The sequence below is a fragment of the Aegilops tauschii genome, chromosome 7 (assembly GCF_002575655.3).
Source record: "Aegilops tauschii subsp. strangulata cultivar AL8/78 chromosome 7, Aet v6.0, whole genome shotgun sequence".
NCBI classification, from domain to species: Eukaryota; Viridiplantae; Streptophyta; class Magnoliopsida; order Poales; family Poaceae; genus Aegilops; species Aegilops tauschii.
In genome coordinates this window covers 453,374,449-453,446,537 of record NC_053041.3, presented here as the reverse complement: position 1 = coordinate 453,446,537, position 72,089 = coordinate 453,374,449, and the positions used below count along the sequence as shown (strand labels likewise).

General features: G+C 45.7%; 1 protein-coding gene across 1 annotated transcript; it reads left to right on the top strand.

The window, feature by feature from the left end:
- The first annotated feature begins 24,439 nt into the window (after positions 1 to 24,439).
- On the top strand, positions 24,440 to 51,639 carry LOC141027256 (uncharacterized). The gene is made up of 3 exons (XM_073504246.1): positions 24,440 to 24,553; positions 49,863 to 50,471; positions 51,436 to 51,639. The coding sequence occupies exons 1-3, from the start codon at positions 24,440 to 24,442 to the stop codon at positions 51,622 to 51,624; spliced, it is 912 nt and encodes a 303-aa protein (XP_073360347.1). The 3' UTR covers positions 51,625 to 51,639.
- Positions 51,640 to 72,089: the final 20,450 nt, after the last annotated feature.

The following is a 72,089-nucleotide window of genomic DNA, read 5'->3' as shown; positions in this document are numbered from 1 at the left end:
GCATGCTTAGGTCCCATGCAAGAAATGGGAATGAATGTCAAACACCCTGCCACGGTCACTCGGCTGCAAACATTGAGAGACATAGTTCTTAAATTCTTGTAAATCCAAAGCACGTCTGAAATTCATGAAATTTGGCATGCTATCATGGAGCGGCATCAACATGCTATGGTAAATTTTTTGTCCCATTTGGGGCAGGTTTGGGGATATGCTTCTGACAAACCAGAGCTTCTCACAACAAGGCTGATGGTTTCGGTAGGGAACGTCCCACCTTTGGGGACGAAACGATATCCGTTGCATCTTATTGCTTTCAAAAAATTCTCGTGTCGACATAGAACAACAGGAGTGTTGTGTCAATTTTTGGGATTTTTCGGGGTTCGTTTGGACATTTTTATGCATTAATTAAGTTTTTAATGGATTTATGTGCATAATTCAAATTTGAACAACATGCACATGCTCTAATGCATATAAATTGGTTGAAAATTCAAATTTGTGCCCTTGGTTGCATGCTTAGGTCCCATGCAAGAAATGGGAATGAATGTCAAACACCCTGCCACGGTCAATCGGCCGCAAACATTGAGATACCTGGTTTTTAAATTCTAGTAAATCCAAAGCTCGTCTGAAATTCATGACACTTTGCATGCTATCATGGAGCGGCATCAACATGCCGTGGTAAATTTTTTGTTCCATTTGGGGAAGGTTTGGGGATATGCTTTTAACAAACGAGAGCTTGTCACAACAAGCCTGATGGTTTCGGTAGGGAACGTCCCACCTTTTGGGACGAAAGGAAATCTATTGCCTCGTATTGCTTTCAAAAAATTTCTCGTGTCAACATCGAACAACAGGAGTGTTGTGTCAACTTTTGGAATTTTTGGGGTTCGTTTGGACGTTTTTATGCATTAATTGAGTTTTCAATGCATTTATGTGCATAATTCAAATTTGAACTACATGCACATGCTCTAATGCATATAAATTGGTTGAAAAATCAAATATGTGTCCTTGGGTGCATGCTTAGGTCCCATGCAAGAAATGGGAATGAATTTCAAACACCAGGGCAGCGTTGATTGCCGGCAAAACGTTGAGATACTTTGTTTTTAAATTCTAGTAAATCCTATACTCATCTGAAATTCATGAAACTTGGCATGCTATGATGGAATGGCACCCGACATGATGTGGTATTTTTCGTGTCCATTTTGAGAGAAGGCGCACTCGAATAACAGCCAACGAAGGCATTTTGAAAAAATAGCTGCCACTTTAATTTCTCAAAGGTTTGTATAATTCAAATCGTGTGTGTTCTTTTAACCATTTACGTGATGCCACGTGTCTTCGTTTTAATGGCTATTGGAGGTGCCGTGCAGATAGCTGCTTCACTGAACGGGAGGCGTGCGAGCGCAGTCCGGTGCACAGGCTCACCGGGAAGCGCGCAAGCTGTTCAATGCAGGATCTGTGCATCTCTTCAACGCAAATGGTTCAGATTATGGTATGCAAATTAAAGCCAAACTTCGGCGCTAAGCCAAGAGACACTACGATTTTGTCAAAATATGCAGCTAAAAATCAATAGCACTATCTATTTTTTGCAACTAAAATTCAGTAATTAGGCATAGATTTCATCCATAGAGATTAAGCAGTCGTTCTCACCGGCAAGCGAGACAGCCTTGGACCGCCGCCCGCCTCGCTCCCACTGGTCAATATTAATGGCGCGGCCGAGTGGCCGCACCCCCCATCCTCGCCACACACACACAATCCTCTCTCTCTGCCCGCATCCTCGACGCCGCTCTGAGTCCTCAAAGCCGTCAGTGTATGAGGATGTTGCCGAAGCACCCCATCGGAGGGAGTGGCGACGCTGGGGCTGCTGAAGCACTGGAGCACGGCGTGAATATGGAGACAGAGGTTTCCGTCGCCGCCAACGAGGTGGAGAACGAGGGTGCCAACAAGCGGAGGCGGGTCGAGAAAGAACCGCAAGCGACTCCAGCAGGCCTAGACATCATCAACAACCTCCTCGGTGATATGTTGATAGTCATCATATCCCTCCTCCCAATCAAATATCGGGCGAGGACAGCCGCCCTTTCCCGGTGGTGGCACCGCCTATGGCTCCTCACCCCTGTCGACCTCCTCAACGCCCATGAGCTCTGCCATGGCTATCGCCAAAGCTTGGATGCATTCTCCTAGATCCTCGACAGTCACCATCACTACTGGAATCTGGCATTTTGCCATCTGCCTCCTCTTTGCCGTCCGCCAGCTGACGGCAAAGAGGCTCTTTGCCGTCCGCTTCCACAAAGCTGATGGCAAAGAAAGGGCTGATGGCGAAAAGGATATTTACCGTCAGCTGCTTCTTTGCCGTCAGCCAGCTGACGGCAAAGAGCTAGAAGGCAGACGACAAAGAGCCAGGTGGGCCCCACAGGGCACGGCGTGGCTAGGTCAGCCTATTTGCCATCAGCCTAATCTTTGTCGTCGGCCTGCCGGACCTTTACCGTCCGCTGGCAGACGGCAAAGAAAGGGCCCAGCTAACGGCCGTCTCCCCTTCTGCTATGCGCGCCCTTTGCCGTCCGCTAGCGGACGGCAAAGAACGTGCCCCCACTAATTAGTAACGGCCGCCCCCTCTCTGTCTCTCCGGCCCCACCCCACTGCTCTCTCCCCTCTCTCTCACCCCTCTCTCCACCCCGCGCCCCCACTCACCTGCGCCCGCACCGCCGCCATCGAGCACCGCCGCCGCCCGGACGCTGCCGCCGCCCCACCCCGCCGCCCCGAAGCCCTGCGGCCCCGTCGCCACCACCGCCCGGCGCCCCCTCCGCCCGTCCATCGCCGCCCGGACGCTACCACCGCCCCACCCCGCCGCAGCACCACCCCACCAGCCCGGAGCCCTGCGGCCCCGTCGCCACCATCAGTCGGCGCCCCCGCCGCGGCGCCCGGCTCACCGCCCCGCCCCGCACCACCCCCTAGCCCGCGGCGGCGCCCCACCACGCCGCCTCCTCCACCACCGCCGAGCCGCACAAGGCTTGCCGCCCCGGCGGCGCCCTGGCCCCTCCACCCAAGGTGATTTTTTTACTGTTTTTTGTGTTTAGGTTTAGGTTTTAGTGGTAGATAGTTAGAAGAAGAGGTTTTTGTGTTTATGTTTAGGTTTTAGTGGTATATAGTTAGGTTACTGCCAGATTTAGGTTTAGATAGTTAGAAGAAGAAAATAATTTAAAAAAGAAATATCAGTAGAAGAAGAGGAAAATGGGAAAAAGGAAGAGGGTTGTCGAGGGGATAGATGGTGGAGCCAGTGGGTCCTGCCGGTCCCGACGCCCATGCCGAGAACCCCCGGCCCGAGTGCTGACCCATCGACCATGCGTCGACTGTTCTCGGCATCGATGGTGGTCGAACACCATTGCGAATTAGGGGGTTCCTCGGTGTCGATGGTACCCTAAATAGTAAGTATCATCAGTGCGAGGTACATGCGGCCGTCGGTGTCGAATACTACATCCATGTCCCACAAGTGGCACAGGGGTCCTCCGTCCAGCAGCAACAGTTCTCGATGTCGATGGCGGTCAAACACCATTGCAAATTTGTCTGGCAGCCTCAGAGATGACGATTGAAAGCTAAGTGTTGAAACTTGAAACACCCAAACTAACTCAAGTCAGTTTGGTTGTTTGAAAATTTCAAAACTTGGCTTTAATCCTCATCGCAGAGGCTGCCAGACAAATTCGCCAAGGTGTTCGACCGTCATCGGCCACCAGAACTATTGTTGCGGGACGCCGGGCGCTGGCTTCACTTGTGGGATGTGGATCTAGTGTTCAACGCCGACCGCCTCATGTACCTTGCACCAATGGTAGTTGCTATTTAGTTTACCCGGGGACGAGCGGGTTAGAGGGTTCCTCGGTGTCGATGGTACCGTAAATAGCAAGTATCGTTAGTGCGAGGTACATGTGGCCGTCGGTGTCGAATACTTGCTATGTTACTCATCTTTCGATTTAAATATGCAGTTATTTCGTCGTTGCGAGGGTCTAGTGTCCGACGAGCTCCGCCCCTACGTTCGTTGGTGAGCACAAATGACATCTCCTCCTCCCCCCTTCATTTGCTCTATTCCGGTCTTCGTGCCGATGAAACTTGCTAGCTATAGGTGTCAATCATCAGTATGCGTAACCACTATGCGTCTCCCGTTCGAAAGGGTTACATCTATAAATATGCATGCATTTGCATATTTATAATCATGATTCTTTCGAATTGTCCAACGTTATCCATGGACAGCCCGAGTATGTGTAGATTGGGTTCGTTTTCCCATATGCTCAGCTCCGGATCCGATGCAGAATTTCGTCGGTGCCTCCCTGTTGTTCTCTGGGTACACATCCTCTCTGCTTATTGCCGAGACGTGTATCAGGAGAACAGCAGGGAGGTGCTGCCGAAATTTTGCGTCGAATCCGGAGCAGAGCATGGGAAAACGAACCCGATCTACACATACTCGGGTGGGATTAGGACCTATCCTGACCTATTAGCGTGTAGGTTGCATGGACGTAATAAAACTAAGAAACTCCATTAACTGATGGATATGGTTTGCCTAATTATGTATATATTTCTTCTGTGTCCAATAGGAAGTCAATATGAGTGATCGTGCGTGGATGTACACCGGTTACACTAGTCAGTATGTTTGGACCGAGGAATGGTTAACAAAAACTAAGGGGTTTGTTAGAGCCGCATTTGCAAATGGCCAGAAATTTAGCTGGTGCCCCTATGTCCGGTGCGACAACTATAATCAGAGGGACGAGCTTCAAATGAGTAAACACCTGCAGAAGTTTGGTTTTACGCCTGGTTACACGGTCTGGACATTACATGGTGAGTCTGCCCAACGTACCAGAGCATGGTACCGGGGCCGCAGACATGGTGCAAGACTTTAACGATGCTCGGGACTCGGACGAGGAGATGGAGGAATCTGCAAAGGCCTTCAGTGAAATGTTGGAGTCCTCAAAACGTCCTCTCCACGAGCACACTGAGCTTTGTCAGCTGGATGCCATCTCACAAATAATGGCTTTGAAGGCTCAATTCAACTTGGGCAGAGAATGCTACGATGCGATGATGACAGTTTTCGGACGATTTCTACCCAAAGGCCATGTGCTACCTCCAAACCTGTACCAGTCAGACAAAATCCTACGTGCTCTTAAGATGCCCTATGAGAAGATACATGCCCGTGAGAAAGGATGTGTCTTATTTAGGCTTCAGTATGAGGACTTGAACTATTGTCCCATTTGCAATTCTTCCAGGTATGTTGTGGTAGACAACGGTATGGGTGAGAAGACGCAGACCAAAATACCCATTAATGTTCTTCAGTATATGCCAATCGTACCAAGACTTCAATGTCTTTTCATGGTCGAAGAGACGGCCAGACAGATGACATGGCACAAAACGGGCAAAAGAACCGAACTAGATGTAGATGGGAATGTGATGATGGTGCACACATCGGATGGTGAAGCGTGGAAGCGCTTCGATGCATTACATAAGGAAAAAAGGCAGATCCAAGGCATCCTCGAGTCGCCGTTAGAATAGATGGGTTCAGTGTGTTTGGTCAGATTGCAGCCCCATACAGCTGTTGGCCCGTGTTTGTCATTCCACTCAATCTCCCCCGGGCAGATTATGCAAAGAAAGAACATTTTCCTGACGTTGATAATTCCAGGGCCCAACTATCCGGGGAAGAATATGAATGTGTACATGCATCCACTTAAGGACGAATTGCAAGAAGCTTGGGATAATGGGTTCAAGACATATGACGCCTTTAGCAAACAGAACTTCATAATGCGTGCCTGGTACATGTACTCGACGCATGACTTGCCGGCGTATGCGCTATTCGTTGGCTGGTGTGTGCATGGAAGGTTCCCGTGCCCCACATGCAAGGGAGCTCTTGAGTTTCGTTGGCTGACGGCAGGGCGCAAGTATAGTTGCTTCGACTTGCATACACAGTTTCTAGATCCTCGCCATAAGTTCAGGAAAGACAAGAAGAACTTCATGAAAGGTAGAGTTGTTAAACACTCTGCACCACCTGCGTTGACAGACCAACAGACCCTAGATCAGATAAATGCTCTCGAGCCAGATCCAGAGCGTCCAGGGTAGTTCAAGGGGTATAATAAGGAACACGCATGGACTCACAAGACATGCTTCTGGGATCTGCCTTACTTCAAATACCTCCTTTGCCCACACAACATTGACGTGATGCACACTGAAAAGAATATCGCTGAAGCCATTTTTGGTACATTGTTCGCCATAGAGGGGAAATCAAAGGATAATACTAAGGCTAGAGACGATGTAGAGGAGCTCTGTGATAGACCGTTTCAAAACATGCAAGAACCGAAAGGAAAGCGGAACTGGAAGAAGCCAAAGGCATGGTTCAATCTTGGAAGGCCAGCTATGAATGAAATTCTTTTGTGCATGAAAATGCAGTTGATGTTCCCCGATGGGTATGCAGCAAATCTAAAGAGGGGAGCGAGTCTTGATAAACTAAAAATATTTGGTCTAAAAAGTCATGATTGGCACATATGGATAGAGCGGATAATGCAGGTGATGTTGCGTGGATTCATCCCTGAGGATGAATGGCTAGTACTGGCAGAGCTGGGCTATTTCTTCCGTGTTCTTTGTGCGAAAGAACTATCACCTGGCCTCCTAGAAGAAATGGAACAGTTGGCGCCGGAGTTGATCTGCAAGTTAGAGATGATCTTTCCGCCAAGCTTCTTTAATCCAATGCAACACTTGATTTTGCATCTCCCGACCGAGGCACGATTGGGGGGGCCCGTGCAAAATCGTTGGTGCTACTCAACTGAGAGGATGCAGAAGACACTTCGAGCAAAATGTAAAAATAAACATAGAATAGAAGCATCGATGGCCGAGGCATTGATCACTAAGGAGGCGTCAAACTTCGTGACAGCACACTACGAAGCCAAAAAACGTCATTTGCATAATCCGAAGCCTCGGTACAATGCTGACGAGCCTACAAAGGGTCAATCCAAACTCAGCCTATTCAAAGGGAATCTCGCACCATCCAGTGCTTGGAAACCAGTATCGTTGGATGTTTAAGAATGGAGGACCATTTCGCTGTATCTCTTTAACAACCTAACAGAAGTGCGTCCGTACATCGAGTAAGATCTCGTTACATTGTTTCGCAACTTCTAATTTCTTTGAACTGCTCTTATTCATGGATATTTGATGCAGTCGATACGTCGCCATATTCTCGTTTGGAGCGGTGATCCAAAAGGATTTCGTCTAAGAGTATGAGCTTCTGGCAAAGCAAGGAGGCGAATATCCTGGTTTCATCTCTTGGTTCAAAAAACGGTAATTTCCATTAGACCCTTTCATTTCTTTGGCTAATTTGCGACTAATGCAACAATCCTTTCTTATTAAACTTGTAGGCTAATTTAGAGATTATGGATGCCGAATTGAGACAAGTAGCTAATGGTTTTGACTATAAGGTCCGTTCATTTGACAATTATGACATCAACAGGTATCGCTTTCGTACCTATGGCAAAGAGCTATCTATGGCCGACTGAAAGTCTATTGTTGTGTCTCTGCTATCGGCGAAGGAGGTGTCGAGTATTATGAAAGAGTTGAGACAATTTATGAACTTCAATTCTATGGTGATAACCCACCAAACGTCATACTCTTCAGATGTTATTGGTTCCAGCCCAGGGAGACTAGAAGGACTCATGAACATATAGGGCTAGTCGAAATCAAACAAAGCACCCATTTGGATGTTCCCGATGTCTATATTACGGCTCAACAGGCAACCCAAGTTTTCTATCTACCGTGGGCCTGTCAAAGTGATCCAAATCTCAGTGGTTGGGATGTCATTTATGAAGTGTCGCCACGTGTTAGACCACCTCCCCCCAATGAAGAGGATTATGAACGTCACATTAACCAAGACACATATGACGAAGGAGAATTCTTCCAAGAAACACGTCTTGCCAAAAAAACGTTTCAAGAAACGCTCTACTACACCCCCAGAACATTGAAGTAGACAACGATAGTGAATTCGACCCTGAGCCGGAACAAGAAGAGCCGAAAGAAGCAGAAGTTACTGCTGTAGATGACCTGTCAATGCTTGAACGATTATGTAAAGGTGGCCCTCCACATGATGATGCATTTATTAATGACGATGATGAGCACGTCGTTACCGATAGTGATGATGATGATGCATTTATTAATGATGATGATGAGCACGTCATTACCGATAGTGATTCTTAGGTATTCAAATTTTTATGTTGTACTTTGCATGATTTATATAGTTGGTATGTATAATTTCCTTACTTTGTATGATTGTTTCTTATACATAGTGCCATGGTCTTGATTTCCGTCCCCGTCGGCCCTCGCCCGCTTTATGATTCGGATGTGGTAAATTCGTTTTCATAACTATTTGGTTGCATTTCGCATTTATGACAATTATGGCCATCAAGTTGACATAGAGATATTTTAATCTAGGAGGTATGTGAACCGGAATTTCAAACCGACCCTCTTGTCGACAAGTTAAATTTAGTTAAAAAAGAAAATGAGTATTTGAAAGAAAAAATTAAAAGAATTGAAGAAGAGAAGATGACATTGGAATTGTATGTTGCCGATGTCATCGATGACCACAAGATGAAGATGAATGCAATGCGCTTGAAGATGGATGCAATGCGCCTGAAACTTAAGAAGATTAGAAAATATGCCATTGATAATGAGGCTTGGTATCATTATGCCGTTGGATCAATTGTTACCTTAGTTGCGATCTTCATCATATTTGTTGTGATGAGGCTAAGTTTTCTCTAATGTTTTTCTTTACAAATGGAGACTTAGCTTATTTTCCTCCTAAATGGCATAATTACCTAAGTTAGATAAAAAACTGAGCTACACTTAGCTTATTCAGTTCATTTATGACATACTTAGCATACTTAGGTCAAAATGGCATGATAATCTTTGTTACCTCCAAAATGATATAGACTTAGCTTATTTTCCTCGAAAATGACATAATAACCTTACTAAGCTCCAAAATGACCTATTTACCTAGCTTATCTCTAAAATGACCTACACTTAGCATTTTTACCTAGCTTAGCAATAAAATGACATTTTTACATACCTTAGTTAGAAGAAGAAGAAGATAAGAAGAGGAGAGGAGAAAAAGAAAGAGAAGAAAAATCCTTGTTCTTCTTCTTCTTCTGATTCTTCTTCTTTTTCTTCTTCTTCTTCTTCTTCTTCTTCTTCTTTTTCTTTTTCTTTTTCTTCTTCTTCTTCTACCTAGTCTTCTTCTTCTTCTTACTTTCTTCTTCTAACTTTCTTCTTCCCCTATTTGCAGATTTGCTTAAGATGAGGAAGCTTGCGTCGATGGAGTCTACTCTTCTCTTTATGCTTCCTGTTTGTTTTGATGTTGTAGGATGAACAATGTGAAACTTGCTACCTATATATGCATGTATGGATGAAACCATTGTATGCTTGTTGTTGGATATGTTGGCTAGCTATATATGTTGCATATGGACTTTTGATTTGCTATGCATATGTGTTGGATGATCATATCCATATGGCAGGGATATGATTTGGTATGTATATGTGTTGGTATGCTTGTCGAAAGTATTTTCATATGTGTATATATATATATCTGTGAAATTCTGTGAAATTGAATGAATTTAAGAAAAAACAGAAGAAAAAAACAAGGGCTATACAGGATCTTTGCCGTCTGCTAGCGGACGGCAAAGCTCTTTTCCATCCGCTAGCAGACGGCAAAGAGGACACGTGGCAGTCACCTGTGCAAACTGGCAACACTGGCTGCCTATTTGGTCATTTTGCCGTCTACAAGCGGACGGCAAAGTGACCAAATAGGCCTAGCAAACAGGGCCATCTATGTCGTCTGCTGGCTGACGGCATACCTAGCCATGTGGTAGCATCCCAGTGTTGCCCTAGTTAAGCTCTTTGCCGTCCGTCAGCGGACGGCAAAGAGCTTTGCCTCTTTGTCGCCGGTTGGCGGACGGCAAAGAACGCCGTTAACCCCTAACGGCTCTCACCTCACACCGCTGTCGTCCGTCGTCGTTGCCGTCTGCTGGCCTCGGATGGCTGACAGCACAATCCTTTGCCGTCCGTTTCTACGAAGCGGACGGCAAAGAAGGCCTTTGCTGGCACGTGTTCAGCCAGACGGTTTGCCGTCCGCTAGCTGAAGGCAAAGGCTTTTGCCGTCCGTGATCCATGCCTTTGCCGTCTGCCATGGCAGACGGCAAAGAAGCTGATTCCAGTAGTGGCCCAATCAAAGGCCTTAACACGGGAAAGTTCCATTCCAATGGCAAGGACCGAGCCAAGCTTGATGAGTGGTTCCGATCCCTCGCCATAGATCAGCTCGAGAAGCTCTGTTTTAATGATGGGCATATGCACTTGCTGCCAACGTCTGCGCTCCGCCTCGCGCCCACGCTGCGCCTCGCCAAGTTCGTGAACTGCCATTCCCCCCCCCCTTAATGACGCGCCCGCTCTTTTTCTACCACGACTGAAGCACCTCGAGCTCGTCGCCATCTGCATCCCAAAGGATGACATGGAGCACCTACTCTGCGGCTGTACTACACTCGAGTTCCTTCGTCTTCAGGCGATGAATTGGTCGAGTACCTTGCACATCACCTACAGGACTCTCCGGACTATTTATGTGTGTTGCTGGTGCTGCAACGAGAGATCAAAAAAGGTAGACCACAATATGGTCATTGAGGACACACCTTCACTTGAGAGATTACTTGTAGTTGATCAACAAGGTCCAACAACAATCAATGTCATTTGTGCACCGAAATTGACAGTGGTGGGCTACTCATCTGTCAAATACTACTACTTTTAGGTACAACAGTCGCCTTATACCTCTCCTTCTTGAGTCAACATTATTTCTAGTTTTGAAGATGTATGTTCGTCTGTCATCCAGCAAAGCTTCACCCAGATTCTGGGCATAGTGAAGGTCTTGGCACTAGAATCTGTCGGCCCCAATCTGGACCAAGTTGTTAGTTGCCTGAGATGCTTTCCGTGCCTGAAGAAGCTGTATATCGAGGAGATGTTCCTTTCCTGTTAAATGTTAACCATAAGGGAGTTCAACTTTTTGCACCTTTTCCAAAGTTTACAATGACAATGTACTATGATTTCTGAAGGAATTTTGGAGGATTTCAGGACATACACCCCCACCCCATATTGGTTGCTTGATTCATATGGTTACAATCCATAAGCATTTCTCCTTTGGATTCATCTGTACTAGTTTTCTTAGGGAATTTTTCATCCAATCCAACCTCTTCTGAAGAAGGCTACATGTTTCTAGATTGTAATCAAATGCCCATGTTAATCATGTCAGATCGAAGATGGCACGTTGGTGCATTTTACAAATCCTGCAAACCAAATAGGACTGTAGTAGTGTTCAAAACTGCATGTAGGCACTAACACATTCTCTTCTTTTGCAGATAATAATAGGCCCGGAGGTGGATAATGTTTATAACGACAATCACATCGAATGCCTGGATCTGCATCTCTCAAATATTACTTTGAACTCCTACCGAGGGACCTTACCGGATATTACACTCGCCAGGTTCTTTCTTGCCAGAGAAAGGGTGTTGAGGGTATTGAGGTTGAATACACATTTAATTAGGAAAGATGAATGGTATGTTGATAAGAGCCGGCCGGTACTGCAAAATGGAAGAGGCTCCAAAAAAGCTAAACTTTGTATTGGAAGAGCATATGACAGAGTAATTGGAAGTCATTGTGTCAAACCCATAGATGACTTGTCAGCGGCTGATCCCTTTGCAGAAATGACGAAGTATGCAATGTGTGAATTTGGGCATTGTAATATTTGAATTTGAACCTTGCAATCGTTATGGTATTTGTTATATTGAACCGTTTCTGTTCTCTTTTCTCAACGCAAACAGTTCATCCGAGTGAACCGCATGTCGTATATCGCACATGCCTTCATCTGGCTGGCCATTTCTTTTGCGTTGCCTAATCACAAAAAGTTCATCCGAGTGAACCGTATGATGTACATTGCACACACCTTGATCTGGCTGACTGTTTCTTTTGTGTTTCCTAATCACAAACAGTTCATCTGAGTGAACCGTCTGATGTACATCGCACACACCTTCATCTGGCTGCCCATTTCTTTTGTTCCTCCTCATCGCAAACGGTTAATTGAACTGAACCGTATGCCCTGCATCGCACACGCAACTAAAATCTGAACCGTGTTTCATGCATACTCCATCGCAAACGTTTTCCACCTTTTTGACGGGTTTTTTACACCATCGTTTGCGATTATTGCATCGCACACAGTTTCGTCGAAGGGTCTCTGGTCGTAGTGTCGCGTTAGCAGCATCCTGCAGTAGTGTATAATCTAGTTGTGATGTTCACGTGCGCACACAATGATACAATAGCCTGTTTGTTTTATATCGGTTTGCCCATGATATGAATGATATCATACTATGTTCATCCTACTTTAAACCATGTCTCTTTATCCTTAGATGTCAATGTGAGGAAATAGACAATACAGTAGGCATGCTACATGGACATATGTTCCAAAAGTGATTTTATTATGTAGTTGGCACTACAATACATGCTAATGTATTACAGTAGTTCACCAAAATAATTATGTATAAACGTGAAACCTACTTTGTTTGTTTTTGTCTCATTCGTAACTTATCTGGTACACTAATCTACAAGTTAACAGCAAGCTATGGCACAAATGATTGAACAGCCACAACCACCTAAAGTTGACGAGGCTACCACAGGAACAATGTCACCTCTTGCTGCAGTGCGTCAGTATCTCTCCACTAACAGTGCAAAAAGCACCTTCCTGTGTAATTCTGGGTTGGTTGTCAAGGTAACCTCATCCAAATCGCATACTGAACAAAATCTTCCGGCTAGACAGAGTGATATATTTGTGCTCCAGACAAAAGTCCAATCCCTAATGGACGTCGTTTCAGAAACAAGAATAGTGGTTGAAAAATGTCGTCAAGATATGAATGGTTTTGAAACCAAACTATCAGACATTTGCTTCATTGTTCAAGAGCAACGGCGGAAAAAAGGGGAAGATCGTGCTGCTCCATCAGATTCTACAGCCTGAAATATTAGCACTCAGGTCAAATGATCTGTGCTTCTATACATCTGATGGTGCTTTTATCTGCAAGGATTGTAAAATTTATGCCAACATGCCTTTTGTTTTATTGTTGGAATTTATTTTGTTGTGACACAGCATTTATGCTGCTGCAAAACACTACTGCAGTATGCTACTAACACTGGTACAGCGACATGCTATACAAATGGTTTTTAACCCCTTTCCGCGACGGCATTTGGAACCGTCGCCAACTGAGTGTGGGTGATAGGGGGGTCCTTCCCACACGACCCAGAAACCGTCGGGGATAGGCCCTCCTAGGACACCAAATGAGCTCGTGTGTGATCGAGCGAGGCATCGAAACCCAATCATTTCCGTAGGTATGTACATCCCACACGGTGAATCCTAGAAAATCATTTCCGTAGGTATGTACATCCCACACGGTGAATCCCAGAAAATCATTTCCGTAGGTATGTACATCCCACATGGTGAATCCTAGAAAAACACTTCCGTAGGTATGTATATCACACACAGTTCTTTGTGTGGAAATGTTTGTGCAAGGTGGCCTAACGCAAACAGTTCGATGCCGGAAGCCGTGTGTGATAGTTAGTTGATCGAACACACCTACTTTCTAGAAACCGTGCGGGTTGTTTGAGTTCATCGCCCACGGTGCTGTCTGAGTAACCGTCTGCAATAGAAAACCCCAATAACTAGGGTAATTAGCCTATTATTGATAATCCATGTACTAATCAAACTGATATTTCTTATAAAACACACCAGATATTTCATATCCGTATAAAAGCAACCAGGATTTCATAATCGAATTACATCAGATAGCTTCGGCACTCAGTTACGCCATTACACAACAGCACCAAGTTTCACATGCAGCATCAAAAACCTTTGGAAAGTAGCATCATACACGGTAAATAGACAGATGAATCTCATCTGGGAAACTGTAGAAGTGGAAGGCAAATATTGAGCCTTCAGTGATGTTGAATGTCCTTGCAACTTTAGGCCAACCTTCGTCCTCTTCAGGAAGACTTCAATATTGTACCGTGGGTGTTGAATGAATACCTTCCTCGCCTCTTGACCATGCAGGTGGTTTGAGAGGTAATCATCGGTGAACTGCTTTGAAAAGTACTAAAAACAAAGCTATGCATAAATCGATGTTGTAAATTTTGAAATGGCGCAAGGGGTAAAAACAAGGTAAAAGAGTTGGTACCATCCTATAGTTGACTGATGTCTTCTTCATTGTGCAAACAAAGATCTTGCTATTATTCGTCACAATTTTCTTCATCCTAACAATCTTTCTGAGTTTCTTGACTTGACTGATATTCATGGACATCTCATTTCCCCATATGCAAAATGGGTCGAACAGTGGGTCTAAGCCTCTGGCAGCAGGACCTACATGCGCAAAACCAAATTGTAAGAAACCTAAATATTAGAATGATTCCTACAACTGCACAATAATGTGCTATTAGCCAAAGGACCCTGCTTGAACAAACCTCGATGGTAAACCGCAGTATCTCCCATTGTTTCCCTGCAACACACATAAGGAAGATCTTGATCAGGTTAACTGAGAGTTGCCATACTATCGATAGAATATGTATTGAGTACAGCCAAATTCGATTGGTGTCCCATGCATAACAATACAAAATTGTACCCACAACAAATGAAAATCAAATTGCAGAACTTAACCAAACAGTTAAATAGACAGCAGATCAAATGAACCAAAATAGTTAACTGAGCACGACATTGCAGAATAGAAACATGTACTAGAAGCTAAGACAGTTAACAAAACAAAGAATGCTTGAGAACAGTACTACGAAATGTAGCAATTGTTGGACCAAAGTGTTAACTGAACATTACATTTCAGAGGACCAAACTGTTAACTGAACATCAGATTGTACTACGAAATGTAGCAATTGTTGGACCAAAGTGTTAACTGAACATTACATTTCAGAGGACCAAACTGTTAACTGAACATCAGATTGCATATTAACATTACAGAGGACAAATCACTAGAAGGCACTTGCGGTGGCCTCAAGAAAATAGCACGGACTGTATTTTAAAGTAGACAACCGCGTGGCGGTGTCGACGGTGGCCTCGAAGACGAGGTGCTCCTCCAAGATTTGGCGGACGACACGCATGGTAGCCATAGCGACCTCGTGCGCGCGTGCGGTCGCATGCTACTGAGCTCCACGTTATACTGCGTGCAAAATAGCTGTGGGCGGCGCTTAATTGGAGGAGGGGGTAGTGATTTCGGTGGAAGGTGTCGCATCGTCGATCTGGGCATGTGGGACGGGAAAGGAGGAGGATGGTGTGGGTGGGGTGTGGATTACCTGACCATATCGACGAGGCCGCGCAGCAAGAAGAAGGGTCGGCGGCGAGGAGGTCGCGCAGCAAGAAGAATGGTCGCCAGCAAGGAGGCGGCGCTTCAAGAAGAAGGGTCGACGGCGAGGAGGCGGTGCTGCAAGAAGAAGGGTAGCCGGCGAGGAGGCGGCGCTGCAAGGGCGAGGAGGCTGAGCTGCCAGTAAGCAGCAGTGAAGGTTTGAACTTGGAAAGCAAGGAGGAACAGTGGAAATGTGGCTTTTGGTAGGAGGCAGGGGCGGGGAGATAGATATTTCCGCGGTGGCAAAAAAATTTCGCTCGGTGCCGCGAGAAACTGGCGCACAAGTGTGGTTCAAGCGGGGGCAGTGGACTGTAGACGACGAAGCTACCTGCATAAGCCAGACAAGACGGTGCGCCAAGATATTTTATATCGCATCCCACACGATTCTTTCTAGTAAACTGTTTGTGGTATACCTGATTTTTTCATTATGTTTTGAAAGAAAAAATGGTGCTACGGAGGGAAAGGATGGTGTTTGAATTGCTAGAACATTTACATACAGTGAACATCCAACTAGTACATGAGTGTCGTGTTTAAATTTGGAATTATTCCAGGTTCGTTTGGCATTTTTATGCATTAATTGAGTTTCTGGGCATTTAATGTGCATAATTCAAATTTGAACTACAAGCACAGGCTCCAATGCACCAAAGTTTGTTGAAAAATCACATGTGTGTCTTTGGGTGAATTTATAGGTCCCATGCAAGAAATGGGAATGAAATTCAAACATCTGGGCGTCGTGGCTCGGCCGGAAAGATTGAGAAACTTGGTTTTTTAATTCCTGTAAATCCAAAACACGCCTGAACATCATGAAACTTGGCATGGTGTCATGACATGGCACCAACATGCTGCGGTAATTTTTTTGGCCGAATTGGGACAAGCTTTGGTGTAAGCTTCTTGCAAACCGGAGCTTCCCTCAAGAAGGCTCGTGGTTCCGAGAGGGAACGTGTCACCTCCGTGTGCGAAACGAGATATGTACACTGCCTTCTCCCGCCTTATTTGTTTACATAGGCAGATTAGACCAAATAGAAGTATCGTGCTAAAATTCGGAATTATTCCGGGTTCGTTTGGCCTTTTTTATACATTAATTGAGTTTCTGCGCATTTAATGTGCATAATTCAAATTTGAACTACAAGAACATGCTCCAGTGCACCAAAGTAGGTTGAAAAATCACATGTGTGTCCTTGGGTGAATTTATAGGTCCCATGCAAGAAATGGGAATGAAATTCAAACATCTGGGTGTCGTGGCTCGGCCGGAAAGATTGAGAAACTTGGTTTTTTAATTCCTGTAAATCCAAAACACGCCCGAAAATCATCAAACTTGGCATGGTGTCATGACATGGCACCAACATGCTGCGGTAATTTTTTGGCCGAATTGGGACAAGCTTTGGTGTAAGCTTCTTGCAAACCGGAGCTTCCCTCAAGAAGGCTCGTGGTTCCGAGAGGGAACATGTCACCTCCATGTGCGAAACAAGATACGTACACTGCCTTCTCCCGCCTTAATTTTTTACACAGGCATATTAGACCAAATAGAAGTATCGTGCTAAATTTTGGAATTATTCCGGGTTCGTTTGGCCTTTTTATACATTAACTGAGTTTCTGCGCATTTAATGTGCATAATTCAAATTTGAACTACAAGCACAGGCTCCAGTGCACCAAAGTTGTTTGAAAAATTACATGTGTGACCTTGGGTGAATTTCTAGGTCCCATGCAAGAAATGGGAATGAAATTCAAACATCTGGGCGTCGTGGCTCGGCCGGAAAGATTGAGAAACTTGGCTTTTTAATTCCTGTAAATCCAAAACTGTCGGCATTCTGGGAACGGGGGTCCCCAGACTTGCCTGCCTGCGGCCTGCGGTGTGGCTCAAGGGGTGGCCCAGTACGACCCATCTTCATCAACCCAAGCTCAAGACCCTCGCGAGGGGCCAAGCCTCGCGGGGCGGACGACGCAAGGCTTCCTCAGGGACGGCCTCACCAGGAAGGCTCGCGAGGAGGCGGAGAGATCAAGGCAGGGGTACCTCGTGAGGTGCTCGTGACGCAAGCCATGACGATCAAGGCCAGGCGGGCGCCAGCCTGCGCAGTGTCCTTGTTTCCTCTTTGGTGCAAAGGGGGCAAGCGCAGGCGCGGAGTACCAAGGCATCGAGCAAAGGTTACCATTCCGGTGCAACGAGACTAAGACCAGCAGAGCGGCAGGACGGAGGTCACCGTGGAGCCCAAGACGGCGTCATCGCCAGTGCCTTTGGCAGTCGAAGACCACCTTTAGTCAGGATAACTTGTACTAGATGTTCCCCTTCAAAATGGCCGTTGTTGGCGCCCTTCCCGCTCAATATTTGGGAAGAGGACCAGGGCCTCTATATATAGGGCTAGCCACCACAGTAGGAGGCAACTAGGCCTCAGGCATCTCATCGGAGAGGATCGATCCTAGCTAAAACACACCGCACCAGCTCAAGAACACCCCTCGCGAGGCTGTTCTTCCTCTGTACTATTCATCATCAGCCCCTAAGGCAATCCACCTCACCACACACTGGATTAGGGTATTACACCACAACGGTGGCCCGAACCAGTATAAACCTCGTGTCTCTTCTGTTCTTGATCGTGTAGCTTAGATTCTCAGCGAGGCGTTGGGACGTGGATCGGTAGGGGGAAGATCTCCGCGCGCACCCCAGAGTTAGAACCTTAAGGGTTTTGCCAGAACCCCATATCCGACATTTGGCGCGCCAGGTAGGCGTGCGCCGGGATCTTTCTTCCGCCGCCCCGCGTTCGATCGTTCGTCGCATCCATGGTAGACGCTCGCCGAGCTTGTGCCGAGCGTCAGGCTGCTCTCGCCGCCCACGTCGCCTAGACGGCCCCCGTCGGTGGGCCTCCCCGTCGTTCTCCGTCGCCTGCCGCCACCGGCCCGACGGGGAACGAGCAGCAGGCATCGTTGATGCATCCCTCGGTGCGGCGAGAAGGCCGCACTGCCACTCCGTCGCTGACTCCAGTCGGTTCGTCGTCCCACGCCCGTCGTGCTCCGCGGACGCACATGCCGCGCTGCTCCTGGCACGTGAGCTCCTGCACTACCGCCCCATCGACGACCTCTACGAGGAGTGGATCGCCGGCATCACCGAGCTCGTCAGCGCCGCAGGGGGCTCTCCTATGATGTCCCTCTTGCTGCCTCGCCCTCTGTTCTGCGCGGGTGATGCAGCTCAGGGGGCGCCTCCGCCACCTCCTCCCCAAGAAGGTGCCCTGGCTCCAAGGCGCGCGGCTCCTGGGCGAGACCCACCGCGTCCGGCGCCCGCGCGACAAGAAAGGAGCTGCCAAGAAATCCCTCGTCCCCAAGAAGGCGCTCGTGTGCTCCCAGCTCCAGAGCGTCAAGACCGCATCCCTGCGCCAGCACGTCAAGACCCCGTGCTGCCCCCGGCAGCGGCGCACAGGAACCACCAAGAGCAAGCCCAACTTTAGCAAGGGGCTCCGGTGACCAAGGCAGGTTGCCGCGCCTTCACCACCGAGCTACGCAGTGTCGCCTGGCCGGGCAAGTTCAAGCCGGACCTGCCTCCCCGCTACGACGGCACTGCCGACCCCGCAGAGTTCCTGCAGCTCTACGAGCTGGGCATCGAAGTGGCCAACAGAGACGAGAAGGTCATGGCGAATTGGTTTCCCATGGCGCTCAAAGATGGTGCCCACACCTGGCTCCTGAACCTGCCCCCTGGCACGATCTCCTCTTGGGACGAGATGCGCACCCGCTTCATCGCCAACTTCTAGGGCACTCGCGACCGTCCTCTGGCCGTGGGTGACCTGTGTCGCATCAAGCAGCAACCAGGAGAGACCCTGCAAAAGTACATCCAGCGCTTCAACAGCGCTCGCCTCAAGATTCCCAAGGTGACTAAGGAGGCCATCATCTTAGCGTTCTCTGATGGCGTCCGCGACGTCAAGATGAAGGAGGAGCTGGCAATCCACGAGGAACTGTGCATGTCCCTAGAGCTGTTCAACCTAGCGGCCAAGTGCGCAAGGGCTGAGGAGGGGCGCCTCTCCCTTCTCGAACTCCCAGCTGCTGACCCTGAAGAGAAGAAAGCCAAGGCCAAAGATGGGAAGCGCAAGGGAGCAGCCTTGCTCGCAACAGAGCCAGACATGAAGCACGGCAGGGAATGTCCAGAGTCATCCAAAGGTACCCGGTACTGCGTGTACCACGACCTCCACACCCACAACACCAGCGAATGCCAAGAGCACAGGGCCGTGCGAGAAGGACGTATCGGTCGATGCCCCGAGTGCAATGATCGGGGCTACGGCCGAGGATGAGGAAGAGGTGGAGGACGATGGGACGACCGGGGCCCTCGCCAAGGGTGGCGTGACCGACCTCACGAGGACCGCTGGCAGGACCAGCCTCGCGAGGAGGCTTGGAGGGATCGGCCTCGCGAGGATCGCCCGCAGGGCAACGCAGGCCTTCCTCCTCTACCGCCACCGCCAAGAAGGAATGATGACCATCATCAGGACGAGGGGGCTGGGGGCTTCCAGGAGCCACATGCTATCGCTTGCATCCTGGGCGGTGCCCAGGCCCCAGCCTCTCAGCGCATCTTCAAGCAGTTTGCCCGCGAGGTGAACGCAGCCCTCCCTAGGCTCGAAGCCACGCGCCCTCTCAGGTGGTCCGCGTGCGCCATCACGTTCAGCTCAGCGGATCAGCTCAAGTGTGCGGCTATAGCCGGTGTCCTTCCAATGCTTTGTTCCCCAGTCATCAGCAATGTGCAAGTTACCAGGACCCTCATCGATGGCGGCGCAGGACTCAACGTCCTGTCCGTCGAGACATTCAACGACCTCCAAGTGCCTCATGACCAGCTTCAGCCAACCAAGCCCTTCTCAGGAGTCACCGACGGCTCCACCACTCCGATAGGGCAGATTCGCCTCCCTGTCACTTTCGGACAGCGCAAGAACTATCGTACTGAGCTCATCGACTTCGACGTTGCCCACATCCGCCTGCCATACAATGCCATCCTCGGATACCCGGCCCTGGCCAAGTTCATGGAAGTGACTCACCATGGTTACAATGTCCTCAAGATGCCGGGAAGCACCGGAGTCATCACAGTCCCCTGTGAAGAGAAAGATGCAGTGTGTTCTCTCCAACGTGCCTTCCAAGCTGCCTCAGTCGAGGACCGAGACGACAAAAGAGGGAACCTTCCCGAGGCAGTCCTCAAGAAGAAGACGACGTCACCTAGCTCAAGGCCTCAGGAGGTTGGCACCTCCGGAGGCGCCGCATCAGGACATGCGCCCATGCAAGGGGCGCCTCCCTCCATCGCATAGGAAGGCGCGCCCGCCTCCCTCCTCGGGCAAGGCTCAAGGGCTCTCTCCTGGAGGGCCTCTGACTTTGCCAAGCTCACGAGGGAGGTGCTCGGGCACCACCTGGAGGCGTGCTTCGCGGCACGTTTCCCTCAGGAAGGCATGGGGCAAGGAGGGCCCAACCCTCAGGAATTCATCACCGAGGTCACTCAGGAGCTGCTGGAATCGAGAGTCATGTGCGGCGATTGCCGCCTACCTGGCGTAGCTCCCCATCCAGGCGAGGATGCCGGGCTGCGCGTCTGCATCGACTACCCAGGGCTCAGCCGAGTCGCATCCCAGGAGCGCTTCTGGCCTTCGCGTGTAGGACGTTGCGAGGGTCCGCCTCACAGCTATGTTCGCATGCCTTTCGGCCCGCCGAACGCGGCTGCAGCTCACCAGTGCCTGATGCGGAGCATTCTGGAAGCTCAGGAGGCCAGGCGTCACGCGGTCCTGGCAGAGATGGAGGCGGTCCTCAGGGAACCGCCTGGGCCCCCAGAGCCTCGCGAGGCTTAGGGCTCCGGTGGCTCGTAAGGGTTAGCTTCTTCACCGCGCATCGTCAGCTACTCCAACACCTGCTCCGCGATGGTATCAGGTGACATCTTTCGAGTTTCGTTTCGGCTGGGAGCGCCCTCAGGGCTGCATTATTCCCAGGTCGCGTGGGTCCATCCCTGTGGCATGTATCCGTTTTGCTTATGTCTTTAGTTCACTTTGCTGGGGGCGTCCCTCGGGCTGCATCATCCCCAAGCCGCTCGGGCCTGACCCAGTGGCATGTATCTTTCCTGGATCTATCTAAGTCAGTTTGCTTTTCATGTTTAACCTGCTTATGATTATCATCACTCGCCTATCGCGACCCCTTCTTCTCCCTCATGCAAACCGCTTGCACGTTAAAAGGGGGGCGCCTGAGCATCGCGACTCAGGGGCTCTTACTAGCTCTCCAGCCCTCACCCCCCTGGCCTTGTCCACGGCATCGCGACCTGGCATACCAGCGGCGGCTGAGCTCGCTCGAGGGCCGGGACCTGAGGACGTAGAGCATTTGCATCTAACCACCTTGCAGGAACATTCAGCCGCCAAAGGCTCAAGATCAGGCGCAACCCGCCTTGAGGTAGGGCCTCGTGAGTCCCGCGCTAGCTCACGGGTGCCCAGATACACCTCGTCGAGCCCTACCGTGCCGGCCATGCATCAGGGCGGGGCTGTACACGCCCCGGGGGCTCCTCCCGGAGGGGGGGCCCCTCCCATGTACCAGTGGAAGCACCATGCTCCGCGCTGGCTGACGACACTGCCGAGGAGCGGCTATGCCCGTACACATACGGAAGCGCTATGCTCCGCGCTGGTGATAAACAACTGAGGGAAGCTCACGGCTGTATCAACCTCAGGGAGCCCAGAGCTCAATGTCTGGCCTCATCGCAACGCCTCCCCTCGGGAGCGCCACGCGAGGGGGCTGGACACGGGGGCTGCGCCCGGGTCACGCCCGAGCGCACGCCGCCCAGCCAGGTCCCTCGGACCTGGTCGTCGCGCGCCCCTCCCCGAGCGGAGCCAAGGTTTGAAGACCGTTTGAGCGTCAAGGGGAACTCCTGAGCATCGCGACTCAGGAGCCTAACTGGTCACGTAGCCCCTCACTCCTTGGTCCCGTCCTGGTTTCCGGTCGGGGCTAACGGCGGTTGAGGTATGCGCGGGGCCGGGCCCTGCCGACGTAGAACGACAGAAATACTCCTACACCCCCTCCCTATTTGTCGTTTGCGCGTCAAGGGGGACTCCTGAGCATCGCGACTCAGGAGCCTAACTTGCCACGTAGCCCCTCACTCCTTGGTCCCGTCCTGGTTTCCGGTCGGGGCTAACGGCGACTGAGGTATGCGCGGGGCCGGTCCCTGCCGACGTAGAACACAAGGCAAATAGGAAGGAAACCGCAAAATCTCACAAATTCAGAAGCAAATATTACAAACCATAAATTGTTCTCATGATACCAAACCCAAGTCTAAACGCCTCCACGAGGCACAGTGCATATCGCAGGAATTGAAATAGGGAAGAAGCCGCGAGGAGATCACCCCTGAGCAGCGCCGTCGCCCATGGTGGGGTCACGCTTGTCAGCTCCACCTCCCAAGGCCGCGGAACCAGCGGTACCTGCCTTGGGCACGGTGGCGAAGGCGCGGAACTTCGCCAGCAAGGCTTCCACACGACCCTTCACGGCTTCAGCAGCAGCGGCGGAGTGCGCGGCGTCCACAGGCTCCAGCAGGTCGTCAAGGTTGGCGTCGGGGTTGTGAAGGTAGACGTGGCTGAGGATCTGCGTCAGCGCCGCGAAGGAAAGGACGCGAGCTCCAACCTCGGCCATTGGGCCGATGCCGTCCACGACCTCCTCAAGCGCCTCAACCAGGAAGGGAAGCAGCTTGGCAGGGCCGTCAGTGGCCCTGGCTAGCGGCTTATCCAGACCATCTTCGTAGAGCGACTACAGCGCCTTGCGGGATCTCACCTCGTAACCCTTGAAGGCCGCGCGATCCTCAGCCAAGACCTTCGCCTTGGCATCCAGCTCAGTCCTCCCCGCCTTCAGCTTCTGCTCCAGAATCTTCAGTCGGCTGCAATCGGCGGTCAGCTCGGCGTCGGTCCCCGATGGCGGCCTCCCAAGCCTTCATATCTTCCTCCTTCGCCTGGCGGTCGCGAACCTCCTTGGCGAGCTCATCGCGCAAGCCTTGCAGCTCGTCCTCCAGTGCCTTGCAACGGCCTCGGACAGTCGAAGCATCCTTCAACACCGCGTCGTGAGTGGCTATGGCCTGGGAGGTGACTTGCTTCTCCCCCTCGGAAGCTGTCACAACCTGACTCAGTGCCGCTCGGACGGAGGCGTCGGAACGAACCCAGCCAGAGACCAGCTCCAGGCGCCCGGCCACCTGGCGGGGGTTGGCGCCCTGGAGATCTTCTCACAGCCGATTCAGCTCGTCAGTAGCACGGTCCAAGGCGGCGGAGGAAGCAGAGGGGTCGGAGACCAGAGGAGCAGGAGGAGAAGACGGCAGCGTGATCACGGCATGGGAGGTCGGGAGCTCCTGAGCCTTGGCAACCTCAGCAACGGCATCAAGCACAGGAACCTCCAGAGTTAGAGGGGCCACGGGGGCTGACACCCCGCCAAGGCGCCCTTCCTGGCCTCGTGAGGACGACCGGGCAAGGGAGGTGCGAGCTCCAGTGCCTCCCCTTCCCGCAGGAGAAGGCGCGGCCACAACGGACGAGCTTGCCCCGGGCGATCTCGCCCCAGCCCCGAGTCATGTAGACCTTGCCCGGAGCGACGACCTCGACCTCCGCTCCAGTCGCGGGGGTGCGGCAGTCGGCGTGCTACAGCCAGAGCTCAAGAGGTCCCCTTGGCGGCATATCGAAGGCAAAGAAAGTAGGAAGACATATCCAAGAGCTCAGAGGCATGGCGGCGTGGAGTACGAGCTCGCGAGAGGAATCCGCGGCGTGGACTCCAGGGGCGATGGAGCGCACCGCCACAACTCAACGACGTCGCCGACGGCGCGGACGACGCCGCTCGGCGTCTCCCTCTCCAGGGCCCTCGGCCCGGGCGTACAGAGGAAGCAGAAACCCAGAGGGTGGGCGCTCGTACCAAGGCCTCGACGTCTCCGACCGGACAGCCTCGGCACGGCGGCCGGGGACCGGCCGTTTCTTCGGCGGGAAACGGTCGGCGGGAGCGGGTCGGGCCCTTCTCGGAGGGCCTTGCCCTTCTCCTCGGCAGAGAACCGGCGGATCGGCACCATTGGCGTCAAGATGGAGGAAGGGCGAGGAAGAAGGAGCGGAGGAAGAAGAGATGGACTGCGGGGGCTCGCGCCCCTTTGTACTTATAGCCCAAAGGAGGCCAACCGTCGGCCTCCACGATCGCAGGTAATCATGACACTCTTTGCATGCAGGGACTCGTCAAATCGGGAAGTTGCCGAGGCAGCGTGGGGAAGCGGAGACGCCCACGTCCAATCAACCGCCACGCGGCGACCAAGGCCGCAGGCTATTGGAGCCCGTGGCGCTCCGCACTTGCCCTTTCGCTTCATAGCTAAGCCAAGCCCGAGCGCGCCTTGGGCCCGGGGGCTACTGCCGGCGTTCTGGGAATGGGGGTCCCCAGACTTGCCTGCATGCGGCCTGCGGCGTGGCTCAAGGGGTGGCCCAGTACAGCCCATCTTCATCAACCCAAGCTCAAGACCCTTGCGAGGGGCCAAGCCTCGCGGGGCGGACGACGCAAGGCTTCCTCAGGGACGGCCTCACCAGGCAGGCTCCCGAAGAGGCGGAGAGATCAAGGCAAGGGTACCTCGCGAGGTGCTCGTGACGCAAGCCATGACGATCAAGGCCAGGAGGGCGCCAGGAGGGCGTCGGCCTGCGCAGTGTCCTTGTTTCCTCTTTGGTGCAAAGGGGCAAGCGCAGGCACGCAGTACCGAGGCATCGGGCAAAGGTTACCATTCCGGTGCAACGAGACCAAGACCAGCAGAGCGGCAGGACGGAGGTCACCGTAGAGCCCAAGACGGCGTCATTGCCAGTGCCTTTGGCAGTCGAAGACCACCTTTAGTCAGGATAACTTGTACTAGATGTTCCCCTTCAAAATAGCCGTTGTTGGCGCCCTTCCCGCTCAATATTTGGGAAGAGGACCAGGGCCTCTATATATAGGGCTAGCCACCACAGTAGGAGGCAACTAAGCCTCAGGCATCTCATCGGAGAGGATCGATCCTAGCTAAAACACACCGCACCAGCTCAAGGACACCCCTCGCGAGGCTATTCTTCCTCTGTACTGTTCATCATCAGCCCCTGAGGCAATCCACCACACCACACACTGGATTAGGGTATTACACCACAACGGTGGCCCGAACCAGTATAAACCTTGTGTCTCTTCTGTTCTTGATCGTGTAGCTTAGATGCTCAGCGAGGCGTTGGGACATGGATCGGTAGGGGGAAGATCTCCGCGCGCACCCTAGAGTTCGAACCTTAAGGGTTTTGCCGGAACCCCATATCCGACAAAAACATGCCTGAACTTCATGAATCTTAGCATGGTTTCATGACATGGCACCAACATGCTGCGGTAATTTTTTTGGCCGAATTGGGACAAGCTTTGGTGTAAGCTTCTTGCAAACCGGAGCTTCCTCAAGAAGGCTCGTGGTTCCAAGAGGGAACGTGTCACCTCCGTGTGCGAAACAACATACGTACACTGCCTTCTCCCGCCTTAATTTTTTTACACTGGCAGATTAGACCAAATAGAAGTGTCGTGCTAAAATTTGAATTATTCCGGGTTCGTTTGGCCTTTTTATACATTAATTGAGTTTCTGTGCATTTAGTGTGCATAATTCAAATTTGAACTACAAGCACAGGCTCCAGTGCACCAAAGTTGTTTGAAAAATCACACGTGTGTCCCTGGGTGAATTTCGAGGTCCCGTGCTAGAAATGGGAATGAAATTCAAACATCTGGGCGTCGTGCCTCGGTCGGAAAGATTGAGAAACTTGGTTTTTTAATTCCTATAAATCCAAAACACGCCTGGAAATCATGAAACTTGGCATGGTGTCATGACATGGCACCAACATGTTGTGATATTTTTTGGGCCGAATTGGGACAAGCTTTGGTTTAAGCTTCTTGCAAACCGGAGCTTCCCTTAAGAAGGCTCGTGGTTCCGAGAGGGAACGTGTCACATCCGTGTGCGAAACGACATACGTACACTGCCTTCTCCCGCCTTAATTTTTTTACACAAGCAGATTAGACCAAATAGAAGTATCGTGCTAAATTTTGGAATTATTCCCGGTTCGTTTGGCATTTATTTATACATTAATTGAGTTTCTGCGCATTTAATGTGCATAATTCAAATTTGAACTACAAGCACAGGCTCCAGTGCACCAAAGTTGTTTGAAAAATCACATATGTGTCCTTTGGGTGAATTTCTAGGTCCCATGCAAGAAATGGGAATGAAATTCAAACATCTGGGCGTCGTGGCTCGGCCGAAAAGATTAAGAAAGATGGTTTTTTAATTCCTGTAAATCCAAAACACGCCTGAAAATCATGAAACTTGGCATGGTGTCATGACATGGCACCAACATGCTGCGGTAATTTTTTTGGCCGAATTGGGACAAGCTTTGGTGTAAGCTTCTTGCAAACCGGAGCTTCCCTCAATAAGGCTTGTGATTCCGAGAGGGAACGTGCCACCTCCGTGTCCGAAATGACATACGTACACTGCCTTCTCTCGCCTTAATTTTTTTACACAGGCAGATTAGACCAAATAGAAGTATCATGCTAAATTTTGTTATTATTCCGGGTTCGTTTGGCCTTTTTTATACATTAATTGAGTTTCTGCGCATTTAATGTGCATAATTCAAATTTGAACTACAAGCACAGGCTCCAATGCACCAAAGTTGTTTGAAAAATCACATGTGTGTCCTTGGTTGAATTTCTAGGTCCCATGCAAGAAATGTGAATGAAATTCAAACATCTGGGCGTCGTGGCTCGGCCAGAAAGATTGAGAAACTTAGTTTTTTAATTCCTGTAAATCCAAAACACGCGTGAAAATCATGAAACTTGGCATGGTGTCATGACATGGAACCAACATGCTGCGGTAATTTTTTGGCCGAACTGGGACAAGCTTTGGTGTAAGCTTCTTGCAAACCGGAGCTTCCCTCAAGAAGGCTCGTGGTTCCGGGAAGGAACGTGTCACCTCTGTGTGCAAAATGACATACATACATTGCCTTCTCCCGCCTTAATTTTTTTACACAGGCAGATTAGACCAAATAGAAGTATCGTGCTAAATTTTGGAATTATTCTGGGTTCGTTTGGCCTTTTCATACATTAATTGAGTTTCTGCGCATTTAATGTGCATAATTCAAATTTGAACTACAAGCACAGGCTCCAGTGCACCAAAGTTGTTTGAAAAATCACAGGTGTGCCCTTGGGTGAATGTATAGGTCCCATGCAAGAAATGGGAATGAAATTCAAACATCTGGGCATCGTGGCTCGGCCGAAAGGATTGAGAAACTTGGTTTTTTAATTCCTGTAAATCCGAAACATGCATGAAAATCTTGAATCTTGGCATGGTGTCACGACAAACGTACACTGCCTTCTCCCGCCTTAATTTTTTTACACAGGCAGATTAGACCAAATAGAAGTATCGTGCTAAATTTTTGAATTATTCCGGATTCGTTTGGCCTTTTTATACATTAATTGAGTTTCTGTGCATTTAATGAGCATAATTGAAATTTGAACTACAAGCACAAGCTCCAGTGCACCAAAGTTGTTTGAAAAATCACATGTGTGTCCTTGGGTGAATTTATAGGTCCCATGCAAGAAATGGGAATGAAATTCAGACATCTGGGCGTCGTGCCTCGGCCGGAAAGATTGAGAAACTTGGTTTTTTAATTGCTATAAATCAAAAACATGCTTGGAAATCATGAAACTTGGCATGGTGTCATGACAAGGCACCAACATGCTGCGATATTTTTTTTGGCCGAATTGGGAGAAGCTTTGGTTTAAGCTTCTTGCAAACCGGAGCTTCCCTCAAGAAGCCTCGTGGTTCCGAGAGGGAACATGTCACCTCCGTGTGCGAAACGACATACGTACACTGCCTTCTACCACGTTAAATTTTTTACACAGGCAGATTAGACCAAATAGAAGTATCGTGCTAAATTTTGGAATTATTCCCAGTTCGTTTGGTCTTTTTTGTACATTAATTGAGTTTCTGCGCATTTAATGTGCATAATTCAAATTTGAACTACAAACACAGGCTCCAGTGCACCAAAGTTGTTTGAAAAATCATATGTCTGTCCTTGGGTGAATTTCTAGGTCCCATGCAAGAAATGGGAATGAAATTCAAACATCTGGGCATCATGGCTCGGCCGAAAAGACTGAGAAACTTGGTTTTTAATTCCTGTAAATCCAAAACACGCCTGCAAATCACGAAACATGCATGGTGTCATGAGATGGCACCAACATGCTGCGGTAATTTTTTTGGCCGAATTGGGACAAGCTTTGGTGTAAGCTTCTTGCAAACCGGAGCTTGCCTCAAGAAGGCTCGTGGTTCCGAGAGGGAACGTGTCACCTCCGTGTGCGAAATGACATACGTACACTGCCTTCTCTCGCCTTAATTTCTTTACACAGGCAGATTAGACCAAATAGAAGTATCATGCTAGATTTTGGAATTATTCCGGGTTCGTTTGGCCTTTTTTATACATTAATTGAGTTTCTGCGCATTTAATGTGCATAATTCAAATTTGAACTACAAACACAGGCTCCAGTGCACCAAAGTTGTTTGAAAAATCACATGTGTTTCCCTGGGTGAATTTCTAGGTCCCATGCAAGAAATGTGAATGAAATTCCAACATCTGGGCGTCATGGCTCGGCCGGAAAGATTGAGAAACTTTGTTTTTTAATTCCTATAAATCCAAAACATTCCTGAAAATCATGAAACTTGGCATGGTGTCATGACATGGCACCAACATGCTGCGGTTATTTTTTTGGCCGAATTAGGACAAGCTTTGGTGTAAGCTTCTTGCAAACCGGAGCTTCCCTCAAGAAGGCTCGTGGTTCCGAGAGGGAACGTGTCACCTCCGTGTGCGAAACGACATACGCACACTGCCTTCTCCGCCTTAATTTTTTTACACAGGCAGATTAGACCAAATAGAAGTATCGTGCTAAATTTTGGAATTATTCCGGGCTCTTTTGGCCTTTTTTATACATTAATTGAGTTTCTACGCATTTAATGTGCATAATTCAAATTTGAACTACAAGCACAGGCTCCAGTGCACCAAAGTTGTTTGAAAAATCATATGTGTGTCCTTGGGTGAATTTATAGGTCCCATGCAAGAAATGGGAATGAAATTCAAACATCTGGACGTCGTGGCTCGGCCGGAAAGATAGAGAAACTTGGTTTTTTAATTCCTGTAAATCAAAAACATGCCTGAAAATCATGAAACTTGGCATGGTATCATGAAATGGCACCAACATGCTGCGGTAATTTTTTTGGCCGAATTGGGACAAGCTTTGGTGTAAGCTTCTTGCAAACCGAAGCTTCCCTCAAGAAGGCTCGTGGTTCCGAGAGGGAACGTGTCACCTCCGTGTGCAAAACGACATACGTACACTGCCTTCTCCCGCCTTAATTTTTTTTACACAGGCATATTAGACCAAATAGAAGTATTGTGCTAAATTTTGGTATTATTCTGGGTTCGTTTGGCCTTTTTTATACATTAATTGAGTTTCTGCGCATTTAATGTGCATAATTCAAATTTGAACTACAAGCACAGGCTCCATTGCACCAAAGTTGTTTGAAAAATCACATGTGTGTCCTTGGGTGAATTTCTAGGTCCCATGCAAGAAATGGGAATGAAATTCAAACATCTGGGCATCGTGGCTCGGCCGGAAAGATTGAGAAACTTGGTTTTTTAATTCCTGTAAATCCAAATCACTCTTGAAAATCATGAAACTTGGCATGGTGTCATGACATGGCACCAACATGTTATGGTAATTTTTCTGTCCGATTTGCGAGGGCGCACACATTAACAATCAACAAACTCATTTTGGAACAAGTGTTGTCACGTTACAAATCGGAAACACAAGTATTATTGAAACCGTGGGCGTTCTACTTACCAATTACGTGCCGCCACGCGTCCCTTTTTTTATTGGCTAGGAGGTGCCATGCGGGGCAGCTATTTGAGTACGGGGGGCGTGCGACCAGACCCCTGCGCATGCTCATCAATAGGAGAGCCCTTTGACCGCTACCCACCGCGCACCTCCCTCCCAACGTCTCCATTAATGGCGCCCGAGCCCCTGTTCTACGGCGTGGCTATATGTCTAACTGGACTGAGATTTAAGAGAGAAAAATGAAAATCTGAAAAGAAAGTTTTTCATGGATCTAGATGTATGATCTGACGGACCCGTATAGCATCGACTGCGAATTATAGCAAGCATGATGAATATAAGGACGATGACAGTGGATAATAATTGTCTTACATATTTAGGAAGATAATTAAAAAAATCCACATGCGGCAACGCCCGAAATACACAAGGGCAAAAGAAGAAGGAAGACAACGATCTGGCTCACTGATCTCTATGTTGCTGCAGGCCGCGGGAACTAGTCTCTGCGGCGAGCGGCGATGAGCTCTTTCTTGTCCTCAAGATGCTGCTTGAGAGAATCCACGGATTCCTCCACCAACCTTCTGTGCTCGATGCGCAGCATGGCATTCTCGTCCATAAGTTTCTCAACGATGACGCCGGTCCTCTTCAACAAGGCAGTGGTCTCCTCCTGCAGCTCCGCACTTCCGACGATCTTCGCCCTCAGCAGGTCGCACTCGGCCCGGAGCTTCGCATTGCTCTCATTTAGTTGCCGGATGACGCTGGTAAAAGAGGCTTTCATGTCGTCCTGCAACCTCGCCCAGCCGGAGATCTGATCCATCTGGCTATGGACGATCGCATGCATGCGCCTGTAAGAGTCCTCGCCTGCCCGCCAGACATTTTCCCAGGCTGCCGCGGCGCGGGAGGACATCTCTGCTACATTCGCAACACGGTGGGACATCTCTTCTGCTTCCGTGGCGCGGCCGGACCAGTCTGCCGCATCAACGGTGCGGCGGGACGGCGGCGCGGCGGGATCTCTGTGCTGCTACGACCGCGCGGCGGGACATGCCTGCTGCGTTCGCGGCGAGGCGGGACATCTCTCGTGCTTCCGCTTCCATGCTCGCATATCCTTGGTGGCAATCTCTCGACCCAGAACTCACGCTGGCCATGGAAGACGCAAAGGGAACGATGATGAATGACTTGTTTGTTTTTGTGGATGAGGAGTTGAGGAGGAATGTGCAGTCATCTTGGAGTAGTAGTATCTATAACCGAGTAGTAATACGCTCCACGTGGGAAACCGTTTAGGTTTTGATCAGTGTGAATAGGTTTGCAATTTGGAATGTGACGTGACGCATGCTCAAAATTTACTGACGGTTATAAGTGCAGCACTATTCCCGGAAGGCGTAACGTGGGCACGTACGCCTTCTCGGTCGCATACGTGGCGTTTGCACCATAGGGTGCACCGCAATAGGCAATGTCAGCACACGTCTTGTTCCAATAACCATGCGCACTCGTTATTACCATCACGCACGCTTCTTCTAATTAGAATGTGTGTGCCCATCTAGCGCACACACGTTGATCTATCTAACTGTTTCAGTTTGCTGTGACTAATCGCAAACAGTTCATCCATGTGAAGTGTATGCCATCAACCGCAGACACTTTGATCTGGCTGACCCGTTTTTGTTCTGTTGCCTAATCGCAAACAGTTAATCCTTCTGAAGCGTATGCCCTCAATCACACACACCTTGATTTGGTTGACCATTTCTTTTGTGTTGCCTAATCACAAACAGCTCATCCGAGTGAACCGTATGTTGTATATCGCACACGCCTTCATCAGGCTGCCCGTTTCTTTTATTCCAACTCATCGCAAAACAGTTCATTGGACTGAACCGTATGCCCTGCATCGCACACGCAACTAAAATCTGTACCGTGTTTGATGGCTCCGCCATCGCAAACGTTTTGCACCTTTTTTGACGGTTATTTTACACCACCGTTTGCGATTATTGCATCGTACACAGTTTCGTCAAAGGGTCTCTGGTCATAGTGTCGCATTAGCAGCACCCTGCAGTAGTGTAACGCGACACTACGATCAGAGACCCTTCAACGAAACTGTGTGCGATGAAATAATCGCAAACAGTGGTGTAAAATAATCGCCAAAAAGTTGCAAAACGTTTGCGATGGCGGAGCCATCAAACACGGTTCTGATTTTAGTTGCATGTGCGATGCAGGGCATACGGTTGATCCAGACGAACTGTTTGCGATTAGACAGAACAACAGAAACGTGTAGCTATATCAATGTGTGTGCGATATACGACATACAGTTCGCTCCAATGAACTGTTTGCTATTAGGGAAAGCAACAGAAACGGTCAGCCAGATCAAGGTGTGTGTGATATACGGCATACGGTTCAGTCGAATGAACTATTTTCGATTAGGGAAGAGAACATAAATGGTTCAAATTAACAAGATGTGTGTGATACGTGGCAAAAAGGCCCGGAGGTTAATTCGAGAACAAGTACACAGAGGTTAATTTGACATACATGACTTATAAGTTTAACAGAAATCATATCACTTTTTTGGAAAACATTTAATTGCATTGAATGTATATAGTGCTCCGTCCTATTAGTTGAATTAACCTCAAGGTCCATGTTTTGGAAACATGACGTAAAGTAACGGGATAGACCATCATTCAAGCGAATCAACATGTGTTCAAAAAACAAAAATTATCAAAAAGTAACGAGATAGACCTTCTTCAAGCCAATCAACATGTGTACAAAAAATAAAAAATGTCAAAAATTACAAAACAAGGACCTCGAGGTTAATTCAACTAATATGATGGAGCACTATATACATTCAACGCAATTAAATGTTTACAGTGACCCATCACATCAGTTAATTTAACATCGAGGCCACTTCCCATCCGGTCACCCATCTCATGACTACTCAAGCCTCAGCACAGTTAACTTGGGAGTTCTGTTAGATGAGCTATCGGTAGGGAAGCTAGTCCTTGCTGTTGTAGGATCCCTCTTTGCATCCTTTATTGGGCACCCGGATGACCGACTGTTGCCGCCCAATGGTCAATGCCACGTCCCACGCATGGCAGTTTTTGCAGCGGGTAACTGCATTGTCGCGCCGCGCCCGGCGCAACCGCATGCACACGAACGCGTGTGATCGCGCGCTGGCCCCAAACACTGGTAGCACAACTTATAAATTGATGGATGGAGTACTAGTTACAGTGATGCATATAATTAAGCAAAGGAATCGCACATGTCTGTATTGACTGGAACGAGAATGCAATAGCACAATAAGAATTAAGGCCACGATGATGCAATCACAGTGGTGGTTACAGGAGGCAAAAAGAAAGATGCATGCATCAACATACAACCTCCTCCTCCTGAACTCAGTGTGCCGGGCCACCGACCGACGGCTAAGGAGCGGCGGCTTTTGTGGCGAGGCCAAGGTGCTTCTCAGCAAAGGCATCCAATGCTTCGAGCCGGTTGAAGAAGGCCAACGTCGTAGCGTCCTCACTTGCCTTGTAGATACCTATGTACACGATTTGCTCGTATACGTGGATGTGTAGGCCGAAGAATTCTTGCAGGGCGAGGCGCCTCGCGGCGAGCGCGACCTCCAGGTGGACATTCTTCGTGGCGTCGGTGGGCAGTCGCAGGGCCACCAGTGCTTGAAAGAGGTTCCGACCATGGAGGCTGATTAGGGTGGCAGGCAATGAGGAGCCCGGGCATGCGGGCTGGAGGAGTACGGCGATGTCATCCGCGAGCTTCTTGACGACGGTGAACTTGTTGGTGGTGGCAACGATCATTTGGTCCAACTGAGAGTCGTAGTTGGCGTCGATGGAGGCCATCCACCAGTCGGTCGCCAACACCGTCTAGAGACGATCCTCGGTGTCATGCCGCAGGCCGGCATCGTGGACCATCTGGCACAGCCGATGGCCACTCGGGCGCATCGCCGCCATGGGTCTGGAGTGAGCACTTTTGCGCTTATTAGTGTAGGTGCTTAGGCAAATGCTTAGGTGTGTACGATGTGGTAGATGCATTGGAATGGAGGGGTGCCTTTATATAAGTGCAAACTGCCTTGCATTCACATCGTGCTGCCTCTTTTCCCAGTCCTCCTCCCATTACTTCCCTCATGCATTCACATGATGCTAATTGAAGGAGGATGCATCATTGGCCGTTCAACATTTCAGGAACCGCTACCCTCTCCCTCGTCTGCATTAAAGCCGTATCGGGAACTATGCCGCCCACTGTCAAATCGAATAGTACTACGCGGCCCGCTGCACGCCCGGCTAAACACGCCTCCTCGCCTCCATCGATGCTTAATTACTGAATTTTAGTTGCAAAAATTAGATACTACTAGTGATTTTTAGCTTCATATTTTGACAAATTGCAGTGTTACAAGGTCGACAAATTGTAATGTTACTAGATCAACAAATGTCAATCTTTCTAGTTTGACAAATGGCAACATACCCAATATGACAGATGCAAATCTTACCAAATTGTTTGTAAGTGGTTGCACACGGGTCATCCAAAAGAACAGTTTGCGTTCAAGAGATGCACAAATCCTGCTCTCACTTTGCATACGGGTGATCTATCTAAAACGTTTGCGATCAAGAGCCATTAAAATCTATAGCCATTAAAACCAAGACACGTGGCGTCACATGAATGGTTAACAAAACACACACGGTTTGAATTATACAAACGTTTGAGATATTAAAGTGGCAGCTATTTTTCCAAAATGCCTTTGTTGGTTGTTGTTCGAGCGCGCCTTCTCTCAAAATGGACACGAAAAATACCACAACATGTCGGGTTCCATTCCATGATAGAATGCCAAGTTTCATGAATTTCAGATGAGCTTTGGATTTACTAGAATTTAAAAACAAAGTATCTCAATGTTTTGCCGACAATCAATGGTGCCCTAGTGTTTGAAATTCATTCCCATTTCTTGCACCCGAGGACAAAGATTTGATTTTTCAACCAATTTATATGCACTGGAGCATGTGCATGTAGTTCAAATTTGAATTATGCGCAAAAATGCATTGAAAACTCAGTTAATGCATAAAAATGTCCAAACGAACCCCAAAAATAACAAAAATTGACACAACACTCCTGTTGTTCTATGTTGACACGAGAAATTTTTTGAAAGCAATAAGAGGCAATGGATATCGTTTCGTCCCCAAAGGTGGGACGTTCCCTACCGAAACCATCATGCTTGTTGTGAGAAGCTCTGGTTTGTGAGAAGCATATACCCAAACCTGCCCTAAATGGGACAAAAAATTACCACGGCATGTTGATGCCGCTCCATGATAGCATGCCAAGTTTCATGAATTTCATACGAGTTTTGGATTTACTAGAATTTAAAAAACAGGTATCTCAATATTTGCGGCCGAGTGACAGTGGCAGGGTGTTTGACATTCGTTCCCATTTCTTGCATAGGACCTAAGCATGCAACCAAGGACACAAATTTGAATTTTCAACCAATTTATATGCATTAGAGCATGTGCATGTAGTTCAAATTTGAATTATTCACATGAATGCATTGAAAACTCAGTTCATAAAAATGTCCAAACGAACCCCGAAAAATCCCAAAAATTTACGCAACACTCCTATTGTTCTATGTTGACACTAGGAAAAAAATTGAAATCAAGAAGAGGCAATGGACAAAGGTATGACCTTCCCTAACGAAACCATCAGGCTTGTTGTGAGAAGCTCTGGTTTGTGAGAAGCATATCCCCAAACCTGCCCCAAATGGGACAAAAATGTTACCAGGGCATGTTGATGCCGCTCCATGATAGCATGCCAAGTTTCATGAATTTCTGACGATTTTTGGATTTACTAGAATTTAAAATCTAGGTAACTCAATGTTTGCGGCCGAGTGACGGTGGCAGGGTGTTTGACATTCATTCCCATTTCTTCCATGGGACCTAAGCATGCAACCAAGGACACAGATTTGAATTTTCAACCAATTTATATGCATTAGAGCATGTGCCTGTAGTTCAAATTTGAATTGTGCACATGAATGCAAAGAAAACTCAGTTAATGTATAAAAATTTCCAAGCGAATCCCGAAAAATCCCAAAAATTGACACAACACTCTTATTGTTCTATGTTGACACCAGGAAAAATTTTGAAATCGAGAAGAGGCAATGGATATCGCTTCGTCCAGAAAGGTGAAACGTTCTCTACCGAAACCATCACACTTGTTGTGAGAAGCTCTGGTTTATGAGAAGCTTATACCCAAACCTGCCCCACATGGGACAAAAATTTTACCACGGCATGTTGATGCCACTCCATGATAGCATGCCAAGTTTCATGAATTTTGGACGACTTTTGGATTTACTAGAATTACAAAAGCAAGTACGTCAACGTTTGCCGGAGAGCCACGGTGCCGTGGTGCTTGAAATTCATCCCCATTTCTTGCATGGGACATAAGCATAAACCCATGGGCACATATATGATTTACAACCCATGTTGGTGCACCGGAGCATGTGCATGTAGTTTAATTTTGAATTGTGCACCTGAAATGGCTAGAAAACCAATTTAATGTATAAAATGTCCAAATGAACCCTGAATAATTCCAATTCTTCTACAACACACATATAGTTGCATGTTCACTGCAGATAAAAAGTCTAGCAATTCAAACACCGTCCATTGCCGCTGTGACCCCATTATGTAATTCAAATCAAGACGAAAAATCAAGTAGATCCCACACAGTTCATTACAACCAACCGTGTGAGATGCAGCACAAAATATCTTGGAGCACGGTCGGAGTATAGTACTCATACGGCTTACGCGAGAAGGTGCGACGGCTACAGTCCACGGCCCACTCTGAATAAGGGACCATGTCCGATGACACTTTGTGCGCCACTTTTTTCGCTGAAGTGATTCCAAATTTTCGGCTTCCGCGGAAATATCTACCTCCCCGCCCCCTCCCCCTTACCAAAAGCCACATTTCCCCTGTTTCTGCCTTCCTTTCCAAGTTGAAACCTTCACTCCTTGCTTGCAGTGCCGCCTCCTGATACGTCTCCAATGTATCTATAATTTTTGATTGCTCCATGCTATTATATATTCTATTTTGGATGTTTAATGGGCTTTATTATACACTTTTATATTATTTTCGGGACTAACCTACTAACCCAAGGCCTAGTGCAAATTGCTGTTTTTTTCCTATTTCAGTGTTTCGCAGAAAAGGAATATCAAACGGAGTCCAAACGGAATGAAACCTTCGGAAGAGTTATTTTTGGAACGAACGTGATCTAGAGGACTTGGAGTGGACGTCAAGAAACAACCGAGGAGGCCACGAGGCAGGGAGGCACGCCTGCCCCCCTGGGCACGCCCCCACCCTCGTGGGCCCCTCGTGGCTCCACCGACCTACTTCTTCCTCCTATATATACCTATGTACCCTGAAACCATCGAGGAGCACCATGAAACCCTATTTCCACCGCCACAACCTTCTGTACCCGTGAGATCCCATCTTGGGGCCTTTTTCGGCGCTCCGCTGGAGGGGGAATCGATCACGGAGGGCTTCTACATCAACACCATAGCCTCTCCGATGATGTGTGAGTAGTTTGCCTCAGACCTTCGGGTCCATAGTTACTAGCTAGATGGATTCTTCTCTCTCTTTGGATCTCAATACAAAGTTCTCCTCGATCTTCTTGGAGATCTATTCGATGTAACTCTTTTTGTGGTGTGTTTGTCGAGATCCGATGAATTGTGGGTTTATGAAAAAGTTATCTATGAACAATATTTGAATCTTCTCTGAATTCTTTTATGTATGATTGGTTATCTTTGCAAGTCTCTTCGAATTATCAGTTTGGTTTGGCCTGCTAGATTGATCTTTCTTGCAATGGGAGAAGTGCTTAGCTTTGGGTTCAATCATGCGGTGCTCGATCCCAGTGACAGTAGGGGAAACGACACGTATTGTATTGTTGCCATCGAGGATAAAAAGATGGGGTTTATATCATATTGCTTGAGTTTATCGCTCTACATCATGTCATCTTGCTTAATGCGTTACTCTGTTCTTATGAACTTAATACTCTAGGTGCATGCTGGATAGCGGTCGATGTGTGGAGTAATAGTAGTAGATGCAGGCAGGAGTCGGTCTACTTGTCACGGATGTGATGCCTATATACATGATCATGCCTAGATATTCTCATAATTATGCACTTTTCTATCAATTGCTCGACAGTAATTTGTTCACCCACCGTAATACTTATGCTATCTTGAGAGAAGCCACTAGTGAAACCTATGGCCCCCGGGTGTATTTTCCATCATATTAATCTCTCGCTAGCTATTTCTGTCGCCGTTTATTTTGCAATCTTTACTTTCAATCTTTATCATAAAAATACCAAAAATATTATCTTATCATCTCTATCAGATCTCACTTTTGCAAGTGGCCGCGAAGGGATTGACAACCCATTTATCGTGTTGGTTGCAAGGTTCTTATTTGTTTGTGTAGGTACGAGGGACTTGCGTGTGGCTGCTACATCTTGAGCTTGCGTTGGTTTTCCTTGAAGAGGAAAGGGTGATGCAGCACAGTAGTGTAAGTATTTCCCTCAGTTTTTGAGAACCAAGGTATCAATCCAGTAGGAGGCTTCTCAAAAGTCCCACGCACCTACACAAACAAACAAGAACTCGTAACCAACACAATAAAGGGGTTGTCAATCCCTTCACGACCACTTGCGAAAGTGAGATCTGATAGAGATAATATGATAAGATAAATATTTTTGGTATTTTTATGATATAGATTGGAAAAGTAAAGATGAAAATAAAAGTAGATTGAAAGCTTATATGATAAAGGATAGACCCGGGGGCCATAGGTTTCACTAGTGGCTTCTCTCAAGATAGCATAAGTATTACGGTGGGTGAACAAATTATTGTCGAGCAATTGATAGAAAAGCGCATAGTTATGAGATTATCTAGGGGCATGATCATGTATATAGGCATCACGTCCGTGACAAGTAGACCGAAACGATTCTGCATCTACTACTAATACTCCACACATCGACCGCTATCCAACATGCATCTAGAGTATTAAGTTCATAAAGAACAGAGTAACGCATTAAGAAAGATGACATGATGTAGAGGATAAACTCATGCAATATGATATAAACCCCATCTTTTTATCCTCGATGGCAGCAATACAATACGTGCCTTGCTGCCCCTGCTGTCACTGGGAAAGGACACCGCAAGATTGAACCCAAAGCTAAGCACTTCTCCCATTGCGAGAAAGATCAATCTAGTAGGCCAAACCAAACTGATAATTCGAAGAGACTTGCAAAGATAACTTAATCACACATAAAAGAATTCAGAGGAGATTCAAATATTTCTCATAGATAAACTTGATCATAAACCCACAATTCATCGGATCTCGACAAACACACCGCAAAAAGAGTTACATCGAATAGATCTCTAAGAAGATCGAGGAGAACTTTGTATTGAGATTCAAAGAGAGAGAAGAAGCCATCTAGCTAATAACTATGGACCCGAAGGTCTGTGGTAAACTACTCACGACTCATCGGAAGGGCCTTGGAGATGATGTAGAGGCCCTCCGTGGTTGATTCCCCCTCCGGCGGAGCGCCAACAAAGGCTCCAAGATGGGATCTCGCGGATACAGAAGGTTGCGGTGGTGGAAATAGTTTTTCGTGGTGCTCTCCGAAGGTTTCAGGGTACGTAGGTATATATAGGAGGAAGAAGTAGGTCGGTGGACGCTCGAGGGGCCCACGAGGGTAGGGGTGCGCCCACCTGTAGGGGGCGCGCCGGGCACCCTCGTGACCGCCTCCTCTGTTGCTTGACGTCCACTCCAAGTCCCCTGGATCGCATTTGTTCCAAAAAGATCGCTCCTGAAGGTTTCATTCCGTTTGGACTCCGTTTGATATACCTTTTCTTCGAAACACTGAAATAGGCAAAAAACAGCAATTCGGGCTGGGCCTCCGGTTAGTAGGTTAGTCCCAAAAATGATATAAAAGTGTAAAGTAAAGCCCATAAACATCCAAAACGGGTAATATAATAGCATGGAACAATCAAAAATTATAGATACGTTGGAAACGTATTAGTGGCCTCCTACTGGATTGATACCTTGGTTCTCAAAAACCGAGGGAAATACTTACGCTACTTTGCTGCATCACCCTTTCCTCTTCAAGGGAAAACCAACGCATGCTCAAGAGGTAGCACCTCCTCGCCGGCGACCCTCCTTCACGCTGCTCGGCCTCGCCTATCCAGGCAGGTAATCCACACCCGACCCCCATCCTCCTCCTCCTTCCACATCCCACATGCCTCGACCGTCGGCGCGAGCGCGACACCTTCCACCCAAATCACCGACCCCTCCACCAAATAAGCGCCGCCCTAACCCATGGTGCACACAGTATAGCCAGGATCTCAAGGAGCATTTGGCAGCGGAGAAGCAAATCACGGGCGCCCGTGCGGATGAGGTCGCTATGGCTGCCATTCGTACCGACCCCCAGATCTTGGAGGAGCACCTCGCCGTCGAGGCCACCGTCGACGCCTCGCGCGCCGACGCCGCGACGCGGTTGGCTACTTTAAATGACAGTTCATGGTGTTTTCTCGAGGCCACCGTCGGTGCCTTCGATGAAGACTACAAGGTGTTTTCTCAGCGTGCACGTGCTTACCTCATCTCGAGAGCCAGCAGGTTGGTGCCCGGAGCGGCTCAGGCAACTCACCACTACGACGAGGGCACCCACGAAGCAGAGGCCTCGCCCTCTTCCATGTCGAAGGAGCCAATCGTCATCGATATCTCCGACAATGAGGAGTAGCTTGTCTTATTAGCTCACTATAAGGACCCATGTTCAGTTTGCTAGCTACTGCCTTTCCTTAACAAATTCTAGTGAATTGTGCTATCTACTTTTACCATACAATCTTCTGCTCTAGAGTATATGTTCTACATGTCGTGCAATGTGGTGTTCAATTAACTATTTGGTTCAATTATGCAAATGTGATGTTCAATTCTTTAGGGTGCAATTTTCCAAGTTGTCAAGCATGCTTGGTTTGGTTAACTGTCCGATCTTCTATTAGGAGTATGTTATATTGTGCAATGTGGTGCCTAGTTAACATTTGGTTCATTCGTTGTGGTGTTTAGTTAACTGTTTGGTTCAATTTTGCACTGCGATGTTCAATTGTTGTGGGTGCATTCTGTTATTGTATACCATGTGAGAAATAAATCGAATTTGGTTGTACTAAATACATTAGAAACAAATACAATTGCTATATTTCCAAGTTGTTAAGCATGCTTGGTTTGGTTAACTATCTGGTCTTCTATTAGGAGTATGTTATATTGTGCAATGTGGTGCTCAGTTAACGTTTGGTTCATTTGTTGTGGTGTTTGGTTAACTACTTGGTTCAATTCTGCAATGCGATGTTCAATTGTTGTGGCTGCATTCTGTTATTGTATACCATGTGAGAAATAAATCGAATTTGGCTGTACTAAATACATGAGAAACAAATACAATTGCTATATTTCCAAGTTGTTAAGCATGCTTGTGGTTAACTGTCTGATCTTCTATTAAGAGTATGTTATATTGTGCAATGTGGTGCTCAGTTAACGTTTGGTTCATTTGTTTTGGTGTTTAGTTAACTGCTTAGTTCAATTCTGCAATGCGATGTTCAATTGTTGGGGCTGCATTCTGTTATTGTATACCATGTGAGGAATAAATCGAATTTCGCTGTACTTAATACATGAGAAACATATACAAGTGCTATATTTCCTAGTTCTTAATCATGCTTGGTTTGGATAAATGGGTTTTCCATGTGGCTTGAATTAATCTGATGAATCTGCAATGTGCTTATTTATCATCAACATATTTTACTGATAGCATGCGAACCCCTACTTAACCTGATGACTAACTACCTTATATGTGTTGCAGGGAAACAATGGGAAGCACTGAGGTTTACAAGATGGTACTAACTATTATACCTTGCCTTTTTTATTCCTTTGCACCATTTCCAATATAGAGAAGATATTTATGCACATCCTTGTTTTCAGGCCTTTCCAAAGCAGTTCACTGATGATTACCTCTCAAACCACCTCTGTGGTCAGGAGGCGAGGAAAGTTTTCGTACAACACCCGCGGTTCAATATTGAAGTGTTCCTGAAGAGGTCGAAGGATGGACGGTCAATCATCCACGGGCACTGGCCTAAAGTTGCAAAGACCTTCAACATGAATGAAGGCTCAATATTCGCCTTCCACTTTAGCAGTTTTCCAGATGAGATGCATCTGTCTATGTACCATCTATGATGCTAATTTTGAAAGGTTCTAGATGTTGCATGTGAAACTTGGTGCTGGTGCAGTTGTGTAATGGGGTAGCTGAGTGCTGAAGCTATATCATGTTGTACTCAGATGTATTTCAATTATGAAATCCTGCTTCCTTAATATGGAAATGAAATATATTATGTGCTTAATATGAATGTCAATTAGATTAGTAAATGGATTATTAATAACAGGGCAATTAGCCTGCTAATTGGATTATTAAAAATACCATGGGCGATGACCTCAGGCAACACACACAGTTTCTAGGAATAAACCGTGTTGGATCAATGAACAATCACACACGACATTCTCTTGAAAACTGTTTGCATTACGCCACCTTGCACAAACGTTTTCCTTGGAGTGACTATGTGGGATGTATATACGAATGGAAACGTTTAGAGGGGACTGACTGTGTGGGATGTACTTACGACCGGAAATGATTTCGCTAGTATAATTGTATTTTTTTTTAGCACTACTGTACGTTTAATCGTATTTGGTCGCTCGCCGGTCGCACACGACCTCATTTTGCCGAGCGTGTCTGCTAGGAGGGCATATCCCCGATGGTTTCTGGGTCGTGTGGGAAGGACCCCCAATCTTAGTCACTCACTAGCTGACGGTTCCGAATGCCGTCATGGAAAGGGGTTAAAAACCGTTTGTATAGCACCTCGCTGTACCAGTGAAAGGCTGCAGTAATTACGACGTTATTTTTGTATAGTGTAGGTTTATCTTAGTAATGTATTCGGTCGAAATCTTCGTAGGAGCCCAACATGCCAACATTCATCGGGCCCATTCCAATTGGGCTAAAAATGATTATGGGCCGAAATTTGCATGTAGCCCACTAAAAATATCTGGGCCTAAATCAGCATAAGATTTCATATTTTTCTGGTAGGCCTGTGCCCATAGTGGGCCTTTAACAGGCCTAAACATAATTTGGGCCCTCAGTAACAATAGGCCGTTTACAGGTGTAAATATCTCGAACCCATAAAAAACATCGGCCTTTAATAGGCCGAAAGTGAGATTGAGCCCTCATTGTGCCAAATAACCCACTGGTCTTAGCATGCCGAAATGGTGGCCCATTTACAATGCGGACCGTTCACAGGCTGGAATTCAAACGGGTCGTAAATGCGCCGACCTACTACACGGGCCTTTAACAGGCCGGAAGTTCAGTCGGGCTTGATTAGTGTCATTTTTATATGAGCCGTTAATAGGCCCAATGTGACGTTGGGCCACATATGGCCCATGGATTTCGTCCGACGTTAACAGGCCAAAAGTCACAACAGGCTGAAAGTGGCCCAAATCTATAGTGGGCCTCTAACAGGCCGAATGTCAGACATGGCCGAATATGACCCAAATCCTTCACGGTCGTTTATGGGCCGAAAGTTTCGAAGGCCTATAAATGGGCCCAAATGAAGCAGGACCTTTAACAGGCCCGAAACACACCGGGCCGTAATTCGGCCCAAATACTTAGCGGACTGTTAACGGGCCAGAAGTGACCATGGGCTGCGATGATGACAAGTTTAGGATGGGCCGTTGACGGGCTGATTTGACACTAGTCGTACGGGCCTTAACTAAGAATGTTGGGCCTTCAGCTGGGCCGGCCCATTATGGTCCGCTAAATCTTGTGGGCCTTTAGTTGGGCCGGCCCATTTAATCTTTATGGGCCACTTTTGGGCTGGTCCACGTGTCAACATATCATAGGCGCATCTCGCCCATTGGATGAGTGACACATGTGCCAACGCGGAGCTGACACGTGGTTCCGACAGCCAATGAGAATTTTACACGTGGAAATCGGCATTGGTCGTGGCTGTTAGCGGGTTATCGGATCCAAAACCGGACCCGATAGCTTAACGGCGACCCGTTACGGTGGATGCCACGTGTCGGTCACACTTGACGAAAGCACTTCCATGACGCGGCATTTATCGTCACAGAAGTGGACACTTCCGTGATGATAATTTTGGTAATGTCGTGGAACACTTCTACGACAGCATAGGTATGACTATCTTGATTCTGTCATAAAATCGTCATGGATGTACATGCATGATAGAAAACGTGACCTACTGTGACAAACACGTATCATCATGGAAGTGTATTTTTGTAGTGAAAATACGTCTATATACATCGGTATTTGGAGTATGTACTAGTAGTTCATATTGAAATATGCTAAAAGACATATATTTCAAACAATATGATAATTGAAGGAAATATGCCCTAGAGGCAATAATAAAGTGTTATTTATATTTCCTTATATCATGATAAATGTTTATTATTCATGCTAGAATTGTATTAACCGGAAACTTAGTACATGTGTGAATACATAGAAAAACAGAGTGTCCCTAGTATGCCTCTACTTGACTAGCTCTTTAATCAAAGATGGTTAAGTTTCCTAGCCATAGACATGTGTTGTAATTTGATGAACGGGATCACATCATTAGAGAATGATGTGATGGACAAGACCCATCTGTTAGCTTAGCACTATGATCGTTTAGTTTATTGCTATTGCTTTCTTCATGACATATACATGTTCCTATATGACTATGAGATTATGCAACTCCTGAATACTGGAGGAACACTTAGTGTGCTATCAAACGTCACAACGTAACTGGGTGATTATAAAGATGCTCTACAGGTGTCTCCGATGGTGTTTGTTGAGTTGGCATAGATCAAGATTAGGATTTGTCACTCTGTGTATCGGAGAGGTATCTCTGGGCCCTCTCGGTAATGCACATCACTATAAGCCTTGCAAGCAATGTGACTAATGAGTTAGTTGCGGGATGATGCATTACAGAACGAGTAAAGAGACTTTCCGGTAACGAGATTGAACTAGGTATGAGGATACTGACGATCGAATCTCGGGCAAGTAACATACCGATGACAAAGGGAACAACGTATGTTGTTATGCGGTTTGACTGATAAAGATCTTCGTAGAATATGTAGGAGCCAATATGAGCATCCAGGTTCCGCTATTGGTTATTGACTGGAGATGTATCTCGGTCATGTCTACATAGTTCTCGAACCCATAGGGTCCGCACGCTTAACGTTCGATGGCGATTTGTATTATGAGTTATGTGATTTGATGGCCGAAGTTTGTTCAGAGTCCCGGGTGAGATCACGGACATGACGAGGAGTCTCGAAATGGTCGAGACATAAAGATTGATATATTGGAAGGTTATGTTTGGACACCGGAAAGGTTCGGACATTTTCCGGAGTACCCACTACAAGAAATATGTCAACTTGTGACCTTCTCTTGGTGACCCCAGCTGAATTGGTCGTAAATCCACGGCCATTTTGCTTGGAAGGGCTCAAACCCTGAAATTGCCATACACCAAATGGTCATAAAGCAGACAAGAGTGGTCGATGACCTTATTTCTACCTAATTACGACCAATATAAATGTTCATGAGGTTGTGAACTTGGATGCAATGGTACTTATTGCTATGACTAGGCGCCACCTCATCAGTTTTGCCTATGTGTCATGTCCATGTGTCAATTTTTTCCCTAGGTTGTGAAGCAACCTATATTTCTGTCATTCCCAAAATTCCCAAAAAAATATCATAAATTCTTTGGGTCATATCTTCATCAAATATGTAAAAATCCTTCCTTGCCTAGTTCAAAAATAATTCAACAATATTCATTTTCCTATTCTGTTCAGAACAACACTTTGTGAAGGAAGTGCTATTTATATATTCTTGATTGCCCTCAAAAATTTTGGGCACTATTTCCTATCCAAATCATGGCCTCATGACAAAATTCAGCTCCATTTGCCCAGTAAATCTTCCTCGGCAAATTTCAAAAGTTTTTGTCCACCTAGAAGCATTGTGAAAGAAGTACCATTTTTATATATCCAAATGACATGAAATTTATACAATTCCTTCATATGCCCAAATTATCACCCTCCTCCAAATTGCAGCTCAGTCAAATCATCTATGTGAGCCCAGGTTCAATTTATATTTTATGGCCAGATTGGCACATTGCAAAGCATGTGTTATCTAGACCCCTCCTATTACCCTCAAACTTTTTGGGCACTCTTCCATACCCAAATCATTGCCACATGATAATATTCAGCTCCATTTTCTTGGTAAATTTTTCTCAGAAAATTTCCAAAGTTTCTATCTCGAGAGACGCTTTGTGAAGTAAGTACTAGCTAGGCTTACCCAAATGATCTGAAAATTTACCAGGGAATGACCATACCTATGTAACTTACCTACACCAAATTTGAGCTCATTTCATTTATCCAATTTCTCTCGCTAATTTTCCCAAGTTTCTCTCCAGAGAAGAGCATTGTGAAGGAAGTACCACTTTGGCATGTCCAAATGGTATCAATTTTCTAGAGTGCTTTCCTATGCCCAAATAACCACCCCCACCAAATTTCAGCTCAATCCATTCATTATTTTGAGCCCAGCTTCAACATTCATATATTTTGTCCAGTGTGGTACTTTGCAAAGCAAGTACCACCTAGGATCCTCCTTTTGAGCTGAAAATTTGTGATGACATTTTTCATAGTAGATGATCATCCTCAGCCAAAACTCACGCCCATTGTCCATGTGCATTTCCCGTACCGCTAATCAAACACTTGGCTGCTAATTCATCTTTGAGCATAGTTCGGCCTCCTCATGAGAATCTTATGTTGTAATTTTCTTCCTAGCACCTACCTGGGGAGTGCCCAACCCACTAGACATGCCTAGTCGCCCAGAACGCATGGCAACGCCACGGTCACGCGGTGACCACGCGGCAGGCATGCGAGTTTACGCGCTCTAGATTTGGGGCCCTCGGCCACCGTCCAAACCTCGATGTATCGCCAACAAACCATGTATTTCTGATTAAATAGATACTTATGTAACTAGAAATGATTTTTGGAAAAAATAAAGAGCAAACTATAAGGCAGCTGCAGTTCAAATTTGACCCATTTTCTTTTGAATCGGCGGAAATTTGTCTTTTTCACGAGAGGTGGATCAAATTGTTTTAAACCCAACCATTTTGTCAATTGTGCATTAAATATGGCCTAATATTTTATAAAATTGATTAGGTCCAATTTTGCAACAAATATATGCTAGGTCCTTAACAAAAAACCTTGTTTCAGGCACTCGAAAAATGGAAAATGTATTTTTCATGAAAATAAAATGAAAACTCCCTTAGGCAACATTGTTTGGAATTTTAAGATGCACCCTTGTGCACAGTATGAGATCATTTGAACAAACTATGCCATGAATATGGCCATAAGATTGATCATTTGGCTCGAAAGCCATGAATCTTCACGCATGATAGCTCATTGCTAAGAACACTTTTTTAAAATAATTGCCACATTACAAGTTTATTATTTTTCCTGGCAACTTGGTCACATATAAATACACAATGTAAAGGTTTTCCAATTTTTTGAATTTTTTTTTGAATTTTTTATGCCCGTCTCAAAATGCGGTCCAAACGGCGGGCTTGACAGTTCCTAGCTAGTGCTTGAATCTTGGAAAACTTTTGATGTTTCTATGATTAAATAGACACTTATGTACCTAGAAATGATTTTTGGGAAAAATAAAGAGCAAAATATGAGGCAGCTGCAGTTCAAATTTGACCCGCTTCCTCATGAATCAGCGGAAATTTGTCTTTTTCACCAGAGGTGGATCAAGGCTTTTGACACCCAGCCATTTGTTCAATTGTGCATTAAATATGGCCTAGTATTTTATAAAATTTATTTGGTCCAATTTTACAACAAATATATGGTAGGTCCTTCACAAAAAACGCGTTTCGGGCACTCAAAAACTGGAAAATGAATTTTCCGTGCAAAGAAAATGAAAACTCCCTTAGGCAACATTGTTTGGAATTCCAAGATGCACCCATGTGCACAATATGAGATCATCTGAACAAACTATGCCATAAATGTGGCCATAAGATTGATCATTTGGCTTGAAAGCCATGAATCTTCACGCATGATAGCTCATTTCTGAGAACACTTTTTTAAAATAATTGCCGTATTACAAGTTTACTATTTTTCCTGGCAACTTGGTCACATATAATGACACAATGTGAAGGTTTTCAAAAAAAATTATTTGTTTTGAATTTTTTATGCCCGTTTCAAAATGCGGTCAAAACGGCGGGCTTGACCGTTCCTAGCTAGTGGTTGAATCTTGGAAATTTTTTGATGTTTCTATGATTAAATAGATACTTATGTACCTAGAAATGATTTTTGGAAAAAATAAAGAGCAAACTATCAGGCAGCTGCAGTTCAAATTTGACCCGCTTCCTCCTAAATCGGCGGAAATTTGTCTTTTTCACCAGAGGTGGATCAAGGCTTTTGACACCCAGCCATTTGTTCAATCGTGCATTAAATATGGCCTAGTATTTTATAAAAAAAAATTGGTCCAATTGTGCAACAAATATATGGTAGGTCCTTCACAAAAAAACTCATTTCGGGCACTAAAAAATGGAAAATGAATTTTCCGTGCAAAGAAAATGAAAAATCCCTTAGGCAACATTGTTTGGAATTCCAAGATGCACCCTTGTGCACAATATGAGATCATTTGAACAAACTATGCCATGAATGTGGCCATAAGATTGATCATTTGGCTTGAAAGCCATGAATCTTCACGCATGATAGCTCATTTCTGAGAACATTTTTAAAAATAATTGCCGTATTACAAGTTTATTATTTTTCCTGGCAACTTGGTCACATATAATTACACAATGTGAAGGTTTTCCATTTTTTGATTTTTTCTGAATTTTTTATGCATGTTTCAAAATGCGGTCAAAACGACCGGCTTGACCGTTCCTAGCTAGTGGTTGAATCTTGGAAAACTTTTGATGTTTCTCTGATTAAATAGATGCTTATGTACCTAGAAATGATTTTTGGGAAAAATAAAGAGCAAACTATGAGGCAACTGCAGTTCAAATTTGACCCGCTTCCACCTGAATTAGCAGAAATTTGTCTTTTTCACCAGAGGTGGATCAAGGCTTTTGACACCCAACCATTTGGTCAATTGTGCATTAAATATGGCCTAGTATTTTATAAAATTTATTTGCTCCAATTTTGAAACAAATATATGGTAGGTCCTTCACAAAAAAGCCCATTTTTGCCACACGGAAAATGATTAAATATAGCTAGAAAGATCATAAATGCATACAAAATTGGTGCTCATCCATAAAATGTGGTCTAACTCTAGTGAAAATTTGTGTGGTGCCCTTTTGCAAAATAGTTTTGATAGCTGCTTCACAAAATCCTACTAGTTTTAGCACTTGGAAACTATTTTAAATCACAGACTTTTCGAACCAATCAGAATTGTTCTCATGGATCACCCCCCTTAGCCGATCTAAGACGTCCACACTTGGCGAATCCAACGTCTCTCACTTGATCTCAGCAGCCCAAACAAAACCCTAGCAACCCCCGGCCGCCTCTCTCTCCCCTCTCCCCGAGAACACACCCGCCGCCGCCTCTCTCTCCCTCTCTCCCCGATCCAGAATCCAGATCGACGACGACGTACCTCTGTCGCCGCACCCTCTTTCCCCATCCCACTCGCAGCGCTCACCATCCCGCCCCCACCCTGCCAAACTTCCTCCTCCTCCTCTCTCGATTCCCCAACCCAAGCCCCAGCCTCGCCGCCAACCAACTCCTCTCCCCCAACCCCGCTGCCGTCGGCCTCCTCTTCTCCAACCCCGGGCTCTCTCCCATCAGCGCACCGCTGCCGCCCCCACCCTCTCCCCTTCCCAAGCTGCTCAGGCGGCGCCCAGATCCGCCACCGCCGTCCTCTACAACCACGCCCACGCAGTGGCATATGAAGGAGGAGTTAGGGGCGGGGAGCGGCGGGGCCCTTCCTCCGCCTCCGCGGTCCATGGTGTCTACGTGCCATTCCTCCGCCTCTACCTCGCCGACCTCGCCGCCTCGGTCGCCGTCGCGTCCGCCACCGACCAGAGGAACGACACCTGCGGCGCCGGGGGACCCTTCGCAACTGCGTCGGGGGAGCTCGCCGATGCAGCGACCGTAGGCAAGGTAAGGGATTTCATTCACAGATTAAGGGTAGGGTTCGGATATGGGATTGTGAATGCCGACGGGTACGAGCTGATTGATTTGCTGGTTGAGCGCCTTGATTCTTCCTCTTGTTTGGTCTGCATCACGCCTAGCCTTGGCTGTGTTGTCTATTGATCCATCGATTTACCAAGGGGTTGGATTCAGATAGACGATTGAGAATGTGGGTGGCTACTAACGAAAGTTCCTACCAGCCAGTTCCTTGTCTGTTCCACCGTGTAGCAATTACTGTTCCCCACTTGCTAGGCTGTTGTTTGTCTCTTCGCTTAATTATGTTGGCATGATTGGATGATTTGTTTCTTGATAGGGCAGATCCCTTCTCTCAATCCGTCTCTGCTCTCTTTGTTAATTACTGTGCTACTCACTTCTCCTGTATTCTATTAGCACCAAGTCTATTGCCTCTTAATTACTACTACTCACTGCTGTTGTATTCTATTAGCACCAACTGTGTTGCCTGTGTATTATATATATTCTTCTTTCTCAAGCACAAGAGCACTAGTGCTATGTTGCTCCCTCTGACAGTCCATGGACAAACTCTGTTAATTTATTTTGACTGCCCATAATTCCCTCTCTAGCAGCACCACATGTACTCTTGTCTCACCCATAACAACAATTTACTAGTAGTATGTCTCTTGGCTTGGGTGCTAGCTTAGGTCCCTTCTACTACTACTCCACTTAGTAACTTGTCTGTATTCTATTACTTTGTACCTATGTGTGTGAGCTGTATTATATTCATCTTCCTCAAGTACTACAACACTGGTAGTTGTACACTAGCGACAGTCCATCTAGTTTATTAACTCCAAGTGAAGTGAAGTGAAGTGAAGTGAAGTGGGCATAATTCTCTAGATGTGTTATAGAGTGCTAGTATCTGTTTCCTTGCCTCACCCACAAAATGTATTAATATGCATGTCTCTTGGCGCGGTGCTAGGTCGGTTCTATGCCTTCGAGAAGGACCATCACCTCGACGCCACCTCCAGCGGCACTGGAGTTCACCTTGTCGGCCGACGACTACAGGCTCATGGAGGAGGTCTGCTTTTGCGCCAACGCCGTCGTGTACCATGCCATCTTCCTCCCGGCCAACCGGGCCATCGTCGTCAAGTGCCTCGATCTTGATTGACTCAATAATAACCTCGTGAGCTCCCTCTCTGTCTCTCTTTCTCTGTATCGTGGCTCTGTCTCCGATTTTCCAATTCATCGTCGCTGACGCCCCTGTATAGCAATATGATTGGGCGGTGATGACTTTGATCAGGCAGATGTGGGAAATTTTGAGTATGTGTTGTGGATGCAGTCCAGCTGGTCTGTGTTAAGCTGGGACGATCCATCCATTTATAGCTTTTTATATCTTATTATAGTGAAAATGGCAGTACTAGCTTTAGTAGCATCAAGCTTTAGGTTTCTTCTTACTGGAGTTACCAATGGCTGACAGGTTTTTATATACTCAATCCTGCAATTTCTGTTACAGATTTTCAGCTTGATCCATTGTTTTGGTCAGTGATTTGCATTACCCTCGCCGCTGCTCTGCTCTGTACATACGTAACCTAGGACTCTTATCTATATTATTATCAGGGGCACTCTTTGGTTGCTATTCTACAATTATTAGTTTCACAAAGACCGCTTGTAACTCCTCTGGAAGCACTACAGTTTGCGGTCTCTAGGATGTTTTGTCCTCACTGCATATGCTGCTGTGATTTAATTTGACTTGTTAACAATGGCTGTCAAACAATCAAACACAAGCAAATTAAATGCTTTCTAGTATTCCGTATTGTGTTGCTACGCAGTGTATAGTTTTGAATGGCTCAATTATACAGAGCTCTCCATGCCCAAGATGAGAAATTCTTGCTGTCAATCTGTTTGCTGCTATCATTTTCTTACCATCATATTATATGTGCCGCTCAACATTCAACCTGCTTTAATCTGTATTAGTATTCAGTTTGTACCTCATCTAGCACACTTCCTGAAATTGCCACTATTCTTTCAATGAAATTAGTAGAATTACCTTGTGATTCCTCTGTTTGCTTCATATTATGGTTGCTCTACTGCTAGTGTCTTAGTAGCTTGTTCTGGCTCATCGTGTTCCTGCTTGTAGTTGATTTTCCATGTGCCTAAGTATATGAGTAGTACACGTGCAAGCAAACATTTGAACTCAAACCCATCCATCCTTTGTACTGTACTATACTGAAGAAGTAATGTAGATGAATATACATGCAGTTTTATTAAGTGAATGCCATGCAAACAACTAACTTGCTCTTGTCCATGTAGATGGAGTAGGAGGATGAGCAGCAGCAACAAATGAGCCTGATGGTGAAGAAGCACCTGATGACCAGAACTCCTTCAAGTGCTCTTTAGTCCTTCCAAAACAAGGTCTTGATGTCCCCCTTACAAAAAATGTTCATATATGTTCCTGCATGATGCGTGTGTGCATGTTGGATGGTCACATTCTAGTGTACTAGCTAGCTAGTAAGCTTGTTTTGCTACCGGATGATTGAATTTCATCTCAGTTTATACCTCATCTAGCTCACCACCTCAAATTCCACTGTTTTGTTAGTGTTTCCTTCTTGGTTGGCTAAACATATTTGTTTGTTTGATTTGGAGCATTAGACGCTCTCCATCGATGATTGCCTAATTTTATTCATCGTCTCCACAATATATTCATTTGATTGTCTGCTACATCTCCACTTAAATACTCATAATGCTACTGTCCAGCCTTTGTTCAATTGGACTGACTATATATCTCTTGTTAAAATTGTGGTCTTGATCTTTTCTTTAAACCTGGGACATCATGCATAACTAGCTCTTCCTTTTCAGTCTAAACCTGAGACCTCTTTTGTTTTCAGTCACACTGCTGTTTTGCTGTGCTTGATAAACCTGAGACTTCTTTCTATTGTAATATCAAAGTTGTTTGGTTCTGGCCTCAGCAGTAGTACACTAATATTGAAGTTGTTCACTCTTTTACAGGAGCTCCAGGCCTAATTTTTTTTGGAGTGTGAAGCCGTGAAGCCAAGTGCGAATCAGTGAAGCCCTACTTAGCAAAGAGTTTTTTGGTTCTGTAGTAGACTGTAAATTGTAATATTATAACAGATTGTAAAAGACTAATGTAGTGTTATTTGATGAATTATATTTGTCCCGTCCTATTTGAAATAGTGATTATGTATGTTAAAAAGATGTGAAATGGAAACTTGACCAGCGGGACCAATTTATGTCCCACTTATGAATATAATCTGAGAAATTTTGAAATTTTTGACTTGTGGGACCCATCTGACTAGTGAGACCAGCTCTAAAATAAAATGATTGAAAAATAGAAAATCAATTGATGGAAAGAGGGCCACGGCCCAACAAAAAAAAGGCTGCAATATTGAGCTTGGCCCACGAACCCAACCAAAAATTGACAGAAAAAACACAAATAGGCTGAATTGTTGGGCTCGACCCATGTAAAACATTGAATTGGACCGGGCTGGTTCTTATCCACGTCAGCTTGCCACGCTGGATCCCTACGTGGCATGGGGAGGTTGCTAGTGACCAAAAATTTGGTCGTGGAACCAACGACCTTTTACATATCACAAAGAAGGTCGCTAATTTCAGTTTACGACCGCCAGCTTTTGACCATCTGTTTTTGGTCGCAAAAAGGTCGCAAATGAAAAACAATGACCGTTTAGCGACCAATAGTGATGGTCGCAAGTTGACATATTTCTTGTAGTGACCGGGGCGTTACCGGAACCCCCCGGGGGTTTAATGGGCCTTCATGGGCCCTTGAGGAGAGAGGAGGAGGCGGCCAGGTGGAGGCCCCCCCCCAAGCCCAAACCGAATTGGACTAGGGTTGGGGGGCGGCCCCCCTTCGCTTCTTCTCCTCCCTCTCTTTCCCCCTTCTCCTTCTTGGAATAGGAAAGGGGGGACCGAATCCTACTTGGACCGGGAGTCCAAGTAGGACTCCCCCCTTGGCGCGCCACACCTTGGCCGGCCTCCTCCTCCCCCCTCCTTTATATACGTGGGAGGGGGCACCCCAAAGACACACAAGTTTCCCATAGCCGTGTGCGGTGCCCCCTCCACAGTTACACACCTCGGTCATATAGTCGTAGTGCTTAGGCGAAGCCCTGCGCAGGTAACTTCATCATCACCGTCGCCACGCCGTCCTGCTGACGGAACTCTCCTCGACCTCAACTGGATCAAGTGCTCGAGGGACGTCATCGAGCTGAACGTGTGCTGAACGCGGAGGTGCCGTACGTTCGGTGCTGGGATCGGTTGGATCGCGAAGACGTTCGACTACATCAACCGCGTTACTAAACGCTTCTGCTTTCGGTCTATGAGGGTACGTGGAAATACTCTCCCCTCTCGTTGCTATGCATCTCCTAGATAGATCTTGCGTGATCGTAGGAAAATTTTGGAAATACTGCATTTCCCAACAGTGGTATCAGAGCCAGGTCTATGCGTAGATGTTATATGCACGAGTAGAACACAATGAGTCATGGACGATAATAGTCATACTTCTTACCAGCAACGTCTTACTTTGATTCGGCGGTGTTGTTGGATGAAGCGGCCTAGACCGACATTACATGACCGCGTTCATGAGACTGGTTCTACCGACGTGCTTCGCACACAGGTGGCTAGCGGGTGTCTGTTTCTCCAACTTTAGTTGAATCGAGTTTAACTACGCCCGGTCCTTGTTGAAGGTTAAAACAGCACACTTGACGAAAAATCGTTGTGGTTTTGATGCGTAGGTAAGAATGGTTCTTGCTAAGCCCGTAGCAGCCACGTAAAACTTGCAACAACAAAGTAGAGGACGTCCAACTTGTTTTTGCAGGGCATGTTGTGATGTGATATGGTCAAGACGTGATGATATATAAATTGTTGTATGAGATGATCATGTTTTGTAAAAGTTATCGGCAACTGGCAGGAGCCTTATGGTTGTCGCTTTATTGTATGAAATGCAATCGCCATGTAATTGCTTTACTTTATCACTAAGCGTTAGCGATAGTCGTAGAAGCAATAGTTGGTGAAATGACAACGATGCTACGATGGAGATCAAGGAGTCAAGCCGAAGACGATGGTGATCATGACGGTGCTTTGGAGATGGCGATCGAAGGCACAAGATGATGATGGCCATATCATATCACTTATTTTGATTGCATGTGATGTTTATCCTTTATGCATCTTTTTTTGCTTAGTACGGCGGTAGCATTATAAGATGATCCCTCACTAAATTTAAAGGTATAAGTGTTCGCCCTAAGTATGCACCGTTGCTACAGTTCGTCGTGCCAAGACACCACGTGATGATCGGGTGTGATAAGCTCAACGTTCACATACAACGGGTGCAAGCCAGTTTTGCACACGCAGAATACTCGGGTTAAACTTGACGAGCCTAGCATATGTAGATATGGCCTCGGAACACTGAGATCGAAAGATCGAACGTGAATCATATAGTAGATATGATTGAAGGAAATATGCCCTAGAGGCAATAATAAAGTATTATATATTTCCTTATATCATGATAAATGTTTATTATTCATGCTAGAATTGTATTAACCGGAAACATAATACATGTGTGAATACATAGACAAACAGAGTGTCACTAGTATGCCTCTACTTGACTAGCTCGTTAATCAAAGATGGTTATGTTTCCTAGCCATAGACATAAGTTGTCATTTGATTAACGAGATCACCTCATTAGGAGAATGACGTGATTGACTTGACCCATTCCGTTAGCTTAGCACTCAATCGTTTAGTATGTTGCTATTGCTTTCTTCATGACTTATACATGTTCCTATGACTATGAGATTATGCAACTCCCGTTTACCGGAGGAACACTTTGTGTGCTACCAAACGTCACAACGTAAATGGGTGATTATAAAGGTGCTCTACAGGTGTCTCCAAAGGTACTTGTTGGGTTAGCGTATTTTTAGATTAGGATTTGTCACTCCAATTGTCGGAGAGGTATCTCTGGGCCCACTCGGTAATGCACATCACTATAAGCCTTGCAAGCATTGTGACTAATGAGTTAGTTGCGGGATGATGTGTTATGGAACGAGTAAAGAGACTTGCCGGTAACGAGATTGAACTAGGTATCGAGATACCGACGATCAAATCTTGGGCAAGTAACATACCGGTGACAAAGGGAACAACGTATGTTGTTATGCGGTCTGACCGATAAAGATCTTCGTAGAATATGTGGGAGCCAATATGGGCATCCAGGTCCCGCTATTGGTTATTGACCGGAGACGTGTCTCGGTCATGTCAACATAGTTCTCGAACCCGTAGGGTCCGCACGCTTAACATTACGATGACAGTTTTATTGAGTTTTGATGTACCGAAGGAGTTCGGAGTCCCGGATGAGATCGGTGATATGACGAGAGTCTCGAAATGGTCGAGACGTAAAGATCGATATATTGGACGACTATATTCGAACTTCGTAAAGGTTCCGAGTGATTCGGGTATTTTTCTGAGTACCGGAGAGTTACGGGAATACGTATTGGGCCTTATTGGGCCCTACGGGAAAGAAGGAAAAGGGCCTCAAGGGTGGCCGCACCCCTCCCCTTGGTCTGGTCCGAATTGGACTAGGGAAGGGGGGTGCCCCCTTCCTTCCTTCTCTTTTTCCCTTCCTCTTTTCCTATTGTTGGAAATCATACATACAAATGTATGTGGTCCGATGAATATTGAGGCTCGTAGCAGGTATCATTATTTTCTGACCTTCACAGATGATTTGAGCAGATATGGGTATATCTACTTGATGAAACACAAGTCTGAAACATTTGAAAAGTTTAAAGAATTTCAGAGTGAAGTGGAGAATCATCGTAACAAGAAAATAAAAGTTTCTACGATATGATCGTAGAGGTAAAATATTTGAGTTACGAGTTTGGCCTTCAGTTAAAAACAAAGTGAAATAGTTTCACTACTCACGCCACCTGGAACACAACAGCATAATGGTGTGTCCGAACATCATAACCGTACTTTATTGGATATAGTGAAATCTATGATGTCTCTTACCAATTTACCACTATCGTTTTGGGGTTATGCATTAGAGACAGCTACATTCACGTTAAATAGGGCACCATCAAAATCCGTTGAGACGACGCCTTATGAACTGTGGTTTGGCAAGAAACCAAAGTTGTCGTTTCTTAAAGTTTTGGGTTGCGGTGCTTATGTGAAAAAGTTTCATCCTGATAAGCTCAAACCCAAATCGGAGAAATGTGTCTTCATAGGATACCCAAAGGAGACAGTTGGGTACACCTTCTATCACAGATCCGAAGGCAAGACATTTGTTGCTAAGAATGGATCCTTTCTAGAGAAGGAGTTTTCTCTCGAAAGAAGTGAGTGGGAGGAAAGTAGAACTTGATGAGGTAACTGTACCTACTCCCTTATTGGAAAGTAGTTCATCACAAGAAACGGTTCCTGTGACGTCTATACCAATGAGTGAGGAAGTTAATGATGATGATCATGAAACTTCAGATCAAGTTGTTACTAAACCTTGTAGGTCAACCAGAGTAAGATCCGCACCAGAGTGGTACGGTAATCCTGTTCTGGAGGTTATGTTACTAGACCATGACAAACCTACGAACTATGAAGAAGCGATGGTGAGCCCATATTCCGCAAAATGGCTTGAGGCCATGAAATCTGAGATGAGATCCATATATGAGAACAAATTATGGACTTTGGTTGACTTGCCCGATGATCGGCAAGCAATTGAGAATAAATGGATCGTCAAGAGGAAGACGGATGCTGATAGTAGTATCACTATCTACAAAGCTAGAATTGTCGCAAAAAGGTTTTCGACAAGTTCAAGATGTTGACTACGATGAGAGTTTCTCACTCGTATCTACGTTTAAGTCTGTCTGAATCATGTTAGCAATTGCCGCATTTTATGAAATAAGGCAAATAGATAAACAAAACTGAATTCCTTAATGGATTTATTAAAGAAGAGTTGTATATGATGCAACCAGGAGGTTTTGTCAATCCTAAAGGTGCTAACAAAATATGCAAGCTCCAGCGATCCATCTATGGACTGGTGCAAGCATCTCGGAGTTGGAATATACGCTTTGATAAATTGATCAAAGCATATAGTTGTATACAGACTTGCGGTGAAGCCTGTATTTACAAGAAAGTGAGTGGGAGCACTACTACATTTCTGATAAGTATATGTGAATGACATATTGTTGATCGGAAATAATGTAGAATTATTCTGCAAAGCATAAAGGAGTGTTTGAAAGGAGTTTTTTCAAAGAAAGACCTCGGTGAAGCTGCTTACATATTGAGCATCAAGATCTAGAGATAGATCAAGACGCTTGATAAGTTTTTTCAATGAGTACATACCTTCACAAGATTTTGAAGTAGTTCAAAGTGGAACAGTCAAAGAAAGAGTTCTTGCCTGTGTTACAAGGTGTGAAATTGAGTAAGACTCAAAGCCCGACCACGGCAGAAGATAGAAAGAGAATGAAAGTCATTCCCTATGCCTTGGCCATAGGTTCTATAAAGTATGCCATGCTGTGTACCAGATCTATTGTATACCCTACACTGATTTTGGCAAGGGAGTACAATAGTGATCTAGGAGTAGATCACTGGACAGCGGTCAAAATTATCCTTAGTGGAATAAGGATATGTTTCTCGATTATGGAAGTGACAAAAGGTTCGTCGTAAAGGGTTACGTCGATGCAAGTTTTGACACTAATCTAGATGACTCTAAGTCTCGGTCTAGATACATATTGAAAGTGGGAGCAATTAACTAAGAGTAGCTCCGTGCAGAGCATTGTAAACATAGAAATTTGCAAAATACTTACGGATCTGAATATGACAGACCCGTTGACTAAAATTATCTCACAAGCAAAACATAATCACACCTTAGTACTCTTTGGGTGTTAATCACATAGCGATGTGAACTAGATTATTGACTCTAGTAAACCCTTTGGGTGTTGGTCACATAGAGATGTGAACTATGGGTGTTAATCACATGGTGATGTGAATTATTGATGTTAAATCACATGGCGATGTGAACTAGATTATTGACTCTAGTGCAAGTGGGAGACTGAAGGAAATATGCCCTAGAGGCAATAATAAAGTATTATATATTTCCTTATATCATGATAAATGTTTATTATTCATGCTAGAATTGTATTAACCGGAAACATAATACATGTGTGAATACATAGACAAACAGAGTGTCACTAGTATGCCTCTACTTGACTAGCTCGTTAATCAAAGATGGTTATGTTTCCTAGCCATAGACATAAGTTGTCATTTGATTAACGAGATCACCTCATTAGGAGAATGACGTGATTGACTTGACCCATTCCGTTAGCTTAGCACTCGATCGTTTAGTATGTTGCTATTGCTTTCTTCATGACTTATACATGTTCCTATGACTATGAGATTATGCAACTCCCGTTTACCGGAGGAACACTTTGTGTGCTACCAAACGTCACAACATAAATGGGTGATTATAAAGGTGCTCTACAGGTGTCTCCAAAGGTACTTGTTGGGTTGGCGTATTTCGAGATTAGGATTTGTCACTCCAATTGTCGGAGAGGTATCTCTGGGCCCACTCGGTAATGCACATCAGTATAAGCCTTGCAAGCATTGTGACTAATGAGTTAGTTGCGGGATGATGTGTTACGGAACGAGTAAAGAGACTTGCCGGTAACGAGATTGAACTAGGTATCGAGATACCGACGATCAAATCTTGGGCAAGTAACGTACCGGTGACAAAGGGAACAACGTATGTTGTTATGCGGTCTGACCGATAAAGATCTTCGTAGAATATGTGGGAGCCAATATGGGCATCCAGGTCCCGCTATTGGTTATTGACCGGAGACGTGTCTCGGTCATGTCTACATAGTTCTCGAACCCGTAGGGTCCGCACGCTTAACATTACGATGACAGTTTTATTGAGTTTTGATGTACCGAAGGAGTTCGGAGTCCCGGATGAGATCGGGGATATGACGAGGAGTCTCGAAATGGTCGAGACGTAAAGATCGATATATTGGACGACTATATTCGGACTTCAGAAAGGTTCCGAGTGATTCGGGTATTTTTCGGAGTACCGGAGAGTTACGGGAATACGTATTGGGCATTATTGGGCCATACGGGAAAGAAGGAAAAGGGCCTCAAGGGTGGCCGCACCCCTCCCCTTGGTCTGGTCCGAATTGGACTAGGGAAGGGGGGTGCCCCCTTCCTTCCTTCTCTTTTTCCCTTCCTCTTTTCCTATTCCTTATGGGAGGTGGAATCCTACTAGGACTAGGGAGTCCTAGTAGGACTCCACACTTGGTGCGCCCCCTCCTAGGGCCGGCCTCCTCCTCCCTTGCTCCTTTATATACGGGGGCAGGGGGCACCCCATGGACACAACAATTGATCCTTGAGATCTCTTAGCCGTGTGCGGTGCCCCCCTCCACCATATTACACCTCGATAATACCGTTGCGGAGCTTAGGCGAAGCCCTGCGTCGGTGGAACATCATCATCGTCACCACGCCGTTGTGCTGACGAAACTCTCCCTCAACACTCGGCTGGATCGGAGTTCGAGGGACGTCATCGAGCTGAACGTGTGTAGAACTCGGAGGTGCCGTACGTTCGGTACTTGATCGGTCGGATCGTGAAGACGTACGACTACATCAACCGCATTGTGATAACGCTTCTGCTGTCGGTCTACGAGGGTACGTGGACAACACTCTCCCCTCTCGTTGCTATGCATCACCATGATCTTGTGTGTGCGTAGGAAATTTTTTGAAATTACTACGTTCCCCAACAGTGGTATCAGAGCCAGGTTTTATGCGTTGATGCTATGCACGAGTAGAACACAAGTGAGTTGTGGGCGATATAAGTCATACTGCTTACCAGCATGTCATACTTTGGTTCAGCGGTATTGTGAGATGAAGCGGCCCGGACCGACATTACGCGTACGCTTACGCGAGACTGGTTTCACCGTTGCGAGCACTCGTTGCTTAAAGGTGACCGGCGGGTGTCTGTCTCTCTCACTTTAGTTGAACCGAGTGTGGCTACGCCCGGTCCTTGCGAAGGTTAAAACAACACCAACTTGACAAACTATCGTTGTGGTTTTGATGCATAGGTAAGAACGGTTCTTGCTAAGCCCGTAGCAGCCACATAAAATATGCAACAACAAAGTAGAGGACATCTAACTTGTTTTTGCAGGGCATGTTGTGATGTGATATGGTCAAGACATGATGTGATATAATGTGTTGTATGAGATGATCATGTTTTGTAACCGAGTTATCGGCAACTGGCAGGAGCCATATGGTTGTCGCTTTATTGTATGAGATGCAATCACCATGTAATAGTTTTACTTTATCACTAAGCGGTAGCGATAGTCGTAAAAGCAATAAGTTGGCGAGACGACAACGATGCTACGATGGAGATCAAGGTGTCGCGCCGGTGACGATGGTGATCATGACGGTGCTTCGGAGATGGAGATCACAAGCACGGTGCTTCGGAGATGGAGATCACAAGCACAAGATGATGATGGCCATATCATATCACTTATATTGATTGCATGTGATGTTAATCCTTTATGCATCTTATCTTGCTTTGTTTGACGGTAGCATTATAAGATGATCCTTCACTAAATTATCAAAGTATAAGTGTTCTCCCTTAGTATGCACCGTTGCAAAAGTTCTTCGTGCTGAGACACCACGTGATGATCGGGTGTGATAGGCTCTACGTTCAAATACAACGGGTGCAAAACAGTTGCACACGCGGAATACTCAGGTTAAACTTGACGAGCCTAGCATATAACAGATATGGCCTCGGAACACGGAGACCGAAAGGTCGAGCGTGAATCATATAGTAGATATGATCAACATAGTGATGTTCACCGTTGAAACTACTCCATCTCACGTGATGATCGGACATGGTTTAGTTGATATGGATCACGTGATCACTTAGAGGATTAGAGGGATGTCTATCTAAGTGGGAGTTCTTAAGTAATACGATTAATTGAACTTGAATTTATCATGAACTTAGTCCTGATAGTATTTTGCAAATTATGTTGTAGATCAATGGCTCGCGTTGTTGCTTCCCTGTATTTATTTTTGATATGTTCCTAGAGAAAAATTATGTTGAAAGATGTTAGTAGCAAAGATGCGGATTGGATCCGTGATCTGAGGATTATCCTCATTGCTGCACAGAAGAATTATGTCCTTAATGCACCGCTAGGTGACATGCCTATTGCAGGAGCAGATGCAGACGTTATGAACGTTTGGCTAGCTCAATATGATGACTACTTGATAGTTTAGTGCACCATGCTTAACGGCTTAGAATCGGGACTTCAAAGATGTTTTGAACGTCATGGACCATATGAGATGTTCCAGGAGTTGAAGTTAATATTTCAAGCAAATACCCAAGTTGAGAGATATGAAGTCTCCAACAAGTTCTATAGCTAAAAGATGGAGGAGAATCGCTCAACTAGTGAGCATGTGCTCAGATTGTCTGGGTACTACAATCGCTTGAATCAAGTGGGAGTTAATCTTCCAGATAAAATAGTGATTGACAGAATTCTCTAGTCACCATCACCAAGTTAGTAGAACTTCGTGATGAACTACAGTATGCAAGGGATGACGAAAGTAATTCCTGAGCTCTTCGTGATGCTGAAATCGACGAAGGTAGAAATCAAGAAAAACATCAAGTGTTGATGGTTGACGAGACCACTAGTTTCAAGAAAAGGGCAAAGGGAAGAAGGGGAACTTCAAGAAGAACGGCAAGCAAGTTGCTGCTCAAGTGAAGAAGCCTAAGTCTGGTCCTAAGCCTGAGACTAAGTGCTTCTACTGCAAAGGGACTGTTCACTGGAAGCGGAACTACCCCAAGTATTTGGTGGATAAGAAGGATGGCAAAGTGAACAAAGGTATATTGGATATACATGTTATTGATGTGTACTTTACTAGTGTTTATAGCAACCCCTCAGTATTTGATACTGGTTCAGTTGCTAAAGAGTAGTAACTCGAAAACGGGAGTTGCAGAATAAACAGAGACTAGTAAAAGGCGAGGTGACGATGTGTGTTGGAAGTAGTTCCAAGATTGATATGATCATCATCGCACACTCCCTATACTTTCGGGATTAGTGTTGAAACTAAATAAGTGTTATTTGGTGTTTGCGCTGAGCATGAATATGATTTGATCATGTTTATTGCAATACGGTTATTCATTTAAGTTAGAGAACAATTGTTGTTCTGTTTACATGAATAAGAATCTTCTATGGTCATACACACCAACGAAAATGGTTTGTTGGATCTCGATCGTAGTGATACACATAATCATAATATTGAAGCCAAAAGATGCAAAGTTAATAATGATAGTGCAACTTATTTGTGGCACTGCCGTTTAGGTCATATTGGTGTAAAGCGCATGAAGAAACTCCATACTGATGGGATTTTGGAATCACTTGATTATGAATCACTTGATGCTTGCGAACCGTGCCTCATGGGCAAGATGACCAAAACGCCGTTCTCCGGTACTATGGAGAGAGCAACAGATTTGTTGGAAATCATACATACAGATGTATGTGGTCCGATGAATATTGAGGCTCGTAGCAGGTATCATTATTTTCTGACCTTCACAGATGATTTGAGCAGATATGGATATATCTACTTGATGAAACACAAGTCTGAAACATTTGAAAAGTTCAAAGAATTTCAGAGTGAAGTGGAGAATCATCGTAACAAGAAAATAAAAGTTTCTACGATATGATCGCAGAGGTAAAATATTTGAGTTACGAGTTTGGCCTTCAGTTAAAAACAAAGTGGAGAATCATCGTAACAAGAAAATAAAAGTTTCTACGATATGATCACAGAGGTAAAATATTTGAGTTACGAGTTTGGCCTTCAGTTAAAAACAAAGTGAAATAGTTTCACTACTCACGCCACCTGGAACACAACAGCATAATGGTGTGTCCGAACGTCATAACCATACTTTATTGGATATAGTGCAATCTATGATGTCTCTTACCAATTTACCACTATCGTTTTGGGGTTATGCATTAGAGACAGCTACATTCATGTTAAATAGGGCACCATCAAAATCCGTTGAGACGACGCCTTATGAACTGTGGTTTGGCAAGAAACCAAAGTTGTCGTTTCTTAAAGTTTGGGGTTGCGATGCTTATGTGAAAAAGTTTCATCCTGATAAGCTCAAACCCAAATCGGAGAAATGTGTCTTCATAGGATACCCAAAGGAGACAGTTGGGTACACCTTCTATCACAGATCCGAAGGCAAGACATTCGTTGCTAAGAATGGATCCTTTCTAGAGAAGGAGTTTTCTCTCGAAAGAAGTGAGCGGGAGGAAAGTAGAACTTGATGAGGTAACTGTACCTACTCCCTTATTGGAAAGTAGTTCATCACAAGAAACGGTTCATGTGACGTCTATACCAATGAGTGAGGAAGTTAATGATGATGATCATGAAACTTCAGATCAAGTTGTTACTAAACCTTGTAGGTCAACCAGAGTAAGATCCGCACCAGAGTGGTACGGTAATCCTGTTCGGGAGGTTATGTTACTAGACCATGACAAACCTACGAACTATGAAGAAGCGATGGTGAGCCCATATTCCGCAAAATGGCTTGAGGCCATGAAATCTGAGATGAGATCCATGTATGAGAACAAAGTATGGACTTTGGTTGACTTGCCCGATGATCGGCAAGCAATTGAGAATAAATGGATCGTCAAGAGGAAGACGGACGCTGATAGTAGTATCACTATCTACAAAGCTAGAATTGTCGCAAAAAGGTTTTCGACAAGTTCAAGATGTTGACTACGATGAGAGTTTCTCACTCGTATCTATGTTTAAGTCTGTCTGAATCATGTTAGCAATTGCCGCATTTTATGAAATATGGCAAATGGATAAACAAAACTGAATTCCTTAATGGATTTATTAAAGAAGAGTTGTATATGATGCAACCAGGAGGTTTTGTCAATCCTAAAGGTGCTAACAAAATATGCAAGCTCCAGCGATCCATCTATGGACTGGTGCAAGCATCTCGGAGTTGGAATATACGCTTTGATAAATTGATCAAAGCATATAGTTGTATACAGACTTGCGGTGTAGCCTGTATTTACAAGAAAGTGAGTGGGAGCACTACAACATTTCTGATAAGTATATGTGAATGACATATTGTTGATCGGAAATAATGTAGAATTATTCTGCAAAGCATAAAGGAGTGTTTGAAAGGAGTTTTTTCAAAGAAAGACCTCGGTGAAGCTGCTTACATATTGAGCATCAAGATCTATAGAGATAGATCAAGACGCTTGATAAGTTTTTTCAATGAGTACATACCTTCACAAGATTTTGAAGTAGTTCAAAGTGGAACAGTCAAAGAAAGAGTTCTTGCCTGTGTTACAAGGTGTGAAATTGAGTAAGACTCAAAGCCCGACCACGACAGAAGATAGAAAGAGAATGAAAGTCATTCCCTATGCCTTGGCCATAGGTTCTATAAAGTATGCCATGCTGTGTACCAGATCTATTGTATACCCTACACTGATTTTGGCAAGGGAGTACAATAGTGATCTAGGAGTAGATCACTGGACAGCGGTCAAAATTATCCTTAGTGGAATAAGGATATGTTTCTCGATTATGGAAGTGACAAAAGGTTCGTCGTAAAGGGTTACGTCGATGCAAGTTTTGACACTAATCTAGATGACTCTAAGTCTCGGTCTAGATACATATTGAAAGTGGGAGCAATTAACTAAGAGTAGCTCCGTGCAGAGCATTGTAAACATAGAAATTTGCAAAATACTTACGGATCTGAATATGACAGACCCGTTGACTAAAATTATCTCACAAGCAAAACATAATCACACCTTAGTACTCTTTGGGTGTTAATCACATAGCGATGTGAACTAGATTATTGACTCTAGTAAACCCTTTCGGTGTTGGTCACATAGAGATGTGAACTATGGGTGTTAATCACATGGTGATGTGAATTATTGATGTTAAATCACATGGCGATGTGAACTAGATTATTGACTCTAGTGCAAGTGGGAGACTGAAGGAAATATGCCCTAGAGGCAATAATAAAGTATTATATATTTCCTTATATCATGATAAATGTTTATTATTCATGCTAGAATTGTATTAACCGGAAACATAATACATGTGTGAATACATAGACAAACAGAGTGTCACTAGTATGCCTCTACTTGACTAGCTCGTTAATCAAAGATGGTTATGTTTCCTAGCCATAGACATAAGTTGTCATTTGATTAACGAGATCACCTCATTAGGAGAATGACGTGATTGACTTGACCCATTCCGTTAGCTTAGCACTCGATCGTTTAGTATGTTGCTATTGCTTTCTTCATGACTTATACATGTTCCTATGACTATGAGATTATGCAACTCCCGTTTACCGGAGGAACACTTTGTGTGCTACCAAACGTCACAACATAAATGGGTGATTATAAAGGTGCTCTACAGGTGTCTCCAAAGGTACTTGTTGGGTTGGCGTATTTCGAGATTAGGATTTGTCACTCCAATTGTCGGAGAGGTATCTCTGGGCCCACTCGGTAATGCACATCAGTATAAGCCTTGCAAGCATTGTGACTAATGAGTTAGTTGCGGGATGATGTGTTACGGAACGAGTAAAGAGACTTGCCGGTAACGAGATTGAACTAGGTATCGAGATACCGACGATCAAATCTTGGGCAAGTAACGTACCGGTGACAAAGGGAACAACGTATGTTGTTATGCGGTCTGACCGATAAAGATCTTCGTAGAATATGTGGGAGCCAATATGGGCATCCAGGTCCCGCTATTGGTTATTGACCGGAGACGTGTATCGGTCATGTCTACATAGTTCTCGAACCCGTAGGGTCCGCACGCTTAACATTACGATGACAGTTTTATTGAGTTTTGATGTACCGAAGGAGTTCAGAGTCCCGGATGAGATCGGGGATATGACGAGGAGTCTCGAAATGGTCGAGACGTAAAGATCGATATATTGGACGACTATATTCGGACTTCAGAAAGGTTCCGAGTGATTCGGGTATTTTTCGGAGTACCGGAGAGTTACGGGAATACGTATTGGGCATTATTGGGCCATACGGGAAAGAAGGAAAAGGGCCTCAAGGGTGGCCGCACCCCTCCCCTTGGTCTGGTCCGAATTGGACTAGGGAAGAGGGTGCCCCCTTCCTTCCTTCTCTTTTTCCCTTCCTCTTTTCCTATTCCTTATGGGAGGTGGAATCCTACTAGGACTAGGGAGTCCTAGTAGGACTCCACACTTGGTGCGCCCCCTCCTAGGGCCGGCCTCCTCCTCCCTTGCTCCTTTATATACGGGGGCAGGGGGCACCCCATGGACACAACAATTGATCCTTGAGATCTCTTAGCCGTGTGTGGTGCCCCCCTCCACCATATTACACCTCGATAATACTGCTGCGGAGCTTAGGCGAAGCCCTGCATCGGTGGAACATCATCATCGTCACCACGCCGTCGTGCTGACGAAACTCTCCCTCAACACTCGGCTGGATCGGAGTTCGAGGGACGTCATCGAGCTGAACGTGTGTAGAACTCGGAGGTGCCGTACGTTCGGTACTTGATCGGTCGGATCGTGAAGACGTACGACTACATCAACCGCGTTGTGATAACGCTTCTGCTGTCGGTCTACGAGGGTACGTGGACAACACTCTCCCCTCTCGTTGCTATGCATCACCATGATCTTGCGTGTGCGTAGGAAATTTTTGAAATTACTACGTTCCCCAGCAATGATCAACATAGTGATGTTCACCATTTAAAACTACTCCATCTCACGTGATGATCGGACATGGTTTAGTTGATTTGGATTACGTGATCATTTAGATGACTAGAGGGATGTCTATCTAAGTGGGAGTTCTTAAGTAATATGATTAATTGAACTTTAATTTATCATGAACTTAGTACCTGATAGTATTTTGCATGTCTATGTTATTGTAGATCAGTGGCCTGTGTGCTATTGTTCCTTTGAATTTTAATGCGTTCCTAGAGAAAGCTAAGTTGAAAGATGATGGTAGCAACTACACGGACTGGGTCCGTAACTTGAGGATTATCCTCATTGCTGCACAGAAGAATTACGTCCTGGAAGCACCGCTAGGTGCAAGACCCGCTGCAGGAGCAACTCCAGACGTTATGAACGCCTGACAGAGCAAAGCTTATGACTACTCGATATTTCAGTGTGCCATGCTTTACGACTTATAATCGGGACTTGAACGACGTTTTGAACGTCATGGAGCATATGAGATGTTCCAGGAATTGAAGTTAATATTTCAAGCAAATGCCCGGATTGAGAGATATGAAGTCTCCAATAAGTTCTACAGCTGCAAGATGAAGGAGAATAGTTTTGTCAGTGAACATATACTCAGAATATCTGAGTACCACAACCACTTGACTCAACTGGGAGTTAATCTTCCTGATGATAGTGTCATTGACAGAGTTCTTCAATCACTGACACCAAGCTACAAAAGCTTCGTGATGAACTATAATATACAAGGGATGGATAAGACAATTCCCAAGCTCTTCGCAATGCTAAAGGCTGTGGAGGTAGAAATCAAGAAGGGGCATCAAGTGTTGATGGTTAACAAGACCACTAGTTTCAAGAAAAAGGGCAAAGGGAAGAAGGGGGACTTCAAGAAGAACGGCAAGCAAGTTGCTGCTCAAGTGAAGAAGCCCAAGTCTGGACCTAAGCGTGAGAATGAGTGCTTCTACTGGAAAGGTACTGGTCACTGGAAGCGGAACTGCCCCAAGTATTTGGCGGATAAGAAGGATGGCAAAGTGAAAGGTATATTTGATATACATGCTATTGATGTGTACCTTACTAATGCTCGTAGTAGCGCGTGGGTATTTGATACTGGTTCTGTTGCTCATATTTGCAACTCGAAACAGGGGCTACGGATTAAACGAAGATTGGCCACGCTACCTCTACAACTACCGTCGGGATTAGTATTTGACCTGAATAATTGTTATTTGGTGCCAGCGTTAAGCATGAACATTATATCTGGATCTTGTTTGATGTGAGATGGTTATTCATTTAAATCAGAGAATAAAGGTTGTTCTATTTATATGAGTAATATCTTTTATGGTGACGCACCCTTGATGAGTGGTCTATTTTTGTTGAATCTCGATTGTAGTGATATACATATTCATAATATTGAAGCCAAAAGATGCAAGGTTAATAATCATAGTGCAACTTATTTGTGGCACTGTCGTTTAGGTCATATTGGTGTAAAGCGCATGAAGAAACTCCATGCTGATGGGCTTTTGGAATCACTTGATGCTTGCGAACCATGCCTCATGGGTAAGATGACTAAGACTCCGTTCTCCGGAACAATGGAGCGAGCAACAGACTTATTGGAAATAATACATACTGATGTATGCGGTCCGATGAGTGTTGAGGCTCGTGGCGGGTATCGTTATTTTCTGACCTTCACAGATGATTTGAGCAGATATGGGTATATCTACTTGATGAAACATAAGCCTGGAACATTTGAAAAGTTCAAAGAATTTCAGAGTGAAGTGGAAAATCATCGTAACAAGAAAATAAAGTTTCTACGATCTGATCGTGGAGGAGAATATTTGAGTTATGAGTTTGGTCTTCATTTGAAACAATGTGGAATAGTTTCACAACTCACACCACCTGGAACACCACAGCGTAATGGTGTGTCCGAACATCGTAACCGTACTTTATTAGATATGGTGCGATCTATGATGTCTCTTACTGATTTACCGCTATTGTTTTGGGGTTATGCTTTAGAGACGGCTGCATTCACGTTAAATAGGGCACCATCTAAATTCGTTGAGACAACACCTTATGAACTGTGGTTTGGCAAGAAACCCAAGTTTTCATTTCTTTAAGTTTGGGGCTGCGATGCTTATGTGAAAAAGCTTCAACCTGATAAGCTCGAACCCAAATCGAAGAAATGTGTCTTCATAGGTTATCCAAAGGAGACTGTTGGGTACACCTTCTATCACAGATCTGAAGGCAAGATATTCGTTCCTAAGAATGGATCCTTTCTAGAGAAAATGTTTCTCTCGAAAGAAGTGAGTGGGAGGAAAGTAGAACTTGATGAGGTAATCGTACCTTCTCCCGAATTGGAAAGTAGTTCATCACAGAAATCAGTTCCAGTGATTCCTACACCAATTAGTGAGGAAGCTAATGATGAAGATCATGAAACTTCAGATCAAGTTACTACCGAACCTCGTAGGTCAACCAGAGTACGTTCCGCACCAGAGTGGTACGGTAATCCTGTTCTGGACGTCATGTTACTAGACCATGATGAACCTACAAACTATGAGGAAGAGATGATGATCCCAAATTCCGTGAAATGGCTTGAGGCCATGAAATCTGAGATGGGATCCATGTATGAGAACAAAGTGTGGACTTTGGTTGACTTGCCTAATGATCAGCAAGCCATAGAGAATAAATGGATCTTCAAGAAGAAGACTGACGTTGACGATAATGTTACTGTCTACAAAGCTCGACTTGTTGCGAAATGTTTTTGACAAGTTCAAGGAGTTAACTACGATGAGACCTTCTCACCCGTAGCGATACTTAAGTCTGTCCGAATCATGTTAGCAATTGCCGCATTTTATGATTATGAAATTTGGCAAATGGATGTCAAAACTGCATTCCTTAATGGATATCTTAAAGAAGAGTTGTATATGATGCAACCAGAAGGTTTTGTCGATCCAAAAGGTGCTAACAAAGTGTGCAAGCTCCAGCGATCCATTTATGGACTGGTGCAAGCCTCTCGGGGTTGGAATATACGCTTTGGTAGTGTGATCAAAGCATATGGTTTTATACAAACTTTTGGAGAAGCCTGTATTTACAAGAAAGTGAGTGGGAGCTCTATAGCATTTCTGATATTATATGTGGATGACATATTGTTGATCGGAAATGATATAGAATTTCTGGATAGCATAAAAGGATACTTGAATTAGAATTTTTCAATGAAAGACCTCGGTGAAGCTGCTTATATATTGGGCATCAAGATCTATAGAGATAGATCAAGACGCTTAATTGGACTTTCACAAAGCACATACCTTGACAAGATTTTGAAGAAGTTCAAAATGGATCAGTCAAAGAAAGGGTTCTTGCCTGTATTACAAGGTGTGAAGTTGAGTGAGACTCAATGCCCGACCAGTGCAGAAGATAGAGAGAACATGAAACCCTATGCTTCAGCCATAGGTTTCTATTATGTATGCAATGATGTGTACCAGACCTGATGTGTGCCTTGCTATAAGTATAGTAGGGAGGTACCAAAGTAATCCAGGAGTGGATCACTAGATAGCGGTCAAGAACATCCTGAAATACCCACTACTGCAGGATGCTGCTAATGCGACACTACGATCAGAGACCCTTCGAGAAAATGTGTGTGATGCAATGATCGCAAACGGTGGTGTAGGAAAACCGTCAGAAATGTATAAAACATTAGCGATGACGGATGCATCAAACACGGTTCAGCTTTTAGTTGCGTGTGCGATGAAGGGCATACGGTTCAGTTCAATTAACTGTTTGCCATGAGGAGGAACAAAAGAAACGGGTAGCCAGATGAAGGTGTGTGCGATGTAAAGCATACGGTTCACTCGGATGAACTGTTTGTGATTAGGCAACACAAAAGAAACGGTCAGCCCGAT

What these genes read in the sequence shown, in the direction of transcription:
- LOC141027256 (XM_073504246.1), top strand. Translation starts at nt 24,440, where the DNA reads ATGGAGGAAGGGCGAGGAAGAAGGAGCGGAGGAAGAAGAGATGGACTG. An exon ending in GTCGGCCTCCACGATCGCAG is followed by an intron (nt 24,554 to 49,862) that starts GTAATCATGACA and finishes ACAAAACCCTAG; the next exon opens with CAACCCCCGGCCGCCTCTCT. An exon ending in ATGCAGCGACCGTAGGCAAG is followed by an intron (nt 50,472 to 51,435) that starts GTAAGGGATTTC and finishes GCGCGGTGCTAG; the next exon opens with GTCGGTTCTATGCCTTCGAG.